This window comes from Hemitrygon akajei, chromosome 5 (assembly GCF_048418815.1).
Source record: "Hemitrygon akajei chromosome 5, sHemAka1.3, whole genome shotgun sequence".
NCBI classification, from domain to species: domain Eukaryota; kingdom Metazoa; phylum Chordata; class Chondrichthyes; order Myliobatiformes; family Dasyatidae; genus Hemitrygon; species Hemitrygon akajei.
Window position 1 is genome coordinate 106,667,957 of NC_133128.1, and position 72,089 is coordinate 106,740,045.

Sequence of the window (72,089 nt, forward strand, 5' to 3'; positions counted from 1 at the left end):
GCAGAAAACATCTCTCTTTAGAGTGAGTTGATTGGCGCTCCTACATGCGGAGAACATGCTCTTTAGGGTGAGTCTATTGGCCCTCTTTCATGTGGAGAATATTCCCATTAGAGTGAGTCGATTGGCCCTCCTACATTCAGAAAATATTCTCTTTACAGTGAGTCGATTGGTCCTCCTACATGTGGAAAGCATTCTCTTTGGAGTGAGTCGATTGGCCCTCCTACTCGTGGGAAACATTCTCTTTAGAGTGAGTCAATTGGCCCTCCTACATGTGGAAAACTTTCTCTTTAGAGTGAGTCAATTAGCCCTCCTACATGAGGAAAGCATTGTTTAGGGTGTGTGGATTGGCCCTCTTACATTTGGAAAACATTCTCATTAGAGTGATTCGATGGGCCCTCCTACATGCAGAAAACATCTCTCTTTAGAGTGAGTCGATTGGCCCTCCTAAATGCGGAGAACATTCTCTTTAGGGTGGGTCGATTGGCCCTCCTACATGCGCAGAACATGCTCTTTAGGGTGAGTCGATTGGCCGTCTTACATGCAGAGAACATGCCCTTTAGGGTGAGTCGAATGGCCCTCCTACATGTGGAGAACATGCTCCTTAGGGTGCGTCAATTGGCTTTCCTTCATGTAGAAAACATTTCTCTTTAGAGTGTATCAATTGGCCCTCCTACATGTGGAAAACATTCTCTTCAGATTGAGTCAATTGCCACTCCTACATTCAGAAAACATTCTCTTTAGAGTGAGTCGATTCGAGGTCTTACATGCAGAGAACATGTTCTTTAGGGTGAGTCGATTGGCCCTCCTTAAACTGGAAAAGATTCTCTTTAGAGTGAGTCGATTGGCCCTCCTACATTCAGAAAACATTATCTTTAGAGTGAGTCAATTGGCCTTCCTACATGTAGAAAACTTTTCTCTTTAGAGTGCATCAATTGGCACTCCTAAATGTGGAAAACATTCTCTTTAGAGTGAGTCGATTGGCCCTCCTACATGTGGAAAACATTCTCATTCGAGTGAGTGGATGGGCCCCACTACATGCAGAAAACATCTCTCTTTAGAGTGAGTTGATTGGCCCTCCTACATGCGGAGAACATGCTCTTTAGGGTGAGTCTATTGGCCCTCTTTCATGTGGAGAATATTACGGTTAGAGTGAGTCGATTGGCCCCCCTACATTCAGAAAATATTCTCTTCACACTGAGTCAATTGTCACTCCTACATGTGGAAAACTTTCTCTTTAGAGTGAGTCAATTGGCCCTCCTACATGAGGAAAGCATTCTTTAGAGTGAGTGAATTGGCACTCCTAAATGTGGAAAACATTCTATCAGAGTGAGTCGATTGGCCCTCCTACATGTGGAAAACATTCTCATTCGAATGAGTCGATGGGCCCTCCTACATGCAGAAAAAATCTCTCTTTAGAGTGAGTTGATTGGCCCTCCTACATGCGGAGAACATGCTCTTTAGGGTGATTCGATTGGCCGTCTTACATGCAGAGATCATGCTCCTTAGGGTGAGTCGATTGGCCCACCTACATGCGGAAAACAATCTCTTTGAATTGAGTCGGTTGGCCCTCCTACATGTGGAAAGCATTCTCTTTGCAGTGAGTCGATTAGCCCTCCTACATATAGAAAACATTCTCTTTAGAGTGAGTTGATTGGCCCATCTACATTCGGAAAACATTCTCTTTAGAGTGAGTCAATTGGCCTTCCTACATATAGAAAACATTACTATTTAGAGTGCGTCAATTGGCTCTACTAAATGTGGGAAAGATTCTCTTTAGAGTGAGTCGATTCGCACTCCTACATGCGGAGAACATTCTCTTTAGGGTGTGTCGATTGGCCCTCCTACATGTGGAGAATATTCCTGTTAGAGTGAGTCGATTGGCCCTCCTACATGTGGAAAGCATTCTCTTTGCAGTGAGTCGATTAGCCCTCCTACATATAGAAAACATTCTCTTTAGAGTGAGTTGATTGGCCCATCTACATTCGGAAAACATTCTCTTTAGAGTGAGTCAATTGGCCTTCCTACATATAGAAAACATTACTATTTAGAGTGCGTCAATTGGCTCTACTAAATGTGGGAAAGATTCTCTTTAGAGTGAGTCGATTCGCACTCCTACATGCGGAGAACATTCTCTTTAGGGTGTGTCGATTGGCCCTCCTACATGTGGAGAATATTCCCTTTAGAGTGAGTCGATTGGCCGTCCTACATGCAGAAAACAGCTCTCTTTAGAGTGAGTTGATAGGCCCTCCTACATGCATAGAACATGCTCTTTAGGGTGAGTCGATTGGCCCACAAACATGTGGAAAACAATCTCTTTCAATTGAGTCGATTGGCCCTCCTACATGTAGAAAACATTCTCTTTAGAGCGAGTCAATTTGCCCTCCTACATGTAGAAAACATTCTCTTTAGAGTGAGTCAATTGGCCTTCCTACATGTAGAAAACATTTCGCTTTAGAGTGTGTCAATTGGCCCTCCTAAATCTGGAAAACATTCTCTTTAGAGTGCGTCGATTTGCACTCCTACATGCGGAAAACATTCGCTTTAGGGTGTGTCAATTGGCCCTCCTACATGCGCAGAACATGCTCTTTTGGGTTTGTCGATTGGCCGTCTTACATGCAGAGAACATGCCCTTTAGGGTGAGTCGAATGGCCCTCCTACATGTGGAGAACATGCTCCTTAGGGTGAGTCAATTGGCCTTCCTACATGTAGAAAACATTTCTCTTTAAAGTGTGTCAATTGGCCCCCCTACATGTAGAAGACAATCTCTTTCGAGTGAGTTCATTGGCCCAGGTACATTCAGAAAACATTCTCTTTACATTGTGTCAATTGGCCCTCCTACATCTGGAAAACATTCTCTTTAGAGTGAGTCGATTCGGACTCCTACATTCGGAGAACATTCTCTTTAGGGTGTGTCGATTGGCCCTCCTACATGTGGAGAATATTCCCGTTAGAGTGAGTCGATTGGCCCTCCTACATGCAGAAAACATCTCTCTTTAGAGTGAGTTGATTGGCGCTCCTACATGCGGAGAACATGCTCTTTAGGGTGAGTCTATTGGCCCTCTTTCATGTGGAGAATATTACGGTTAGAGTGAGTCGATTGGCCCCCCTACATTCAGAAAATATTCTCTTCACACTGAGTCAATTGTCACTCCTACATGTGGAAAACTTTCTCTTTAGAGTGAGTCAATTGGCCCTCCTACATGAGGAAAGCATTCTTTAGAGTGAGTGAATTGGCACTCCTAAATGTGGAAAACATTCTATCAGAGTGAGTCGATTGGCCCTCCTACATGTGGAAAACATTCTCATTCGAATGAGTCGATGGGCCCTCCTACATGCAGAAAAAATCTCTCTTTAGAGTGAGTTGATTGGCCCTCCTACATGCGGAGAACATGCTCTTTAGGGTGATTCGATTGGCCGTCTTACATGCAGAGATCATGCTCCTTAGGGTGAGTCGATTGGCCCACCTACATGCGGAAAACAATCTCTTTGAATTGAGTCGATTGGCCCTCCTACATGTGGAAAGCATTCTCTTTGCAGTGAGTCGATTAGCCCTCCTACATATAGAAAACATTCTCTTTAGAGTGAGTTGATTGGCCCATCTACATTCGGAAAACATTCTCTTTAGAGTGAGTCAATTGGCCTTCCTACATATAGAAAACATTACTATTTAGAGTGCGTCAATTGGCTCTACTAAATGTGGGAAAGATTCTCTTTAGAGTGAGTCGATTCGCACTCCTACATGCGGAGAACATTCTCTTTAGGGTGTGTCGATTGGCCCTCCTACATGTGGAGAATATTCCCTTTAGAGTGAGTCGATTGGCCGTCCTACATGCAGAAAACAGCTCTCTTTAGAGTGAGTTGATAGGCCCTCCTACATGCGGAGAACATGCTCTTTAGGGTGAGTCTATTGGCCCTCTTTCATGTGGAGAATATTCCCGTTAGAGTGAGTCGATTGGCCCTCCTACATTCAGAAAATATTCTCTTTACACTGAGTCGATTGGTCCTCCTACATGTGGAAAGCATTCTCTTTGGAGTGAGTCGATTGGCCCTCCTACTCGTGGGAAACATTCTCTTTAGAGTGAGTCAATTGGCCCTCCTACATGTGGAAAACTTTCTCTTTAGAGTGAGTCAATTAGCCATCCTACATGAGGAAAGCATTGTTTAGGGTGTGTGGATTGGCCCTCTTACATTTGGAAAACATTCTCATTAGAGTGATTCGATGGGCCCTCCATCATGCAGAAAAAATCTCTCTTTAGAGTGAGTTGATTGGCCCTCCTACATGCGGAGAACATGCTCTTTAGGGTGATTCGATTGGCCGTCTTATATGCATAGAACATGCTCTTTAGGGTGAGTTGATTGGCCAACCTACATGTGGAAAACAATCTCTTTCAGTTGAGTCGATTGGCCGTCTTACATGTGGAGAACATCTCTCTTTAGAGTGAGTCGATTGGCCCTCCTAAATGCGGAGACCATGCTCTTTAGGGTGAGTTGATTGGCCGTCTTACATGCATAGAACATGCTCTGTAGGGTGAGTCGATTGGCCCACAAACATGTGGAAAACAAACTCTTTCAATTGAGTCGATTGGCCCTCCTACATGTAGAAAACATTCTCTTTAGAGCGAGTCAATTGGCCCTCCTACATGTAGAAAACATTCTCTTTAGAGTGAGTCAATTGGCCTTCCTACATGTAGAAAACATTTCGCTTTAGAGTGTGTCAATTGGCCCTCCTAAATCTGGAAAACATTCTCTTTAGAGTGCGTCGATTTGCACTCCTACATGCGGAAAACATTCTCTTTAGGGTGTGTCAATTGGCCCTCCTACATGCGCAGAACATGCTCTTTTGGGTTTGTCGATTGGCCGTCTTACATGCAGAGAACATGCCCTTTAGGGTGAGTCGAATGGCCCTCCTACATGTGGAGAACATGCTCCTTAGGGTGAGTCAATTGGCCTTCCTACATGTAGAAAACATTTCTCTTTAGAGCGAGTCAATTGGCCCCCCTACATGTAGAAGACATTCTCTTTCGAGTGAGTTCATTGGCCCAGGTACATTCAGAAAACATTCTCTTTATATTGTGTCAATTGGCCCTCCTACATCTGGAAAACATTCTCTTTACAGTGAGTCGATTCAGACTCCTACATTCGGAGAACATTCTCTTTAGGGTGTGTCGATTGGCCCTCCTACATGTGGAGAATATTCCCGTTAGAGTGAGTCGATTGGCCCTCCTACATGCAGAAAACATCTCTCTTTAGAGTGAGTTGATTGGCGCTCCTACATGCGGAGAACATGCTCTTTAGGGTGAGTCTATTGGCCCTCTTTCATGTGGAGAATATTACCATTAGAGTGAGTCGATTGGCCCTCCTACATTCAGAAAATATTCTCTTTACAGTGAGTCGATTGGTCCTCCTACATGTGGAAAGCATTCTCTTTGGAGTGAGTCGATTGGCCCTCCTACTCGTGGGAAACATTCTCTTTAGAGTGAGTCAATTGGCCCTCCTACATGTGGAAAACTTTCTCTTTAGAGTGAGTCAATTAGCCATCCTACATGAGGAAAGCATTGTTTAGGGTGTGTGGATTGGCCCTCTTACATTTGGAAAACATTCTCATTAGAGTGATGCGATGGGCCCTCCATCATGCAGAAAAAATCTCTCTTTAGAGTGAGTTGATTGGCCCTCCTACATGCGGAGAACATGCTCTTTAGGGTGATTCGATTGGCCGTCTTATATGCATAGAACATGCTCTTTAGGGTGAGTCGATTGGCCCACAAACATGTGGAAAACAATCTCTTTCAATTGAGTCGATTGGCCCTCCTACATGTAGAAAACATTCTCTTTAGAGCGAGTCAATTTGCCCTCCTACATGTAGAAAACATTCTCTTTAGAGTGAGTCAATTGGCCTTCCTACATGTAGAAAACATTTCGCTTTAGAGTGTGTCAATTGGCCCTCCTAAATCTGGAAAACATTCTCTTTAGAGTGCGTCGATTTGCACTCCTACATGCGGAAAACATTCTCTTTAGGGTGTGTCAATTGGCCCTCCTACATGCGCAGAACATGCTCTTTTGGGTTTGTCGATTGGCCGTCTTACATGCAGAGAACATGCCCTTTAGGGTGAGTCGAATGGCCCTCCTACATGTGGAGAACATGCTCCTTAGGGTGAGTCAATTGGCCTTCCTACATGTAGAAAACATTTCTCTTTAAAGTGTGTCAATTGGCCCCCCTACATGTAGAAGACATTCTCTTTCGAGTGAGTTCATTGGCCCGGGTACATTCAGAAAACATTCTCTTTACATTGTGTCAATTGGCCCTCCTACATCTGGAAAACATTCTCTTTAGAGTGAGTCGATTCGGACTCCTACATTCGGAGAACATTCTCTTTAGGGTGTGTCGATTGGCCCTCCTACATGTGGAGAATATTCCCGTTAGAGTGAGTCGATTGGCCCTCCTACATGCAGAAAACATCTCTCTTTAGAGTGAGTTGATTGGCGCTCCTACATGCGGAGAACATGCTCTTTAGGGTGAGTCTATTGGCCCTCTTTCATGTGGAGAATATTCCCATTAGAGTGAGTCGATTGGCCCTCCTACATTCAGAAAATATTCTCTTTACAGTGAGTCGATTGGTCCTCCTACATGTGGAAAGCATTCTCTTTGGAGTGAGTCGATTGGCCCTCCTACTCGTGGGAAACATTCTCTTTAGAGTGAGTCAATTGGCCCTCCTACATGTGGAAAACTTTCTCTTTAGAGTGAGTCAATTAGCCCTCCTACATGAGGAAAGCATTGTTTAGGGTGTGTGGATTGGCCCTCTTACATTTGGAAAACATTCTCATTAGAGTGATTCGATGGGCCCTCCTACATGCAGAAAACATCTCTCTTTAGAGTGAGTCGATTGGCCCTCCTAAATGCGGAGAACATTCTCTTTAGGGTGGGTCGATTGGCCCTCCTACATGCGCAGAACATGCTCTTTAGGGTGAGTCGATTGGCCGTCTTACATGCAGAGAACATGCCCTTTAGGGTGAGTCGAATGGCCCTCCTACATGTGGAGAACATGCTCCTTAGGGTGCGTCAATTGGCTTTCCTTCATGTAGAAAACATTTCTCTTTAGAGTGTATCAATTGGCCCTCCTACATGTGGAAAACATTCTCTTCAGATTGAGTCAATTGCCACTCCTACATTCAGAAAACATTCTCTTTAGAGTGAGTCGATTCGAGGTCTTACATGCAGAGAACATGTTCTTTAGGGTGAGTCGATTGGCCCTCCTTAAACTGGAAAAGATTCTCTTTAGAGTGAGTCGATTGGCCCTCCTACATTCAGAAAACATTATCTTTAGAGTGAGTCAATTGGCCTTCCTACATGTAGAAAACTTTTCTCTTTAGAGTGCATCAATTGGCACTCCTAAATGTGGAAAACATTCTCTTTAGAGTGAGTCGATTGGCCCTCCTACATGTGGAAAACATTCTCATTCGAGTGAGTGGATGGGCCCCACTACATGCAGAAAACATCTCTCTTTAGAGTGAGTTGATTGGCCCTCCTACATGCGGAGAACATGCTCTTTAGGGTGAGTCTATTGGCCCTCTTTCATGTGGAGAATATTACGGTTAGAGTGAGTCGATTGGCCCCCCTACATTCAGAAAATATTCTCTTCACACTGAGTCAATTGTCACTCCTACATGTGGAAAACTTTCTCTTTAGAGTGAGTCAATTGGCCCTCCTACATGAGGAAAGCATTCTTTAGAGTGAGTGAATTGGCACTCCTAAATGTGGAAAACATTCTATCAGAGTGAGTCGATTGGCCCTCCTACATGTGGAAAACATTCTCATTCGAATGAGTCGATGGGCCCTCCTACATGCAGAAAAAATCTCTCTTTAGAGTGAGTTGATTGGCCCTCCTACATGCGGAGAACATGCTCTTTAGGGTGATTCGATTGGCCGTCTTACATGCAGAGATCATGCTCCTTAGGGTGAGTCGATTGGCCCACCTACATGCGGAAAACAATCTCTTTGAATTGAGTCGATTGGCCCTCCTACATGTGGAAAGCATTCTCTTTGCAGTGAGTCGATTAGCCCTCCTACATATAGAAAACATTCTCTTTAGAGTGAGTTGATTGGCCCATCTACATTCGGAAAACATTCTCTTTAGAGTGAGTCAATTGGCCTTCCTACATATAGAAAACATTACTATTTAGAGTGCGTCAATTGGCTCTACTAAATGTGGGAAAGATTCTCTTTAGAGTGAGTCGATTCGCACTCCTACATGCGGAGAACATTCTCTTTAGGGTGTGTCGATTGGCCCTCCTACATGTGGAGAATATTCCCGTTAGAGTGAGTCGATTGGCCCTCCTACATGTGGAAAGCATTCTCTTTGCAGTGAGTAGATTAGCCCTCCTACATATAGAAAACATTCTCTTTAGAGTGAGTTGATTGGCCCATCTACATTCGGAAAACATTCTCTTTAGAGTGAGTCAATTGGCCTTCCTACATATAGAAAACATTACTATTTAGAGTGCGTCAATTGGCTCTACTAAATGTGGGAAAGATTCTCTTTAGAGTGAGTCGATTCGCACTCCTACATGCGGAGAACATTCTCTTTAGGGTGTGTCGATTGGCCCTCCTACATGTGGAGAATATTCCCTTTAGAGTGAGTCGATTGGCCGTCCTACATGCAGAAAACAGCTCTCTTTAGAGTGAGTTGATAGGCCCTCCTACATGCATAGAACATGCTCTTTAGGGTGAGTCGATTGGCCCACAAACATGTGGAAAACAATCTCTTTCAATTGAGTCGATTGGCCCTCCTACATGTAGAAAACATTCTCTTTAGAGCGAGTCAATTTGCCCTCCTACATGTAGAAAACATTCTCTTTAGAGTGAGTCAATTGGCCTTCCTACATGTAGAAAACATTTCGCTTTAGAGTGTGTCAATTGGCCCTCCTAAATCTGGAAAACATTCTCTTTAGAGTGCGTCGATTTGCACTCCTACATGCGGAAAACATTCGCTTTAGGGTGTGTCAATTGGCCCTCCTACATGCGCAGAACATGCTCTTTTGGGTTTGTCGATTGGCCGTCTTACATGCAGAGAACATGCCCTTTAGGGTGAGTCGAATGGCCCTCCTACATGTGGAGAACATGCTCCTTAGGGTGAGTCAATTGGCCTTCCTACATGTAGAAAACATTTCTCTTTAAAGTGTGTCAATTGGCCCCCCTACATGTAGAAGACAATCTCTTTCGAGTGAGTTCATTGGCCCAGGTACATTCAGAAAACATTCTCTTTACATTGTGTCAATTGGCCCTCCTACATCTGGAAAACATTCTCTTTAGAGTGAGTCGATTCGGACTCCTACATTCGGAGAACATTCTCTTTAGGGTGTGTCGATTGGCCCCCCTACATGTGGAGAATATTCCCGTTAGAGTGAGTCGATTGGCCCTCCTACATGCAGAAAACATCTCTCTTTAGAGTGAGTTGATTGGCGCTCCTACATGCGGAGAACATGCTCTTTAGGGTGAGTCTATTGGCCCTCTTTCATGTGGAGAATATTCCCATTAGAGTGAGTCGATTGGCCCTCCTACATTCAGAAAATATTCTCTTTACAGTGAGTCGATTGGTCCTCCTACATGTGGAAAGCATTCTCTTTGGAGTGAGTCGATTGGCCCTCCTACTCGTGGGAAACATTCTCTTTAGAGTGAGTCAATTGGCCCTCCTACATGTGGAAAACTTTCTCTTTAGAGTGGGTCAATTAGCCCTCCTACATGAGGAAAGCATTGTTTAGGGTGTGTGGATTGGCCCTCTTACATTTGGAAAACATTCTCATTAGAGTGATTCGATGGGCCCTCCTACATGCAGAAAACATCTCTCTTTAGAGTGAGTCGATTGGCCCTCCTAAATGCGGAGAACATTCTCTTTAGGGTGGGTCGATTGGCCCTCCTACATGCGCAGAACATGCTCTTTAGGGTGAGTCGATTGGCCGTCTTACATGCAGAGAACATGCCCTTTAGGGTGAGTCGAATGGCCCTCCTACATGTGGAGAACATGCTCCTTAGGGTGCGTCAATTGGCCTTCCTTCATGTAGAAAACATTTCTCTTTAGAGTGTATCAATTGGCCCTCCTACATGTGGAAAACATTCTCTTCAGATTGAGTCAATTGCCACTCCTACATTCAGAAAACATTCTCTTTAGAGTGAGTCGATTCGAGGTCTTACATGCAGAGAACATGTTCTTTAGGGTGAGTCAATTGGCCCTCCTTAAACTGGAAAAGATTCTCTTTAGAGTGAGTCGATTGGCCCTCCTACATTCAGAAAACATTATCTTTAGAGTGAGTCAATTGGCCTTCCTACATGTAGAAAACTTTTCTCTTTAGAGTGCATCAATTGGCACTCCTAAATGTGGAAAACATTCTCTTTAGAGTGAGTCGATTGGCCCTCCTACATGTGGAAAACATTCTCATTCGAGTGAGTGGATGGGCCCCACTACATGCAGAAAACATCTCTCTTTAGAGTGAGTTGATTGGCCCTCCTACATGCGGAGAACATGCTCTTTAGGGTGAGTCTATTGGCCCTCTTTCATGTGGAGAATATTACGGTTAGAGTGAGTCGATTGGCCCCCCTACATTCAGAAAATATTCTCTTCACACTGAGTCAATTGTCACTCCTACATGTGGAAAACTTTCTCTTTAGAGTGAGTCAATTGGCCCTCCTACATGAGGAAAGCATTCTTTAGAGTGAGTGAATTGGCACTCCTAAATGTGGAAAACATTCTATCAGAGTGAGTCGATTGGCCCTCCTACATGTGGAAAACATTCTCATTCGAATGAGTCGATGGGCCCTCCTACATGCAGAAAAAATCTCTCTTTAGAGTGAGTTGATTGGCCCTCCTACATGCGGAGAACATGCTCTTTAGGGTGATTCGATTGGCCGTCTTACATGCAGAGATCATGCTCCTTAGGGTGAGTCGATTGGCCCACCTACATGCGGAAAACAATCTCTTTGAATTGAGTCGATTGGCCCTCCTACATGTGGAAAGCATTCTCTTTGCAGTGAGTCGATTAGCCCTCCTACATATAGAAAACATTCTCTTTAGAGTGAGTTGATTGGCCCATCTACATTCGGAAAACATTCTCTTTAGAGTGAGTCAATTGGCCTTCCTACATATAGAAAACATTACTATTTAGAGTGCGTCAATTGGCTCTACTAAATGTGGGAAAGATTCTCTTTAGAGTGAGTCGATTCGCACTCCTACATGCGGAGAACATTCTCTTTAGGGTGTGTCGATTGGCCCTCCTACATGTGGAGAATATTCCCTTTAGAGTGAGTCGATTGGCCGTCCTACATGCAGAAAACAGCTCTCTTTAGAGTGAGTTGATAGGCCCTCCTACATGCGGAGAACATGCTCTTTAGGGTGAGTCTATTGGCCCTCTTTCATGTGGAGAATATTCCCGTTAGAGTGAGTCGATTGGCCCTCCTACATTCAGAAAATATTCTCTTTACACTGAGTCGATTGGTCCTCCTACATGTGGAAAGCATTCTCTTTGGAGTGAGTCGATTGGCCCTCCTACTCGTGGGAAACATTCTCTTTAGAGTGAGTCAATTGGCCCTCCTACATGTGGAAAACTTTCTCTTTAGAGTGAGTCAATTAGCCATCCTACATGAGGAAAGCATTGTTTAGGGTGTGTGGATTGGCCCTCTTACATTTGGAAAACATTCTCATTAGAGTGATTCGATGGGCCCTCCATCATGCAGAAAAAATCTCTCTTTAGAGTGAGTTGATTGGCCCTCCTACATGCGGAGAACATGCTCTTTAGGGTGATTCGATTGGCCGTCTTATATGCATAGAACATGCTCTTTAGGGTGAGTTGATTGGCCAACCTACATGTGGAAAACAATCTCTTTCAATTGAGTCGATTGGCCGTCCTACATGTGGAGAACATCTCTCTTTAGAGTGAGTCGATTGGCCCTCCTAAATGCGGAGACCATGCTCTTTAGGGTGAGTTGATTGGCCGTCTTACATGCATAGAACATGCTCTGTAGGGTGAGTCGATTGGCCCACAAACATGTGGAAAACAAACTCTTTCAATTGAGTCGATTGGCCCTCCTACATGTGGAAAGCATTCTCTTTGGAGTGAGTCGATTGGCCCTCCTACTCGTGGGAAACATTCTCTTTAGAGTGAGTCAATTGGCCCTCCTACATGTGGAAAAAATTCTCATTCGAGTGAGTCGATGGGCCCTCCTACATGCAGAAAACATCTCTCTTTAGAGTGAGTTGATTGGCCCTCCTACATGCGGAGAACATGCTCTTTAGGGTGATTCGATTGGCCGTCTTATATGCATAGAACATGCTCTTTAGGGTGAGTCGATTCGGACTCCTACATTCGGAGAACATTCTCTTTAGGGTGTGTCGATTGGCCCTCCTACATGTGGAGAATATTCCCTTTAGAGTGAGTCGATTGGCCGTCCTACATGCAGAAAACAGCTCTCTTTAGAGTGAGTTGATAGGCCCTCCTACATGCGGAGAACATGCTCTTTAGGGTGAGTCTATTGGCCCTCTTTCATGTGTAGAATATTCCCGTTAGAGTGAGTCGATTGGCCCTCCTACATTCAGAAAATATTCTCTTTACACTGAGTCGATTGGTCCTCCTACATGTGGAAAGCATTCTCTTTGGAGTGAGTCGATTGGCCCTCCTACTCGTGGGAAACATTCTCTTTAGAGTGAGTCAATTGGCCCTCCTACATGTGGAAAACTTTCTCTTTAGAGTGAGTCAATTAGCCATCCTACATGAGGAAAGCATTGTTTAGGGTGTGTGGATTGGCCCTCTTACATTTGGAAAACATTCTCATTAGAGTGATTCGATGGGCCCTCCATCATGCAGAAAAAATCTCTCTTTAGAGTGAGTTGATTGGCCCTCCTACATGCGGAGAACATGCTCTTTAGGGTGATTCGATTGGCCGTCTTATATGCATAGAACATGCTCTTTAGGGTGAGTTGATTGGCCAACCTACATGTGGAAAACAATCTCTTTCAATTGAGTCGATTGGCCGTCCTACATGTGGAGAACATCTCTCTTTAGAGTGAGTCGATTGGCCCTCCTAAATGCGGAGACCATGCTCTTTAGGGTGAGTTGATTGGCCGTCTTACATGCATAGAACATGCTCTGTAGGGTGAGTCGATTGGCCCACAAACATGTGGAAAACAAACTCTTTCAATTGAGTCGATTGGCCCTCCTACATGTAGAAAACATTCTCTTTAGAGCGAGTCAATTGTCACTCCTACATGTGGAAAACTTTCTCTTTAGAGTGAGTCAATTAGCCCTCCTACATGAGGAAAGCATTCTTTAGAGTGAGTGAATTGGCACTCCTAAATGTGGAAAACATTCTATCAGAGTGAGTCGATTGGCCCTCCTACATGTGGAAAACATTCTCATTCGAATGAGTCGATGGGCCCTCCTACATGCAGAAAAAATCTCTCTTTAGAGTGAGTTGATTGGCCCTCCTACATGCGGAGGACATGCTCTTTAGGGTGATTCGATTGGCCGTCTTACATGCAGAGATCATGCTCCTTAGGGTGAGTCGATTGGCCCACCTACATGCGGAAAACAATCTCTTTGAATTGAGTCGATTGGCCCTCCTACATGTGGAAAGCATTCTCTTTGCAGTGAGTCGATTAGCCCTCCTACATATAGAAAATATTCTCTTTAGAGTGAGTTGATTGGCCCATCTACATGCGGAGAACATGCTCTTTAGGGTGAGTCTATTGGCCCTCTTTCATGTGGAGAATATTACGGTTAGAGTGAGTCGATTGGCCCCCCTACATTCAGAAAATATTCTCTTTACACTGAGTCAATTGTCACTCCTACATGTGGAAAACTTTCTCTTTAGAGTGAGTCAATTGGCCCTCCTACATGAGGAAAGCATTCTTTAGAGTGAGTGAATTGGCACTCCTAAATGTGGAAAACATTCTATCAGAGTGAGTCGATTGGCCCTCCTACATGTGGAAAACAATCTCTTTCAATTGAGTCGATTGGCCGTCCTACATGTGGAAACAATCTCTCTTTAGAGTGAGTCGATTGGCCCTCCTAAATGCGGAGACCATGCTCTTTAGGGTGAGTCGATTGGCCGTCGTACATGCATAGAACATGCTCTGTAGGGTGAGTCGATTGGCCCACATACATGTGGAAAACAATCTCTTTCAATTGAGTCGATTGGCCCTCCTACATGTAGAAAACATTCTCTTTAGAGTGAGTCAATTGGCCCTCCTACATGTAGAAAACATTCTCTTTAGAGTGAGTCAATTGGCCTTCCTACATGTAGAAAACATTTCTCTTTAGAGTGTGTCAATTGGCCCTCCTACATGCGCAGAACATGCTCTTTAGGGTTTGTCGATTGGCCGTCTTACATGCAGAGAACATGCCCTTCAGGGTGAGTCGAATGGCCCTCCTACATGTAGAGAACATGCTCCTTAGGGTGAGTCAATTGGCCTTCCTACACGTAGAAAACATTTCTCTTTAAAGTGTGTCAATTGGCCCCCCTACATGTAGAACACATTCTCTTTAGGGTGAGTTCATTGGCCCAGGTACATTCAGAAAACATTCTCTTTACATTGTGTCAATTGGCCCTCCTACATCTGGAAAACATTCTCTTTAGAGTGAGTCGATTCGGACTCCTACATTCGGAGAACATTCTCTTTAGGGTGTGTCGATTGGCCCTCCTACATGTGGAGAATATTCCCGTTAGAGTGAGTCGATTGGCCCTCCTACATGCAGAAAACATCTCTCTTTAGAGTGAGTTGATTGGCCCTCCTACATGCAGAGAACATGCTCTTTAGCGTGAGTCTATTGGCCCTCTTTCATGTGGAGAATATTCACGTTAGAGAGAGTCGATTGGCCCTCCTACATTCAGAAATTATTCTCGTTACAGTGAGTCGATTGGCACTCCTACAGGTAGAAAACATACTCTTTAGATTGAGTCGATTGGCCCTCCTACTCGTGGGAAACATTCTCTTCAGAGTGAGTCAATTGGCCCTCCTACATGTGGAAAACTTTCTCTTTAGAGTGAGTCAATTAGCCCTCCTACATGAGGAAAGCATTGTTTAGGGTGTGTGGATTGGCCCTCTTACATTTGGAAAACATTCTCATTAGAGTGATTCGATGGACCCCCCTACATGCAGAAAACATCTCTCTTTAGAGTGAGTCGATTGGCCCTCCTAAATGCGGAGAACATGCTGTTTAGAGTGAGTAGATTGGCCGTCTTAAATGCATAGAACATGTTCTGTAGGGTGAGTCGATTGGCCCACCTACATGTGGAAAACAATCTTTCAATTGAGTCGATTGGCCCTCCTACAGGTAGAAAACATTCTCTTTAGAGTGAGTTGATTGGCCCATCTACATTCAGAAAACATTCTCTTTAGAGTGAGTCAATTGGCCTTCCTACATGTAGAAAACATTTCTCTTTAGAGTGTGTCAATTGGCCCTGCTAAGTTTGGAAAACTTTCTCTTTAGAGTGAGTCGATTCGCACGCCTACATGCGGAGAACATTCTCTTTAGGGTGGGTCGATTGGCCCCCCTACATGCGCAGAACATGCTCTTTAGGGTGAGTCGAATGGCCCTCCTACATGTGGAGAACATGCTCCTTAGGGTGAGTCAATTGGCCTTCCTTCATGTAGAAAACATTTCTCTTTAGTGTGTATCAATTGGCCCTCCTACATGTGGAAAACATTCTATCAGAGTGAGTCGATTGGCCCTCCTACATGCAGAAAACATCTCTCTTTAGAGTGAGTTGATTGGCCCTCCTACATGCGGAGAACATGCTCTCTAGGGTGATTCGATTGGCCGTCTTACATGCATAGAGCATGCTCTTTAGGGTGAGTCGATTGGCCAACCTACATGTGGAAAACAATCTCTTTCAATTGAGTCGATTGGCCGTCCTACATGTGGAAAACATCTCTCTTTAGAGTGAGTCGATTGGCCCTCCTAAATGCGGAGACCATGCTCTTTAGGGTGAGTCGATTGGCCGTCTTACATGCATAGAACATGCTCTGTAGGGTGAGTCGATTGGCCCACATACATGTGGAAAACAATCTCTTTCAATTGAGTCGATTGGCCCTCCTACATGTAGAAAACTTTCTCTTTAGAGTGAGTCAATTGGCCCTCCTACATGTAGAAAACATTCTCTTTAGAGTGAGTTGATTTGCCCATCTACATTCAGAGAACATTCTCTTTATAGTGAGTCAATTGGCCTTCCTACATGTAGAAAACATTTCTCTTTAGAGTGTGTCAATTGGCCCTCCTAAATCTGGAAAACATTCTCTTTAGAGTGAGTCGATTGGCACTCCTACATGCGGAAAACATTCTCTTTAGGGTGAGTCAATTGGCCCTCCAACATGTGGAAAACATTCTATCAGAGTGAGTCGATTGGCCCTCCTACATGTGGAAAGCATTCTCTTTGGAGTGAGTCGTTTGGGCCTCCTACATGAGGAAAGCATACTTTAGGGTGAGTGGATTGGCCCCCTTAAATGTGGAAAACACTCTCATTAGAGTGATTCGATGGGCCCTCCTACACGCAGAAAATATCTCTCTTTAGAGTCAGTCGATTGGCCCTCCTAAATGCGGAGAACATGCTCTTTAGGGTGAGTCGATTGGCCGTCTTACATGCAGAGAACATGCTCTGTAGCGTGAGCCGATTGGCCCACCTACATGCAGAAAACAATCTCTTTGAATTGAGTCGATTGGCCATCCTACACGTGGAAAACATTTCTCTTCATAGTGAGTCAATTGGCCCTCCTACATGTGGAAAACATTCTATCAGAGTGAGTCGATTGGCCCTCCTACATGTGGAAAACATTCTCATTCGAGTTAGTCGATTGGCCTTGCTACATGCAGAAAACATCTCTCTTTAGGGTGAGTCTATTGACCCTCTTTCATGTGGAGAATATTCCCGTTAGAGTGAGTCGATTGGCCCTCCTACATTCAGAAAGTATTATCTTTACAGTGAGACGATTGGCCCTCCTACATGTGGAAAACATTCTCATTCGAGTGAGTCGATGGGCCCTCCTACATGCAGAAAACATCTCTCTTTAGAGTGAGTTGATTGGCCCTCCTACATGCGGAGAACATGCTCTTTAGGGTGAGTCTATTGGCCCTCTTTTATGTGGAGAATATTCCCATTAGAGTGAGTCGATTGGCCCTCCTACATTCAGAAAATATTCTCTTTACAGTGAATCGATTGGTCCTCCTACATGTGGAAAGCATTCTCTTTGGAGTGAGTCGATTGGCCCTCCTACCTGTGGGAAACATTCTCTTTAGAGTGAGTCAATTGGCCTTCCTTCATGTAGAAAACATTTCTCTTTAGAGTGTATCAATTGGCCCTCCTACATGTGGAAAACATACTATCAGAGTGAGCCGATTGGCCCTCCTACATGTGGAAAACATTCTCATTCGAATGAGTCGATGGGCCCTCCTACATGCGGAAAAAATCTCTCTTTAGAGTGAGTTGATTGGCCCTCCTACATGCGGAAAACATGCTCTTTAGGGTGATTCGATTGGCCGTCTTACATGCATAGAACATGCTCTTTAGGATGAGTCGATTGGCGCTCCTACATGTGGAAAACAATCTCTTTCAATTCAGTCGATTGGTCCTCCTACATGTGGAAAGCATTCTCTTTGGAGTGAGTCGTTTGGCCCTACTACTTGTGGAAAACATTCTCTTTAGAGTGAGTGAATTGGCCCTCCTACATGTGGAAAACTTTCTCTTTAGAGTGAGTCAATTGGCCCTCCTACATGAGGAAAGCATTCTTTAGGGTGAGTGGATTGGCCACCTTAAATGTGGAAAACATTCTCATTAGAGTGATTCGATGGGCCCTCCTACACGCAGAAAATATCTCTCTGTAGAGACAGTCGATTGGCCCTCCTAAATGCGGAGAACATGCTCTTTAGGGTGAGTTGATTGGCCGTCTTACATGCAGAGAACATGCTCTGTAGCGTGAGTCGATTGGCCCACGTACATGCGGAAAACAATCTCTTTGAATTGAGTCGATTGGCCATCCTACACGTGGAAAACATTTCTCTTCATAGTGAGTCAATTGTTCCTCCTACATGTGGAAAACATTCTCATTAGAGTGAGTCAATTTGCCTTCCTACATTTAGAAAAAATTTCTCTTCAAAGTGTGTCCATTGGGCCTCCTACATGTGGATAACCTTCTCTTTAGAGTGAGTCAATTGGCCCTCCTACATGTTGAAAACATTCTCATTCGAGTTAGTCGATTGGCCTTCCTACATGCAGAAAACATCTCTCTTTAGGGTGAGTCTATTGACCCTCTTTCATGTGGAGAATATTCCCGTTAGAGTGAGTCGATTGGCCCTCCTACATTCAGAAAGTATTCTCTTTACAGTGAGACGATTGGCCCTCCTACATGTGGAAAACATTCTCATTCGAGTGAGTCGATGGGCCCTCCTACATGCAGAAAACATCTCTCTTTAGAGTGAGTTGATTGGCCGTCCTACATGCGGAGAACATGCTCTTTAGGGTGAGTCTATTGGCCCTCTTTCATGTGGAGAATATTCCCGTTAGAGTGAGTCGATTGGCCCTCCTACATTCAGAAAATATTCTCTTTACACTGAGTCGATTGGTCCTCCTACCTGTGGGAAACATTCTCTTTAGAGTGAGTCAATTGGCCTTCCTACATGTAGAAAACATTCTCTTTAGAGTGAGTCAATTGGCCTTCCTACATGTAGAAAACATTTCTCTTTAGAGTGTGTCAATTGGCCCTCCTAAATCTGGAAAACATTCTCTTTAGAGTGAGTCGATTGGCACTCCTACATGCGGAAAACATTCTCTTTAGGGTGAGTCAATTGGCCCTCCAACATGTGGAAAACATTCTATCAGAGTCAGTCGATTGGCCCTCCTACATGTGGAAAGCATTCTCTTTGGAGTGAGTCGTTTGGCCCTACTACTTGTGGAAAACATTCTCTTTAGAGTGAGCGAATGGGCCCTCCTACATGTGGAAAACTTTCTCTGTAGAGTGAGTCAATTGGCCCTCCTACATGAGGAAAGCATTCTGTAGGGTGAGTGGATTGGCCCCCTTAAATGTGGAAAACACTCTCATTAGAGTGATTCGATGGGACCTCCTACACGCAGAAAATATCTCTCTTTAGAGTCAGTCGATTGGCCCTCCTAAATGCGGAGAACATGCTCTTTAGGGTGAGTCGATTGGCCGTCTTACATGCAGAGAACATGTTCTGTAGGGTGAGTCGATTGGCCCACCTACATGTGGAAAACAATCTTTCAATTGAGTCGATTGGCCCTCCTACAGGTAGAAAACATTCTCTTTAGAGTGAGTTGATTGGCCCATCTACATTCAGAAAACATTCTCTTTAGAGTGAGTCAATTGGCCCTCCAACATGTAGAAAACATTTCTCTTTAGAGTGTGTCAATTGGCCCTGCTAAGTTTGGAAAACTTTCTCTTTAGAGTGAGTCGATTCGCACGCCTACATGTGGAGAACATTCTGTTTAGGGTGGGTCGATTGGCCCCCCTACATGCGCAGAACATGCTCTTTAGGGTGAGTGGATTGGCCGTCTTACATACAGAGAACATGCCCTTTAGGGTGAGTCGAATGGCCCTCCTACATGTGGAGAACATGCTCCTTAGGGTGAGTCAATTGGCCTTCTTTCATGTAGAAAACATTTCTCTTTAGAGTGTATCAATTGGCCCTCCTACATGTGGAAAACTTTCTATCAGAGTGAGTCGATTGGCCCTCCTACAGGTAGAAAACATTCTCTTTAGAGTGAGTTGATTGGCCCATCTACATTCAGAAAACATTCTCTTTAGAGTGAGTCAATTGGCCTTCCTACATGTAGAAAACATTTCTCTTTAGAGTGTGTCAATTGGCCCTGCTAAGTTTGGAAAACTTTCTCTTTAGAGTGAGTCGATTCGCACGCCTACATGCGGAGAACATTCTCTTTAGGGTGGGTCGATTGGCCCCCCTACATGCGCAGAACATGCTCTTTAGGGTGAGTCGATTGGCCGTCTTACATGCAGAGAACATGCCCTTTAGGGTGAGTCGAATGGCCCTCCTACATGTGGAGAACATGCTCCTTAGGGTGAGTCAATTGGCCTTCCTTCATGTAGAAAACATTTCTCTTTAGTGTGTATCAATTGGCCGTCCTACATGTGGAAAACATTCTATCAGAGTGAGTCGATTGGCCCTCCTACATGCAGAAAACATCTCTCTTTAGAGTGAGTTGATTGGCCCTCCTAAATGCGGAGACCATGCTCTTTAGGGTGAGTCGATTGGCCGTCTTACATGCATAGAACATGCTCTGTAGGGTGAGTCGATTGGCCCACATACATGTGGAAAACAATCTCTTTCAATTGAGTCGATTGGCCCTCCTACATGTAGAAAACTTTCTCTTTAGAGTGAGTCAATTGGCCTTCCTACATGTAGAAAACATTTCTCTTTAGAGTGTGTCAATTGGCCCTCCTAAATCTGGAAAACATTCTATTTAGAGTGAGTCGATTGGCACTCCTACATGCGGAAAACATTCTCTTTAGGGTGAGTCAATTGGCCCTCCAACATGTGGAAAACATTCTATCAGAGTGAGTCGATTGGCCCTCCTTCATGTGGAAAGCATTCTCTTTGGAGTGAGTCGTTTGGCCCTACTACTTGTGGAAAACATTCTCTTTAGAGTGAGTGAATTGGTCCTCCTACATGTGGAAAACTTTCTCTTTAGAGTGAGTCAATTGGCCCTCCTAAATGCGGAGAACATGCTCTTTAGGGTGAGTCGATTGGCCGTCTTACATGCAGAGAACATGCTCTGTAGCGTGAGTCGATTGGCCCACCTACATGTGGAAAACAATCTTTCAATTGAGTCGATTGGCCCTCCTACAGGTAGAAAACATTCTCTTTAGAGTGAGTTGATTGGCCCATCTACATTCAGAAAACATTCTCTTTAGAGTGAGTCAATTGGCCTTCCTACATGTAGAAAACATTTCTCTTTAGAGTGTGTCAATTGGCCCTGCTAAGTTTGGAAAACTTTCTCTTTAGAGTGAGTGGATTCGCACGCCTACATGCGGAGAACATTCTCTTTAGGGTGGGTCGATTGGCCCCCCTACATGCACAGAACATGCTCTTTAGGGTGAGTCGATTGGCCGTCTTACATGCAGAGAACATGCCCTTTAGGGTGAGTCGAATGGCCCTCCTACATGTGGAGAACATGCTCCTTAGGGTGAGTCAATTGGCCTTCCTTCATGTAGAAAACATTTCTCTTTAGAGTGTATCAATTGGCCCTCCTACATGTGGAAAACATTCTATCAGAGTGAGTCGATTGGCCCTCCTACATGCAGAAATCATCTCTCTTTAGAGTGAGTTGATTGGCCCTCCTACATGCGGAGAACATGCTCTCTACGGTGATTCAATTGGCCGTCTTACATGCATAGAACATGCTCTTTAGGGTGAGTCGATTGGCCAACCTACATGTGGAAAACAATCTCTTTCAATTGAGTCGATTGGCCGTCCTACATGTGGAAAACATCTCTCTTTAGAGTGAGTCGATTGGCCCTCCTAAATGCGGAGACCATGCTCTTTAGGGTGAGTCGATTGGCCGTCTTACATGCATAGATCATGCTCTGTAGGGTGAGTCGATTGGCCCACATACATGTGGAAAACAATCTCTTTCAATTGAGTCGATTGGCCCTCCTACATGTAGAAAACTTTCTCTTTAGAGTGAGTCAATTGGCCCTCCTACATGTAGAAAACATTCTCTTTAGAGTGAGTTGATTTGCCCATCTACATTCAGAGAACATTCTCTTTAGAGTGAGTCAATTGCCCTTCCTACATGTAGAAAACATTTCTCTTTAGAGTGTGTCAATTGGCCCTCCTAAATCTGGAAAACATTCTCTTTAGAGTGAGTCGATTGGCACTCCTACATGCGGAAAACATTCTCTTTAGGGTGAGTCAATTGGCCCTCCAACATGTGGAAAACATTCTGTAGGGTGAGTGGATTGGCCCCCTTAAATGTGGAAAACACTCTCATTAGAGTGATTCGATGGGACCTCCTACACGCAGAAAATATCTCTCTTTAGAGTCAGTCGATTGGCCCTCCTAAATGCGGAGAACATGCTCTTTAGGGTGAGTCGATTGCCCGTCTTACATGCAGAGAACATGTTCTGTAGGGTGAGTCGATTGGCACACCTACATGTGGAAAACAATCTTTCAATTGAGTCGATTGGCCCTCCTACAGGTAGAAAACATTCTCTTTAGAGTGAGTTGATTGGCCCATCTACATTCAGAAAACATTCTCTTTAGAGTGAGTCAATTGGCCTTCCTACATGTAGAAAACATTTCTCTTTAGAGTGTGTCAATTGGCCCTGCTAAGTTTGGAAAACTTTCTCTTTAGAGTGAGTCGAATCGCACGCCTACATGTGGAGAACTTTCTCTTTAGGGTGGGTCGATTGGCCCCCCTACATGCGCAGATCATGCTCTTTAGGGTGAGTCGATTGGCCGTCTTACATGCAGAGAACATGCCCTTTAGGGTGAGTCGAATGGCCCTCCTACATGTGGAGAACATGCTCCTTAGGGTGAGTCAATTGGCCTTCCTTCATGTAGAAAACATTTCTCTTTAGAGTGTATCAATTGGCCCTCCTACATGTGGAAAACATTCCATCAGAGTGAGTCGATTGGCCCTCCTACATGCAGAAAACATCTCTCTTTAGAGTGAGTTGATTGGCCCTCCTACATGCGGAGAACATGCTCTCTAGGGTGATTCGATTGGCCGTCTTACATGCATAGAAAATGCTCTTTAGGGTGAGTCGATTGGCCAACCTACATGTGGAAAACAATCTCTTTCAATTGAGTCGATTGGCCGTCCTACATGTAGAAAACATTCTCTTTAGAGTGAGTTGATTTGCCCATCTACATTCAGAGAACATTCTCTTTAGAGTGAGTCAATTGGCCTTCCTACATGTAGAGAAAATTTCTCTTTAGAGTGTGTCAATTGGCCCTCCTAAATCTGGAAAACATTCTCTTTAGAGTGAGTCGATTGGCACTCCTACATGCGGAAAACATTCTCTTTAGGGTGAGTCAATTGGCCCTCCAACATGTGGAAAACATTCTATCAGAGTGAGTCGATTGGCCCTCCTACATGTGGAAAGCATTCTCTTTGGAGTGAGTCGTTTGGCCCTACTACTTGTGGAAAACATTCTCTTTAGAGTGAGTGAATTGGCCCTCCTACATGTGGAAAACTTTCTCTTTAGAGTGAGTCAATTGGCCCTATTACATGAGGAAAGCATTCTTTAGGGTGAGTGGATTGGCCCCCTTAAATGTGGAAAACACTCTCATTAGAGTGATTCGATGGGCCCTCCTACACGCAGAAAATATCTCTCTTTAGAGTCAGTCGATTGGCCCTCCTAAATGCGGAGAACATGCTCTTTAGGGTGAGTCGATTGGCCGTCTTACATGCAGAGAACATGCTCTGTAGCGTGAGTCGATTGGCCCACCTACATGCGGAAAACAATCTCTTTGAATTGAGTCGATTGGCCATCCTACACGTGGAAAACATTTCTCTTCATAGTGAGTCAATTGGCCCTCCTACATGTGGAAAACATTCTATCAGAGTGAGTCGATTGGCCCTCCTACATGTGGAAAACATTCTCATTCGAGTTAGTCGATTGGCCTTGCTACATGCAGAAAACATCTCTCTTTAGGGTGAGTCTATTGACCCTCTTTCATGTGGAGAATATTCCCGTTAGAGTGAGTCGATTGGCCCTCCTACATTCAGAAAGTATTATCTTTACAGTGAGACGATTGGCCCTCCTACATGTGGAAAACATTCTCATTCGAGTGAGTCGATGGGCCCTCCTACATGCAGAAAACATCTCTCTTTAGAGTGAGTTGATTGGCCCTCCTACATGCGGAGAACATGCTCTTTAGGGTGAGTCTATTGGCCCTCTTTTATGTGGAGAATATTCCCATTAGAGTGAGTCGATTGGCCCTCCTACATTCAGAAAATATTCTCTTTACAGTGAATCGATTGGTCCTCCTACATGTGGAAAGCATTCTCTTTGGAGTGAGTCGATTGGCCCTCCTACCTGTGGGAAACATTCTCTTTAGAGTGAGTCAATTGGCCTTCCTTCATGTAGAAAACATTTCTCTTTAGAGTGTATCAATTGGCCCTCCTACATGTGGAAAACATACTATCAGAGTGAGCCGATTGGCCCTCCTACATGTGGAAAACATTCTCATTCGAATGAGTCGATGGGCCCTCCTACATGCGGAAAAAATCTCTCTTTAGAGTGAGTTGATTGGCCCTCCTACATGCGGAAAACATGCTCTTTAGGGTGATTCGATTGGCCGTCTTACATGCATAGAACATGCTCTTTAGGATGAGTCGATTGGCGCTCCTACATGTGGAAAACAATCTCTTTCAATTCAGTCGATTGGTCCTCCTACATGTGGAAAGCATTCTCTTTGGAGTGAGTCGTTTGGCCCTACTACTTGTGGAAAACATTCTCTTTAGAGTGAGTGAATTGGCCCTCCTATATGTGGAAAACTTTCTCTTTAGAGTGAGTCAATTGGCCCTCCTACATGAGGAAAGCATTCTTTAGGGTGAGTGGATTGGCCCCCTTAAATGTGGAAAACATTCTCATTAGAGTGATTCGATGGGCCCTCCTACACGCAGAAAATATCTCTCTGTAGAGTCAGTCGATTGGCCCTCCTAAATGCGGAGAACATGCTCTTTAGGGTGAGTTGATTGGCCGTCTTACATGCAGAGAACATGCTCTGTAGCGTGAGTCGATTGGCCCACGTACATGCGGAAAACAATCTCTTTGAATTGAGTCGATTGGCCATCCTACACGTGGAAAACATTTCTCTTCATAGTGAGTCAATTGTTCCTCCTACATGTGGAAATCATTCTCATTAGAGTGAGTCAATTTGCCTTCCTACATTTAGAAAAAATTTCTCTTCAAAGTGTGTCCATTGGGCCTCCTACATGTGGATAACCTTCTCTTTAGAGTGAGTCAATTGGCCCTCCTACATGTTGAAAACATTCTCATTCGAGTTAGTCGATTGGCCTTCCTACATGCAGAAAACATCTCTCTTTAGGGTGAGTCTATTGACCCTCTTTCATGTGGAGAATATTCCCGTTAGAGTGAGTCGATTGGCCCTCCTACATTCAGAAAGTATTCACTTTACAGTGAGACGATTGGCCCTCCTACATGTGGAAAACATTCTCATTCGAGTGAGTCGATGGGCCCTCCTACATGCAGAAAACATCTCTCTTTAGAGTGAGTTGATTGGCCGTCCTACATGCGGAGAACATGCTCTTTAGGGTGAGTCTATTGGCCCACTTTCATGTGGAGAATATTCCCGTTAGAGTGAGTCGATTGGCCCTCCTACATTCAGAAAATATTCTCTTTACAGTGAGTCGATTGGTCCTCCTACATGTGGAAAGCATTCTCTTTGGAGTGAGTCGATTGGCCCTCCTACCTGTGGGAAACATTCTCTTTAGAGTGAGTCAATTGGCCTTCCTACATGTAGAAAACATTTCTCTTTAGAGTGTGTCAATTGGCCCTCCTAAATCTGGAAAACTTTCTCTTTAGAGTGAGTTGATTCGCACGCCTACATGAGGAGCACATTCTCTTTAGCTTGGGTCGATTGGCCCTCCTACATGCGCAGAACATGCTCTTTAGGTTGAGTCGCTTGGCCGTCTTACATGCAGAGAACATGCCCTTTAGGGTGAGTCGAATGGCCCTCCTACATGTGGAGAACATGCTCCTTAGGGTGAGTCAATTGGCCTTCCTTCATGTAGAAAACATTTCTCTTTAGAGTGTATCAATTGGCCCTCCTACATGTGGAAAACATTCCATCAGAGTGAGTCGATTGGCCCTCCTACATGCAGAAAACATCTCTCTTTAGAGTGAGTTGATTGGCCCTCCTACATGCGGAGAACATGCTCTCTAGGGTGATTCGATTGGCCGTCTTACATGCATAGAAAATGCTCTTTAGGGTGAGTCGATTGGCCAACCTACATGTGGAAAACAATCTCTTTCAATTGAGTCGATTGGCCGTCCTACATGTAGAAAACATTCTCTTTAGAGTGAGTTGATTTGCCCATCTACATTCAGAGAACATTCTCTTTAGAGTGAGTCAATTGGCCTTCCTACATGTAGAGAAAATTTCTCTTTAGAGTGTGTCAATTGGCCCTCCTAAATCTGGAAAACATTCTCTTTAGAGTGAGTCGATTGGCACTCCTACATGCGGAAAACATTCTCTTTAGGGTGAGTCAATTAGCCCTCCAACATGTGGAAAACATTCTATCAGAGTGAGTCGATTGGCCCTCCTACATGTGGAAAGCATTCTCTTTGGAGTGAGTCGTTTGGCCCTACTACTTGTGGAAAACATTCTCTTTAGAGTGAGTGAATTGGCCCTCCTACATGTGGAAAACTTTCTCTTTAGAGTGAGTCAATTGGCCCTATTACATGAGGAAAGCATTCTTTAGGGTGAGTGGATTGGCCCCCTTAAATGTGGAAAACACTCTCATTAGAGTGATTCGATGGGCCCTCCTACACGCAGAAAATATCTCTCTTTAGAGTCAGTCGATTGGCCCTCCTAAATGCGGAGAACATGCTCTTTAGGGTGAGTCGATTGGCCGTCTTACATGCAGAGAACATGCTCTGTAGCGTGAGTCGATTGGCCCACCTACATGCGGAAAACAATCTCTTTGAATTGAGTCGATTGGCCATCCTACACGTGGAAAACATTTCTCTTCATAGTGAGTCAATTGGCCCTCCTACATGTGGAAAACATTCTATCAGAGTGAGTCGATTGGCCCTCCTACATGTGGAAAACATTCTCATTCGAGTTAGTCGATTGGCCTTGCTACATGCAGAAAACATCTCTCTTTAGGGTGAGTCTATTGACCCTCTTTCATGTGGAGAATATTCCCGTTAGAGTGAGTCGATTCGCCCTCCTACATTCAGAAAGTATTATCTTTACAGTGAGACGATTGGCCCTCCTACATGTGGAAAACATTCTCATTCGAGTGAGTCGATGGGCCCTCCTACATGCAGAAAACATCTCTCTTTAGAGTGAGTTGATTGGCCCTCCTACATGCGGAGAACATGCTCTTTAGGGTGAGTCTATTGGCCCTCTTTTATGTGGAGAATATTCCCATTAGAGTGAGTCGATTGGCCCTCCTACATTCAGAAAATATTCTCTTTACAGTGAATCGATTGGTCCTCCTACATGTGGAAAGCATTCTCTTTGGAGTGAGTCGATTGGCCCTCCTACCTGTGGGAAACATTCTCTTTAGAGTGAGTCAATTGGCCTTCCTTCATGTAGAAAACATTTCTCTTTAGAGTGTATCAATTGGCCCTCCTACATGTGGAAAACATACTATCAGAGTGAGCCGATTGGCCCTCCTACATGTGGAAAACATTCTCATTCGAATGAGTCGATGGGCCCTCCTACATGCGGAAAAAATCTCTCTTTAGAGTGAGTTGATTGGCCCTCCTACATGCGGAAAACATGCTCTTTAGGGTGATTCGATTGGCCGTCTTACATGCATAGAACATGCTCTTTAGGATGAGTCGATTGGCGCTCCTACATGTGGAAAACAATCTCTTTCAATTCAGTCGTTTGGCCCTACTACTTGTGGAAAACATTCTCTTTAGAGTGAGTGAATTGGCCCTCCTACATGTGGAAAACTTTCTCTTTAGAGTGAGTCAATTGGCCCTCCTACATGAGGAAAGCATTCTTTAGGGTGAGTGGATTGGCCCCCTTAAATGTGGAAAACATTCTCATTAGAGTGATTCGATGGGCCCTCCTACACGCAGAAAATATCTCTCTGTAGAGTCAGTCGATTGGCCCTCCTAAATGCGGAGAACATGCTCTTTAGGGTGAGTTGATTGGCCGTCTTACATGCAGAGAACATGCTCTGTAGCGTGAGTCGATTGGCCCACGTACATGCGGAAAACAATCTCTTTGAATTGAGTCGATTGGCCATCCTACACGTGGAAAACATTTCTCTTCATAGTGAGTCAATTGTTCCTCCTACATGTGGAAAACATTCTCATTAGAGTGAGTCAATTTGCCTTCCTACATTTAGAAAAAATTTCTCTTCAAAGTGTGTCCATTGGGCCTCCTACATGTGGATAACCTTCTCTTTAGAGTGAGTCAATTGGCCCTCCTACATGTTGAAAACATTCTCATTCGAGTTAGTCGATTGGCCTTCCTACATGCAGAAAACATCTCTCTTTAGGGTGAGTCTATTGACCCTCTTTCATGTGGAGAATATTCCCGTTAGAGTGAGTCGATTGGCCCTCCTACATTCAGAAAGTATTCACTTTACAGTGAGACGATTGGCCCTCCTACATGTGGAAAACATTCTCATTCGAGTGAGTCGATGGGCCCTCCTACATGCAGAAAACATCTCTCTTTAGAGTGAGTTGATTGGCCGTCCTACATGCGGAGAACATGCTCTTTAGGGTGAGTCTATTGGCCCTCTTTCATGTGGAGAATATTCCCGTTAGAGTGAGTCGATTGGCCCTCCTACATTCAGAAAATATTCTCTTTACAGTGAGTCGATTGGTCCTCCTACATGTGGAAAGCATTCTCTTTGGAGTGAGTCGATTGGCCCTCCTACCTGTGGGAAACATTCTCTTTAGAGTGAGTCAATTGGCCTTCCTACATGTAGAAAACATTTCTCTTTAGAGTGTGTCAATTGGCCCTCCTAAATCTGGAAAACTTTCTCTTTAGAGTGAGTCGATTTGCACGCCTACATGCGGAGCACATTCTCTTTAGCTTGGGTCGATTGGCCCTCCTACATGCGCAGAACATGCTCTTTAGGTTGAGTCGCTTGGCCGTCTTACATGCAGAGAACATGCCCTTTAGGGTGAGTCGAATGGCCCTCCTACATGTGGAGAACATGCTCCTTAGGGTGAGTCAATTGGCCTTCCTTCATGTAGAAAACATTTCTCTTTAGAGTGTATCAATTGGCCCTCCTACATGTGGAAAACATTCTATCAGAGTGAGTCGATTGGCCCTCCTACATGTGGAAAACATTCTCATTCGAATGAGTCGATGGGCCCTCCTACATGCAGAAAAAATCTCTCTTTAGAGTGAGTTGATTGGCCCTCCTACATGCGGAGAACATGCTCTCTAGGGTGATTCGATTGGCCGTCTTACATGCATAGAACATGCTCTTTAGGGTGAGTCGATTGGCCAAACTACATGTGGAAAACAATCTCTTTCAATTGAGTCGATTGGCCGTCCTACATGTGGAAAACATCTCTCTTTAGAGTGAGTCGATTGGCCCTCCTAAATGCGGAGACCATGCTCTTTAGGGTGAGTCGATTGGCCGTCTTACATGCATAGAACATGCTCTGTAGGGTGAGTCGATTGGCCCACATACATGTGGAAAACAATCTCTTTCAATTGAGTCGATTGGCCCTCCTACATGTAGAAAACTTTCTCTTTAGAGTGAGTCAATTGGCCCTCCTACATGTAGAAAACATTCTCTTTAGAGTGAGTTGATTTGCCCATCTACATTCAGAGAACATTCTCTTTAGAGTGAGTCAATTGGCCTTCCTACATGTAAAAAACATTTCTCTTTAGAGTGTGTCAATTGGCCCTCCTAAATCTGGAAAACATTCTCTTTAGAGTGAGTCGATTGGCACTCCTACATGCGGAAAACATTCTCTTTAGGGTGAGTCAATTGGCCCTCCAACATGTGGAAAACATTCTATCAGAGTGAGTCGATTGGCCCTCCTACATGTGGAAAGCATTCTCTTTGGAGTGAGTCGTTTGGCCCTACTACTTGTGGAAAACATTCTCTTTAGAGTGAGCGAATGGGCCCTCCTACATGTGGAAAACTTTCTCTGTAGAGTGAGTCAATTGGCCCTCCTACATGAGGAAAGCATTCTGTAGGGTGAGTGGATTGGCCCTCTTAAATGTGGAAAACACTCTCATTAGAGTGATTCGATGGGACCTCCTACACGCAGAAAATATCTCTCTTTAGAGTCAGTCGATTGGCCCTCCTAAATGCGGAGAACATGCTCTTTAGGGTGAGTCAATTGGCCTTCCTACATGTAGAAAACATTTCTCTTTAGAGTGTGTCAATTGGCCCTGCTAAGTTTGGAAAACTTTCTCTTTAGAGTGAGTCGATTCGCACGCCTGCATGTGGAGAACATTCTCTTTAGGGTGGGTCGATTGGCCCCCCTACATGCGCAGAACATGCTCTTTAGGGTGAGTCGATTGGCCGTCTTACATACAGAGAACATGCCCTTTAGGGTGAGTCGAATGGCCCTCCTACATGTGGAGAACATGCTCCTTAGGGTGAGTCAATTGGCCTTCCTTCATGTAGAAAACATTTCTCTTTAGAGTGTATCAATTGGCCCTCCTACATGTGGAAAACATTCTATCAGAGTGAGTCGATTGGCCCTCCTACAGGTAGAAAACATTCTCTTTAGAGTGAGTTGATTGGCCCATCTACATTCAGAAAACATTCTCTTTAGAGTGAGTCAATTGGCCTTCCTACATGTAGAAAACATTTCTCTTTAGAGTGTGTCAATTGGCCCTGCTAAGTTTGGAAAACTTTCTCTTTAGAGTGAGTCGATTCGCACGCCTACATGCGGAGAACATTCTCTTTAGGGTGGGTCGATTGGCCCCCCCTACATGCGCAGAACATGCTCTTTCGGGTGAGTCGATTGGCCGTCTTACATGCAGAGAACATGCCCTTTAGGGTGAGTCGAATGGCCCTCCTACATGTGGAGAACATGCTCCTTAGGGTGAGTCAATTGGCCTTCCTTCATGTAGAAAACATTTCACTTTAGTGTGTATCAATTGGCCGTCCTACATGTGGAAAACATCTCTCTTTAGAGTGAGTCGATTGGCCCTCCTAAATGCGGAGACCATGCTCTTTAGGGTGAGTCGATTGGCCGTCTTACATGCATAGAACATGCTCTGTAGGGTGAGTCGATTGGCCCACATACATGTGGAAAACAATCTCTTTCAATTGAGTCGATTGGCCCTCCTACATGTAGAAAACTTTCTCTTTAGAGTGAGTCAATTGGCCTTCCTACATGTAGAAAACATTTCTCTTTAGAGTGTGTCAATTGGCCCTCCTAAATCTGGAAAACATTCTCTTTAGAGTGAGTCGATTGGCACTCCTACATGCGGAAAGCATTCTCTTTAGGGTGAGTCAATTGGCCCTCCAACATGTGGAAAACATTCTATCAGAGTGAGTCGATTGGCCCTCCTACATGTGGAAAGCATTCTCTTTGGAGTGAGTCGTTTGGCCCTACTACTTGTGGAAAACATTCTCTTTAGAGTGAGTGAATTGGTCCTCCTACATGTGGAATACTTTCTCTTTAGAGTGAGTCAATTGGCCCTATTACATGGGGAAAGCATTCTTTAGGGTGAGTGGATTGGCCCCCTTAAATGTGGAAAACACTCTCATTAGAGTGATTCGATGGGCCCTCCTACACGCAGAAAATATCTCTCTTTAGAGTCAGTCGATTGGCCCTCCTAAATGCGGAGAACATGCTCTTTAGGGTGAGTCGATTGGCCGTCTTACATGCAGAGAACATGCTCTGTAGCGTGAGTCGATTGGCCCACCTACATGTGGAAAACAATCTTTCAATTGAGTCGATTGGCCCTCCTACAAGTAGAAAACATTCTCTTTAGAGTGAGTTGATTGGCCCATCTACATTCAGAAAACATTCTCTTTAGAGTGAGTCAATTGGCCTTCCTACATGTAGAAAACATTTCTCTTTAGAGTGTGTCAATTGGCACTGCTAAGTTTGGAAAACTTTCTCTTTAGAGTGAGTCGAATCGCACGCTTACAGGTGGAGAACATTCTCTTTAGGGTGGGTCGATTGGCCCCCCTACATGCGCAGAACATGCTCTTTAGGGTGAGTCGATTGGCCGTCTTACATGCAGAGAACATGCCCTTTAGGGTGAGTCGAATGGCCCTCCTACATGTGGAGAACATGCTCCTTAGGGTGAGTCAATTGGCCTTCCTTCATGTAGAAAACATTTCTCTTTAGAGTGTATCAATTGGCCCTCCTACATGTGGAAAACATTCCATCAGAGTGAGTCGATTGGCCCTCCTACATGCAGAAAACATCTCTCTTTAGAGTGAGTCGATTGGCCCTCCTACATGCGGAGAACATGCTCTCTAGGGTGATTCGATTGGCCGTCTTACATGCATAGAAAATGCTCTTTAGGGTGAGTCGATTGGCCAACCTACATGTGGAAAACAATCTCTTTCAATTGAGTCGATTGGCCGTCCTACATGTGGAAAACATCTCTCTTTAGAGTGAGTCGATTGGCCCTCCTAAATGAGGAGACCATGCTCTTTAGGGTGAGTCGATTGGCCGTCTTACATGCATAGAACATGCTCTGTAGGGTGAGTCGATTGGCCCACATACCTGTGGAAAACAATCTCTTTCAATTGAGTCGATTGGCCCTCCTACATGTAGAAAACTTTCTCTTTAGAGTGAGTCAATTGGCCCTCCTACATGTAGAAAACATTCTCTTTAGAGTGAGTTGATTTGCCCATCTACATTCAGAGAACATTCTCTTTAGAGTGAGTCAATTGGACTTCCTACATGTAGAAAACATTTCTCTTTAGAGTGTGTCAATTGGCCCTCCTAAATCTGGAAAACATTCTCTTTAGAGTGAGTCGATTGGCACTCCTACATGCGGAAAACATTCTCTTTAGGGTGAGTCAATTGGCCCTCCAACATGTGGAAAACATTCTGTAGGGTGAGTGGATTGGCCCCCTTAAATGTGGAAAACACTCTCATTAGAGTGATTCGATGGGACCTCCTACACGCAGAAAATATCTCTCTTTAGAGTCAGTATATATATATATGAGTTATTATAACCCATAATAACCATCAAGATGGCGGCGCGACGACGCAGGGCGCAGCGGCCACTCCAGTAAGGAATATCCGTTATCTGTAAGTAGGGGCCGTGCACAATCCTGATTTGATTGAGACGGATGTGTGAAGCACGGAGGAACATCTGGCGAAACTTCTGACATGCCTGTGCTGCTGACGCTGCTACTGAGCGATCGGAGAGATCTCCAGAGAGGAAGGCCCCGAATCCTCGGCTTTGCCTGTTGCTTGGTGGCCGGAGCCGGGGTTGAAGCACTCGGCAGAGATGGTGCTCGGTGCTCGGTGTCAAATCTGGAAAACATTCTCTTTAGAGTGAGTCGATTGGCACTCCTACATGCGGAAAACATTCTGTTTAGGGTGAGTCAATTGGCCCTCCAACATGTGGAAAACATTCTATCAGAGTGAGTCGATTGGCCCTCCTACATGTGGAAAGCATTCTCTTTGGAGTGAGTCGTTTGGCCCTACTACTTGTGGAAAACATTCTCTTTAGAGTGAGTGAATTGGCCCTCCTACATGTGGAAAACTTTCTCTTTAGAGTGAGTCAATTGGCCCTATTACATGAGGAAAGCATTCTTTAGGGTGAGTGGATTGGCCCCCTTAAATGTGGAAAACACTCTCATTAGAGTGATTCGATGGGCCCTCCTACACGCAGAAAATATCTCTCTTTAGAGTCAGTCGATTGGCCCTCCTAAATGCGGAGAACATGCTCTTTAGGGTGAGTCGATTGGCCGTTTTACATGCAGAGAACATGCTCTGTAGCGTGAGTCGATTGGCCCACCTACATGTGGAAAACAATCTTTCAATTGAGTCGATTGGCCCTCCTACAGGTAGAAAACATTCTCTTTAGAGTGAGTTGATTGGCCCATCTACATTCAGAAAACATTCTCTTTAGAGTGAGTCAATTGGCCTTCCTACATGTAGAAAACATTTCTCTTTAGAGTGTGTCAATTGGCCCTGCTAAGTTTGGAAAACTTTCTCGTTAGAGTGAGTCGATTCGCACGCCTACATGCGGAGAACATTCTCTTTAGGGTGGGTCGATTGGCCCCCCTACATGCGCAGAACATGCTCTTTAGGGTGAGTCGATTGGCCGTCTTACATGCAGAGAACATGCCCTTTAGGGTGAGTCGAATGGCCCTCCTACATGTGGAGAACATGCTCCTTAGGGTGAGTCAATTGGCCTTCCTTCATGTAGAAAACATTTCTCTTTAGTGTGTATCAATTGGCCCTCCTACATGTGGAAAACATTCTATCAGAGTGAGTCGATTGGCCCTCCTACATGCAGAAAACATCTCTCTTTAGAGTGAGTTGATTGGCCCTCCAACATGCGGAGAACATGCTCTCTAGGGTGATTCGATTGGCCGTCTTACATGCATAGAACATGCTCTTTAGGGTGAGTCGATTGGCCAACCTACATGTGGAAAACAATCACTTTCAATTGAGTCGATTGGCCGTCCTACATGTGGAAAACATCTCTCTTTAGAGTGAGTCGATTGGCCCTCCTAATTGCGGAGACCATGCTCTTTAGGGTGAGTCGATTGGCCGTCTTACATGCATAGAACATGCTCTGTAGGGTGAGTCGATTGGCCCACATACATGTGGAAAACAATCTCTTTCAATTGAGTCGATTGGCCCTCCTACATGTAGAAAACTTTCTCTTTAGAGTGAGTCAATTGGCCTTCCTACATGTAGAAAACATTTCTCTTTAGAGTGTGTCAATTGGCCCTCCCAAATCTGGAAAACATTCTCTTTAGAGTGAGTCGATTGGCACTCCTACATGCGGAAAACCTTCTCTTTAGGGTGAGTCAATTGGCCCTCCTACATGTCGAAAACATTCTCTTTAGAGTGAGTTGATTTCCCCATCTACATTCAGAGAACATTCTCTTTAGAGTGAGTCAATTGGCCTTCCTACATGTAGAAAACATTTCTCTTTAGAGTGTGTCAATTGGCCCTCCTAAATCTGGAAAACATTCTCTTTAGAGTGAGTCGATTGGCACTCCTACATGCGGAAAACATTCTCTTTAGGGTGAGTCAATTGGCCCTCCAACATGTGGAAAACATTCTATCAGAGTGAGTCGATTGGCCCTCCTACATGCAGAAAACATCTCTCTTTAGAGTGAGTTGATTGGCCCTCCAACATGCGGAGAACATGCTCTCTAGGGTGATTCGATTGGCCGTCTTACATGCATAGAACATGCTCTTTAGGGTGAGTCGATTGGCCAACCTACATGTGGAAAACAATCTCTTTCAATTGAGTCGATTGGCCGTCCTACATGTGGAAAACATCTCTCTTTAGAGTGAGTCGATTGGCCCTCCTAATTGCGGAGACCATGCTCTTTAGGGTGAGTCGATTGGCCGTCTTACATGCATAGAACATGCTCTGTAGGGTGAGTCGATTGGCCCACATACATGTGGAAAACAATCTCTTTCAATTGAGTCAATTGGCCTTCCTACATGTAGAAAACATTTCTCTTTAGAGTGTGTCAATTGGCCCACCCAAATCTGGAAAACATTCTCTTTAGAGTGAGTCGATTGGCACTCCTACATGCGGAAAACATTCTCTTTAGGGTGAGTCAATTGGCCCACATACATGTGGAAAACAATCTCTTTCAATTGAGTCGATTGGCCCTCCTACATGTAGAAAACTTTCTCTTTAGAGTGAGTCAATTGGCCCTCCTACATGTAGAAAACATTCTCTTTAGAGTGAGTTGATTTGCCCATCTACATTCAGAGAACATTCTCTTTAGAGTGAGTCAATTGGACTTCCTACATGTAGAAAACATTTCTCTTTAGAGTGTGTCAATTGGCCCTCCTAAATCTGGAAAACATTCTCTTTAGAGTGAGTCGATTGGCACTCCTACATGCGGAAAACATTCTCTTTAGGGTGAGTCAATTGGCCCTCCAACATGTGGAAAACATTCTATCAGAGTGAGTCGATTGGCCCTCCTACATGTGGAAAGCATTCTCTTTGGAGTGAGTCGTTTGGCCCTACTACTTGTGGAAAACATTCTCTTTAGAGTGAGTGAATTGGCCCTCCTACATGTGGAAAACTTTCTCTTTAGAGTGAGTCAATTGGCCCTATTACATGAGGAAAGCATTCTTTAGGGTGAGTGGATTGGCCCCCTTAAATGTGGAAAACACTCTCATTAGAGTGATTCGATGGGCCCTCCTACACGCAGAAAATATCTCTCTTTAGAGTCAGTCGATTGGCCCTCCTAAATGCGGAGAACATGCTCTGTAGCGTGAGTCGATTGGCCCACCTACATGTGGAAAACAATCTTTCAATTGAGTCGATTGGCCCTCCTACAGGTAGAAAACATTCTCTTTAGAGTGAGTTGATTGGCCCATCTACATTCAGAAAACATTCTCTTTAGAGTGAGTCAATTGGCCTTCCTACATGTAGAAAACATTTCTCTTTAGAGTGTGTCAATTGGCCCTGCTAAGTTTGGAAAACTTTCTCGTTAGAGTGAGTCGATTCGCACGCCTACATGCGGAGAACATTCTCTTTAGGGTGGGTCGATTGGCCCCCCTACATGCGCAGAACATGCTCTTTAGGGTGAGTCGATTGGCCGTCTTACATGCAGAGAACATGCCCTTTAGGGTGAGTCGAATGGCCCTCCTACATGTGGAGAACATGCTCCTTAGGGTGAGTCAATTGGCCTTCCTTCATGTAGAAAACATTTCTCTTTAGTGTGTATCAATTGGCCCTCCTACATGTGGAAAACATTCTATCAGAGTGAGTCGATTGGCCCTCCTACATGCAGAAAACATCTCTCTTTAGAGTGAGTTGATTGGCCCTCCAACATGCGGAGAACATGCTCTCTAGGGTGATTCGATTGGCCGTCTTACATGCATAGAACATGCTCTTTAGGGTGAGTCGATTGGCCAACCTACATGTGGAAAACAATCACTTTCAATTGAGTCGATTGGCCGTCCTACATGTGGAAAACATCTCTCTTTAGAGTGAGTCGATTGGCCCTCCTAATTGCGGAGACCATGCTCTTTAGGGTGAGTCGATTGGCCGTCTTACATGCATAGAACATGCTCTGTAGGGTGAGTCGATTGGCCCACATACATGTGGAAAACAATCTCTTTCAATTGAGTCGATTGGCCCTCCTACATGTAGAAAACTTTCTCTTTAGAGTGAGTCAATTGGCCTTCCTACATGTAGAAAACATTTCTCTTTAGAGTGTGTCAATTGGCCCTCCCAAATCTGGAAAACATTCTCTTTAGAGTGAGTCGATTGGCACTCCTACATGCGGAAAACCTTCTCTTTAGGGTGAGTCAATTGGCCCTCCTACATGTCGAAAACATTCTCTTTAGAGTGAGTTGATTTCCCCATCTACATTCAGAGAACATTCTCTTTAGAGTGAGTCAATTGGCCTTCCTACATGTAGAAAACATTTCTCTTTAGAGTGTGTCAATTGGCCCTCCTAAATCTGGAAAACATTCTCTTTAGAGTGAGTCGATTGGCACTCCTACATGCGGAAAACATTCTCTTTAGGGTGAGTCAATTGGCCCTCCAACATGTGGAAAACATTCTATCAGAGTGAGTCGATTGGCCCTCCTACATGCAGAAAACATCTCTCTTTAGAGTGAGTTGATTGGCCCTCCAACATGCGGAGAACATGCTCTCTAGGGTGATTCGATTGGCCGTCTTACATGCATAGAACATGCTCTTTAGGGTGAGTCGATTGGCCAACCTACATGTGGAAAACAATCTCTTTCAATTGAGTCGATTGGCCGTCCTACATGTGGAAAACATCTCTCTTTAGAGTGAGTCGATTGGCCCTCCTAATTGCGGAGACCATGCTCTTTAGGGTGAGTCGATTGGCCGTCTTACATGCATAGAACATGCTCTGTAGGGTGAGTCGATTGGCCCACATACATGTGGAAAACAATCTCTTTCAATTGAGTCAATTGGCCTTCCTACATGTAGAAAACATTTCTCTTTAGAGTGTGTCAATTGGCCCACCCAAATCTGGAAAACATTCTCTTTAGAGTGAGTCGATTCGCACTCCTACATGCGGAGAACATTCTCTTTAGGGTGGGTCGATTGGCCCCCCTCCATGCGCAGAACATGCTCTTTAGGGTGAGTCGAATGGCCCTCCTACATGTGGAGAACATGCTCCTTAGGGTGAGTCAATTGGCCTTCCTTCATGTAGAAAACATTTCTCTTTAGAGTGTATCAATTGGCCCTCCTACATGTGGAAAACATTCTATCAGAGTGAGTCGATTGGCCCTCCTACATGCAGAAAACATCTCTCTTTAGAGTGAGTTGATTGGCACTCCTACATGCGGAGAACATGCTCTCTAGGGTGATTCGATTGGCCGTCTTACATGCATAGAACATGCTCTTTAGGGTGAGTCGATTGGCCAACCTACATGTGGAAAACAATCTCTTTCAATTGAGTCGATTGGCCGTCCTACATGTGGAAAACATCTCTCTTTAGAGTGAGTCGATTGGCCCTCCTAAATGCGGAGACCATGCTCTTTAGGGTGAGTCGATTGGCCGTCTTACATGCATAGAACATGCTCTGTAGGGTGAGTCGATTGGCCCACATACATGTGGAAAACAATCTCTTTCAATTCAGTCGATTGGCCCTCCTACATGTAGAAAACTTTCTCTTTAGAGTGAGTCAATTGGCCCTCCTACATGTAGAAAACATTCTCTTTAGAGTGAGTTGATTTGCCCATCTACATTCAGAGAACATTCTCTTTAGAGTGAGTCAATTGGCCTTCCTACATGTAGAAAACATTTCTCTTTAGAGTGTGTCAATTGGCCCTCCTAAATCTGGAAAACATTCTCTTTAGAGTGAGTCGATTGGCACTCCTACATGCGGAAAACATTCTCTTTAGGGTGAGTCAATTGGCCCTCCAACATGTGGGAAACATTCTATCAGAGTGAGCCGATTGGCCCTCCTACATGTGGAAAGCATTCTCTTAGGAGTGAGTCGTTTGGCCCTACTACTTGTGGAAAACATTCTCTTTAGAGTGAGTGAATTGGCCCTCCTACATGTGGAAAACTTTCTCTTTAGAGTGAGTCAATTGGCCCTCCTACATGAGGAAAGCATTCTATAGGGTGAGTGGATTGGCCCCCTTAAATGTGGAAAACACTCTCATTAGAGTGATTCGATGGGCCCTCCTACACGCAGAAAATATCTCTCTTTAGAGTCAGTCGATTGGCCCTCCTAAATGCGGAGAACATGCTCTTTAGGGTGAGTCGATTGGCCGTCTTACATGCAGAGAACATGCTCTGTAGCGTGAGTCGATTGGCCCACCTACATGTGGAAAACAATCTTTCAATTGAGTCGATTGGCCCTCCTACAGGTAGAAAACATTCTCTTTAGAGTGAGTTGATTGGCCCATCTACATTCAGAAAACATTCTCTTTAGAGTGAGTCAATTGGCCTTCCTACATGTAGAAAACATTTCTCTTTAGAGTGTGTCAATTGGCCCTGCTAAGTTTGGAAAACTTTCTCTTTAGAGTGAGTCGATTCGCACGCCTACAAGCGGAGAACATTCTCTTTAGGGTGGGTCGATTGGCCCCCCTACATGCGCAGAACATGCTCTTTAGGGTGAGTCGATTGGCCGTCTTACATGCAGAAAACATGCCCTTTAGGGTGAGTCGAATGGCCCTCCTACATGTGGAGAACATGCTCCTTAGGGTGAGTCAATTGGCCTTCCTTCATGTAGAAAACATTTCTCTTTAGAGTGTATCAATTGGCCCTCCTACATGCGGAGAACATGCTCTCTAGGGTGATTCGATTGGCCGTCTTACATGCATAGAACATGCTCTTTAGGGTGAGTCGATTGGCCAACCTACATGTGGAAAACAATCTCTTTCAATTGAGTCGATTGGCCGTCCTGCATGTGGAAAACATCTCTCTTTAGAGTGAGTCGATTGGCCCTCCTAAATGCGGAGACCATGCTCTTTAGGGTGAGTCGATTGGCCGTCTTACATGCATAGAACATGCTCTGTAGGGTGAGTCGATTGGCCCACATACATGTGGAAAACAGTCTCTTTCAATTGAGTCGATTGGCCCTCCGACATGTAGAAAACTTTCTCTTTAGAGTGAGTCAATTGGCCCTCCTACATGTAGAAAACATTCTCTTTAGAGTGAGTTGATTTGCCCATCTACATTCAGAGAACATTCTCTTTAGAGTGAGTCAATTGGCCTTCCTACATGTAGAAAACATTTCTCTTTAGAGTGTGTCAATTGGCCCTCCTAAATCTGGAAAACATTCTCTTTAGAGTGAGTCGATTGGCACTCCTACATGCGGAAAACATTCTCTTTAGGGTGAGTCAATTGGCCCTCCAACATGTGGAAAACATTCTATCAGAGTGAGTCGATTGGCCCTCCTACATGTGGAAAGCATTCTCTTTGGAGTGAGTCGTTTGGCCCTACTACTTGTGGAAAACATTCTCTTTAGAGTGAGTGAATTGGCCCTCCTACATGTGGAAAACTTTCTCTTTAGAGTGAGTCAATTGGCCCTATTACATGAGGAAAGCATTCTTTAGGGTGAGTGGATTGGCCCCCTTAAATGTGGAAAACACTCTCATTAGAGTGATTCGATGGGCCCGCCTACACGCAGAAAATATCTCTCTTTAGAGTCAGTCGATTGGCCCTCCTAAATGCGGAGAACATGCTCTTTAGGGTGAGTCGATTGGCCGTCTTACATGCAGAGAACATGCTCTGTAGCGTGAGTCAATTAGCCCACCTACATGCGGAAAACAATCTCTTTGAATTGAGTCGATTGGCCATCCTACACGTGGAAAACATTTCTCTTCATAGTGAGTCAATTGTTCCTCCTACATGTGGAAAACATTCTCATTAGAGTGAGTCAATTTGCCTTCCTACATTTAGAAAAAAATTCTCTTCAAAGTGTGTCCATTGGGCCTCCTACATGTGGATAACCTTCTCTTTAGAGTGAGTCAATTGGCCCTCCTACATGTGGAAAACATTCTATCAGAGTGAGTCGATTGGCCCTCCTACATGTGGAAAACATTCTCATTCGAGTTAGTCGATTGGCCTTCCTACATGCAGAAAACATCTCTCTTTAGGGTGAGTCTATTGACCCTCTTTCATGTGGAGAATATTCCCGTTAGAGTGAGTCGATTGTCCCTCCTACATTCAGAAAGTATTATCTTTACAGTGAGTCGATTGGCCCTCCTACCTGTGGGAAACATTCTCTTTAGAGTGAGTCAATTGGCCTTCCTACATGTAGAAAACATTTCTCTTTAGAGTGTGTCAATTGGCCCTCCTAAATCTGGAAATCTTTCTCTTTAGAGTGAGTCGATTCGCACGCCTACATGCGGAGAACATTCTCTTTAGCTTGGGTCGATTGGCCCTCCTACATGCACAGAACATGCTCTTTAGGTTGAGTCGCTTGGCCGTCTTACATGCAGAGAACATGCCCTTTAGGGTGAGTCGAATGGCCCTCCTACATGTGGAGAACATGCTCCTTAGGGTGAGTCATTTGGCCTTCCTTCATGTAGAAAACATTTCTCTTTAGAGTGTATCAATTGGCCCTCCTACATGTGGAAAACATACTATCAGAGTGAGCCGATTGGCCCTCCTACATGTGGAAAACATTCTCATTCGAATGAGTCGATGGGCCCTCCTACATGCGGAAAAAATCTCTCTTTAGAGTGAGTTGATTGGCCCTCCTACATGCGGAGAACATGCTCTTTAGAGTGATTCGATTGGCCGTCTTACATGCATAGAACATGCTCTTTAGGATGAGTCGATTGGCCCTCCTACATGTGGAAAACAATCTCTTTCAATTCAGTCGATTGGTCCTCCTACATGTGGAAAGCATTCTCTTTGGAGTGAGTCGTTTGGCCCTACTACTTGTGGAAAACATTCTCTTTAGAGTGAGTGAATTGGCCCTACAACATGTGGAAAACTTTCTCTTTAGAGTGAGTCAATTGGCCCTCCTACATGAGGAAAGCATTCTTTAGGGTGAGTGGATTGGCCCCCTTAAATGTGGAAAACATTCTCATTAGAGTGATTCGATGGGCCCTCCTACACGCAGAAAATATCTCTCTTTAGAGTCAGTCGATTGGCCCTCCTAAATGCGGAGAACATGCTCTTTAGGGTGAGTCGATTGGCCGTCTTACATGCAGAGAACATGCTCTGTAGCGTGAGTCGATTGGCCCACGTACATGCGGAAAACAATCTCTTTGAATTGAGTCGATTGGCCATCCTACACGTGGAAAACATTTCTCTTCATAGTGAGTCAATTGTTCCTCCTACATGTGGAAAACATTCTCATTAGAGTGAGTCAATTTGCCTTCCTACATTTAGAAAAAACTTCTCTTCAAAGTGTGTCCATTGGGCCTCCTACATGTGTATAACCTTCTCTTTAGAGTGAGTCAATTGGCCCTCCTACATGTGGAAAACATTCTCATTCGAGTTAGTCGATTGGCCTTCCTACATGCAGAAAACATCTCTCTTTAGGGTGAGTCTATTGACCCTCTTTCATGTGGAGAATATTCCCGTTAGAGTGAGTCGATTGGCCCTCCTACATTCAGAAAGTATTCTCTTTACAGTGAGACGATTGGCCCTCCTACATGTGGAAAACATTCTCATTCGAGTGAGTCGATGGGCCCTCCTACATGCAGAAAACATCTCTCTTTAGAGTGAGTTGTTTGGCCCTCCTACATGCAGAGAACATGCTCTTTAGGGTGAGTCTATTGGCCCCCTTTCATGTGGAGAATATTCCCGTTAGAGTGAGTCGATTGGCCCTCCTACATTCAGAAAATATTCTCTTTACAGTGAGTCGATTGGTCCTCCTACATGTGGAAAGCATTCTCTTTGGAGTGAGTCGATTGGCCTTCCTACATGTGGAGAACATGCTCCTTAGGGTGAGTCAATTGGCCTTCCTTCATGTAGAAAACATTTCTCTTTAGAGTGTATCAATTGGCCCTCCTACATGTGGAAATCATACTATCAGAGTGAGTCGATTGGCCCTCCTACATGTGGAAAACATTCTCATTCGAATGAGTCGATGGGCCCTCCTACATGCAGAAAAAATCTCTCTTTAGAGTGAGTTGATTGGCCCTCCTACATGCGGAGAACATGCTCTCTAGGGTGATTCGATTGGCCGTCTTATATGCATAGAACATGCTCGTTAGGGTGAGTCGATTGGCCCTCTTACATGTGGAAAACAATCTCTTTCAATTGAGTCGATTGGCCCTCCTACATGTAGAAAACATTCTCTTTAGAGTGAGTCAATTGGCCCTCCTACATGTAGAAAACATTCTCTTTAGAGTGAGTCAATTGGCCTTCCTACATGTAGAAAACATTTCTCTTTAGAGTGTGTCAATTGGCCCTCCTACATGCGCAGAACATGCTCTCTAGGGTGATTCGATTGGCCGTCTTACATGCATAGAACTTGCTCTTTAGGGTGAGTCGATTGGCCAACCTACATGTGGAAAACAATCTCTTTCAATTGAGTCGATTGGCCCTCCTACATGTAGAAAACTTTCTCTTTAGAGTGTATCAATTGGCCCTCCTACATGTGGAAAACATTCTATCAGAGTGAGTCGATTGGCCCACATACATGTGGAAAACAATCTCTTTCAATTGAGTCGATTGGCCGTCCTACATGTGGAAAACATCTCTCTTTAGAGTGAGTCGATTGGCCCTCCTAAATGCGGAGACCATGCTCTTTAGGGTGAGTCGATTGGCCGTCTTACATGCATAGAACATGATCTGTAGGGTGAGTCGATTGGCCCACATACATGTGGAAAACAATCTCTTTCAATTGAGTCGATTGGCCCTCCTACATGTAGAAAACTTTCTCTTTAGAGTGAGTCAATTGGCCTTCCTACATGTAGAAAACATTCTCTTTAGAGTGAGTTGATTTGCCCATCTACATTCAGAGAACATTCTCTTTAGAGTGAGTTGATTGGCCCTCCTACATGCGGAGAACATGCTCTCTAGGGTGATTCGATTGGCCGACTTACATGCATAGAACATGCTCTTTAGGGTGAGTCGATTGGCCAACCTACATGCGGAAAACAATCTCTTTCAATTGAGTCGATTGGCCGTCCTACATGTGGAAAACATCTCTCTTTAGAGTGAGTCGATTGGCCCTCCTAAATGCGGAGACCATGCTCTTTAGGGTGAGTCGATTGGCCGTCTTACATGCATAGAACATGCTCTGTAGGGTGAGTCGATTGGCCCACATACATGTGGAAAACAATCTCTTTCAATTGAGTCGATTGGCCCTCCTACATGTAGAAAACATTCTCCTTAGAGTGAGTCAATTGGCCTTCCTACATGTAGAAAACATTTCTCTTTAGAGTGTGTCAATTGGCCCTCCTAAATCTGGAAAACATTCTCTTTAGAGTGAGTCGATTGGCACTCCTACATGCGGAAAACATTCTCTTTAGGGTGAGTCAATTGGCCCTCCAACATGTGGAAAACATTCTCTTTCAATTGAGTCGATTGGCCGTCCTACATGTGGAAAACATCTCTCTTTAGAGTGAGTCGATTGGCCCTCCTAAATGCGGAGACCATGCTCTTTAGGGTGAGTCGATTGGCCGTCTTACATGCATAGAACATGCACTGTAGGGTGAGTCGATTGGCCCACATACATGTGGAAAACAATCTCTTTCAATTGAGTCGATTGGCCCTCCTACATGTAGAAAACTTTCTCTTTAGAGTGAGTCAATTGGCCCTCCTACATGTAGAAAACATTCTCTTTAGAGTGAGTTGATTTGCCCATCAACATTCAGAGAACATTCTCTTTAGAGTGAGTTGATTGGCCCTCCTACATGCGGAGAACATGCTCTCTAGGGTGATTCGATTGGCCGTCTTACATGCATAGAACATGCTCTTTAGGGTGAGTCGATTGGCCAACCTACATGTGGAAAACAATCTCTTTCAATTGAGTCGATTGGCCGTCCTACATGTGGAAAACATCTCTCTTTAGAGTGAGTCGATTGGCCCTCCTAAATGCGGAGACCATGCTCTTTAGGGTGAGTCGATTGGCCGTCTTACATGCATAGAACATGCTCTGTAGGGTGAGTCGATTGGCCCACATACATGTGGAAAACAATCTCTTTCAATTGAGTCGATTGGCCCTCCTACATGTAGAAAACTTTCTCTTTAGAGTGAGTCAATTGGCCTTCCTACATGTAGAAAACATTTCTCTTTAGAGTGTGTCAATTGGCCCTCCTAAATCTGGAAAACATTCTCTTTAGAGTGAGTCGATTGGCACTCCTACATGCGGAAAACATTCTCTTTAGGGTGAGTCAATTGGCCCTCCAACATGTGGAAAACATTCTATCAGAGTGAGTCGATTGGCCCTCCTACATGTGGAAAGCATTCTCTTTGGAGTGAGTCGTTTGGCCCTACTACTTGTGGAAAACATTCTCTTTAGAGTGAGTAAATTGGCCCTCCTACATGTGGAAAACTTTCTCTTTAGAGTGAGTCAATTGGCCCTCCTACATGAGGAAAGCATTCTTTAGGGTGAGTGGATTGGCCCCCTTAAATGTGGAAAACACTCTCATTAGAGTGATTCGATGGGCCCTCCTACACGCAGAAAATATCTCTCTTTAGAGTCAGTCGATTGGCCCTCCTAAATGCGGAGAACATGCTCTTTAGGGTGAGTCGATTGGCCGTCTTACATGCAGAGAACATGCTCTGTAGCGTGAGTCGATTAGCCCACCTACATGCGGAAAACAATCTCTTTGAATTGAGTCGATTGGCCATCCTACACGTGGAAAACATTTCTCTTCATAGTGAGTCAATTGTTCCTCCTACATGTCGAAAACATTCTCATTAGAGTGAGTCAATTTGCCTTCCTACATTTAGAAAAAATTTCTCTTCAAAGTGTGTCCATTGGGCCTCCTACATGTGGATAACCTTCTCTTTAGAGTGAGTCAATTGGCCCTCCTACATGTGGAAAACATTCTATCAGAGTGAGTCGATTGGCCCTCCTACATGTGGAAAACATTCTCATTCGAGTTAGTCGATTGGCCTTCCTACATGCAGAAAACATCTCTCTTTAGGGTGAGTCTATTGACCCTCTTTCATGTGGAGAATATTCCCGTTAGAGTGAGTCGATTGGCCCTCCTACATTCAGAAAGTATTATCTTTACAGTGAGACGATTGGCCCTCCTACATGTGGAAAACATTCTCATTCGAGTGAGTCGATGGGCCCTCCTACATGCAGAAAACATCTCTCTTTAGAGTGAGTTTATTGGCCCTCCTACATGCGGAGAACATGCTCTTTAGGGTGAGTCTATTGGCCCTCTTTCATGTGGAGAATATTCCCGTTAGAGTGAGTCGATTGGCCCTTCTACATTCAGAAAATATTCTCTTTACAGTGAGTCGATTGGTCCTCCTACATGTGGAAAGCATTCTCTTTGGAGTGAGTCGATTGGCCCTCCTACCTGTGGGAAACATTCTCTTTAGAGTGAGTCAATTGGCCTTCCTACATGTAGAAAACATTTCTCTTTAGAGTGTGTCAATTGGCCCTCCTAAATCTGGAAATCTTTCTCTTTAGAGTGAGTCGATTCGCATGCCTACATGCGGAGAACATTCTCTTTAGCTTGGGTTGATTGGCCCTCCTACATGCGCAGAACATGCTCTTTAGGTTGAGTCGCTTGGCCGTCTTACATGCAGAGAACATGCCCTTTAGGGTGAGTCGAATGGCCCTCCTACATGTGGAGAACATGCTCCTTAGGGTGAGTCATTTGGCCTTCCTTCATGTAGAAAACATTTCTCTTTAGAGTCTATCAATTGGCCCTCCTACATGTGGAAAACATTCTCATTCGAATGAGTCGATGGGCCCTCCTACATGCGGAAAAAATCTCTCTTTAGAGTGAGTTGATTGGCCCTCCTACATGCGGAGAACATGCTCTTTAGGGTGATTCGATTGGCCGTCTTACATGCATAGAACATGCTCTTTAGGGTGAGTCGATTGGCCCTCTTACATGTGGAAAACAATCTCTTTCAATTGAGTCGATTGGCCCTCCTACATGTAGAAAACTTTCTCTTTAGAGTGAGTCAATTGGACCTCCTACATGTAGAAAACATTCTCTTTAGAGTGAGTTGATTTGCCCATCTACATTCAGAGAACATTCTCTTTAGAGTGAGTTGATTGGCCCTCCTACATGCGGAGAACATGCTCTCTAGGGTGATTCGATTGGCCGTCTTACATGCATAGAACATGCTCTTTAGGGTGAGTCGATTGGCCAACCTACATGTGGAAAACAATCTCTTTCAGTTGAGTCGATTGGCCGTCCTACATGTGGAAAACATCTCTCTTTAGAGTGAGTCGATTGGCCCTCCTAAATGCGGAGACCATGCTCTTTAGGGTGAGTCGATTGGCCGTCTTATATGCATAGAACATGCTCTGTAGGGTGAGTCGATTGGCCCACATACATGTGGAAAACAATCTCTTTCAATTGAGTCGATTGGCCCTCCTACATGTAGAAAACTTTCTCTTTAGAGTGAGTCAATTGGCCTTCCTACATGTAGAAAACATTTCTCTTTAGAGTGTGTCAATTGGCCCTCCTAAATCTGGAAAACATTCTCTTTAGAGTGAGTCGATTGGCACTCCTACATGCGGAAAACATTCTCTTTAGGGTGAGTCAATTGGCCCTCCAACATGTGGAAAACATTCTCTTTCAATTGAGTCGATTGGCCGTCCTACATGTGGAAAACATCTCTCTTTAGAGTGAGTCGATTGGCCCTCCTAAATGCGGAGACCATGCTCTTTAGGGTGAGTCAATTGGCCGTCTTACATGCATAGAACATGCTCTGTAGGGTGAGTCGATTGGCCCACATACATGTGGAAAACAATCTCTTTCAATTGAGTCGATTGGCCCTCCTACATGTAGAAAACTTTCTCTTTAGAGTGAGTCAATTGGCCCTCCTACATGTAGAAAACATTCTCTTTAGAGTGAGTTGATTTGCCCATCAACATTCAGAGAACATTCTCTTTAGAGTGAGTTGATTGGCCCTCCTACATGCGGAGAACATGCTCTCTAGGGTGATTCGATTGGCCGTCTTACATGCATAGAACATGCTCTTTAGGGTGAGTCGATTGGCCAACCTACATGTGGAAAACAATCTCTTTCAATTGAGTCGATTGGCCGTCCTACATGTGGAAAACATCTCTCTTTAGAGTGAGTCGATTGGCCCTCCTAAATGCGGAGACCATGCTCTTTAGGGTGAGTCGATTGGCCGTCTTACATGCATAGAACATGCTCTGTAGGGTGAGTCGATTGGCCCACATACATGTGGAAAACAATCTCTCTCAATTGAGTCGATTGGCCCTCCTACATGTAGAAAACTTTCTCTTTAGAGTGAGTCAATTGGCCTTCCTACATGTAGAAAACATTTCTCTTTAGAGTGTGTCAATTGGCCCTCCTAAATCTGGAAAACATTCTCTTTAGAGTGAGTCGATTTGCACTCCTACATGCGGAAAACATTCTCTTTAGGGTGAGTCAATTGGCCCTCCAACATGTGGAAAACATTCTATCAGAGTGAGTCGATTGGCCCTCCTACATGTGGAAAGCATTCTCTTTGGAGTGAGTCGTTTGGCCCTACTACTTGTGGAAAACATTCTCTTTAGAGTGAGTGAATTGGCCCTCCTACATGTGGAAAACTTTCTCTTTAGAGTGAGTCAATTGGCCCTCCTACATGAGGAAAGCATTCTTTAGGGTGAGTGGATTGGCCCCCTTAAATGTAGAAAACACTCTCATTAGAGTGATTCGATGGGCCCTCCTACACGCAGAAAATATCTCTCTTTAGAGTCAGTCGATTGGCCCTCCTAAATGCGGAGAACATGCTCTTTAGGGTGAGTCGATTCGCCGTCTTACATGCAGAGAACATGCTCTGTAGGGTGAGTCGATTAGCCCACCTACATGCGGAAAACAATCTCTTTGAATTGAGTCGATTGGCCATCCTACACGTGGAAAACATTTCTCTTCATAGTGAGTCAATTGTTCCTCCTACATGTGGAAAACATTCTCATTAGAGTGAGTCAATTTGCCTTCCTACATTTAGAAAAAATTTCTCTTCAAAGTGTGTCCATTGGGCCTCCTACATGTGGATAACCTTCTCTTTAGAGTGAGTCAATTGGCCCTCCTACATGTGGAAAACATTCTATCAGAGTGAGTCGATTGGCCCTCCTACATGTGGAAAACATTCTCATTCGAGTTAGTCGATTGGCCTTCCTACATGCAGAAAACATCTCTCTTTAGGGTGAGTCTATTAACCCTCTTTCATGTGGAGAATATTCCCGTTAGAGTGAGTCGATTGGCCCTCCTACATTCAGAAAGTATTATCTTTACAGTGAGACGATTGGCCCTCCTACATGTGGAAAACCTTCTCATTCAAGTGAGTCGATGGGCCCTCCTACATGCAGAAAACATCTCTCTTTAGAGTGAGTTTATTGGCCCTCCTACATGCGGAGAACATGCTCTTTAGGGTGAGTCTATTGGCCCTCTTTCATGTGGAGAATATTCCCGTTAGAGTGAGTCGATTGGCCCTCCTACATTCAGAAAATATTCTCTTTACAGTGAGTCGATTGGTCCTCCTACATGTCGAAAGCATTCTCTTTGGAGTGAGTCGATTGGCCCTCCTGCCTGTGGGAAACATTCTCTTTAGAGTGAGTCAATTGGCCTTCCTACATGTAGAAAACATTTCTCTTTAGAGTGTGTCAATTGGCCCTCCTAAATCTGGAAATCTTTCTCTTTAGAGTGAGTCGATTCGCACGCCTACATGCGGAGAACATTCTCTTTAGCTTGGGTCGATTGGCCCTCCTACATGCGCAGAACATGCTCTTTAGGTTGAGTCGCTTGGCCGTCTTACATGCAGAGAACATGCCCTTTAGGGTGAGTCGAATGGCCCTCCTACATGTGGAGAACATGCTCCTTAGGGTGAGTCATTTGGCCTTCCTTCATGTAGAAAACATTTCTATTTAGAGTGTATCAATTGGCCCTCCTACATGTGGAAAACATACTATCAGAGTGAGCCGATTGGCCCTCCTACATGTGGAAAACATTCTCATTCGAATGAGTCGATTGGCCCTCCTACATTCAGAAAATATTCTCTTTACAGTGAGTCGATTGGTCCTCCTACATGTCGAAAGCATTCTCTTTGGAGTGAGTCGATTGGCCCTCCTACCTGTGGGAAACATTCTCTTTAGAGTGAGTCAATTGGCCTTCCTACATGTAGAAAACATTTCTCTTTAGAGTGTGTCAATTGGCCCTCCTAAATCTGGAAATCTTTCTCTTTAGAGTGAGTCGATTCGCACGCCTACATGCGGAGAACATGCTCTTTAGGGTGATTCGATTGGCCGTCTTACATGCATAGAACATGCTCTTTAGGATGAGTCGATTGGTCCTCCTACATGTGGAAAGCATTCTCTTTGGAGTGAGTCGTTTGGCCCTACTACTTGTGGAAAACATTCTCTTTAGAGTGAGTGAATTGGCCCTCCTACATGTGGAAAACTTTCTCTTTAGAGTGAGTCAATTGGCCCTCCTACATGAGGAAAGCATATTTTAGGGTGAGTGGATTGGCACCCTTAAATGTGGAAAACATTCTCATTAGAGTGATTCGATGGGCCCTCCTACACGCAGAAAATATCTCTCTTTAGAGTCAGTCGATTGGCCCTCCTAAATGCGGAGAACATGCTCTTTAGGGTGAGTCGATTGGCCGTCTTACATGCAGAGAACATGCTCTGTGGAATGAGTCGATTGGCCCACGTACATGCGGAAAACAATCTCTTTGAATTGAGTCGATTGGCCATCCTACACGTGGAAAACATTTCTCTTCATAGTGAGTCAATTGTTCCTCCTACATGTGGAAAACATTCTCATTAGAGTGAGTCAATTTGCCTTCCTACATTTAGAAAAAATTTCTCTTCAAAGTGTGTCCATTGGGCCTCCTACATGTGGATAACCTTCTCTTTAGAGTGAGTCAATTGGCCCTCCTACATGTGGAAAACATTCTCATTCGAGTTAGTCGATTGGCCTTCCTACATGCAGAAAACATCTCTCTTTAGGGTGAGTCTATTTACCCTCTTTCATGTGGAGAATATTCCCGTTAGAGTGAGTCGATTGGCCCTCCTACATTCAGAAAGTATTCTCTTTACAGTGAGACGATTGGCCCTCCTACATGTGGAAAACATTCTCATTCGAGTGAGTCGATGGGCCTTCCTACATGCAGAAAACATCTCTCTTTAGAGTGAGTTGTTTGGCCCTCCTACATGCGGAGAACATGCTCTTTAGGGTGAGTCTATTGGCCCTCTTTCATGTGGAGAATATTCCCGTTAGAGTGAGTCGATTGGCCCTCGTACATTCAGAAAATATTCTCTTTACAGTGAGTCGATTGGTCCTCCTACATGTGGAAAGCATTCTCTTTGGAGTGAGTCGATTGGCCTTCCTACATGTGGAGAACATGCTCCTTAGGGTGAGTCAATTGGCCTTCCTTCATGTAGAAAACATTTCTCTTTAGAGTGTATCAATTGGCCCTCCTACATGTGGAAATCATACTATCAGAGTGAGTCGATTGGCCCTCCTACATGTGGAAAACATTCTCATTCGAATGAGTCGATGGGCCCTCCTACATGCGGAAAAAATCTCTCTTTAGAGTGAGTCGATTGGCCCTCCTACATGTAGAAAACATTCTCTTTAGAGTGAGTCAATTGGCCCTCCTACATGTAGAAAACATTCTCATTAGAGTGAGTCAATTGGCCCTCCTACATGTAGAAAACATTTCTCTTTAGAGTGTGTCAATTGGCCCTCCTACATGCGCAGAACATGCTCTCTAGGGTGATTCGATTGGCCGTCTTACATGCATAGAACTTGCTCTTTAGGGTGAGTCGATTGGCCAACCTACATGTGGAAAACAATCTCTTTCAATTGAGTCGATTGGCCGTCCTACATGTGGAAAACATCTCTCTTTAGAGTGAGTCGATTGGCCCTCCTAAATGCGGAGACCATGCTCTTTAGGGTGAGTCGATTAGCCGTCTTACATGCATAGAACATGCTCTGTAGGGTGAGTCGATTGGCCCACATACATGTGGAAAACAATCTCTTTCAATTGAGTCGATTGGCCCTCCTACATGTAGAAAACTTTCTCTTTAGAGTGAGTCAATTGGCCCTCCTACATGTAGAAAACATTCTCTTTAGAGTGAGTTGATTTGCCCATCTACATTCAGAGAACATTCTCTTTAGAGTGAGTCGATTGGCCCTCCTAAATCTGGAAAACATTCTCTTTAGAGTGAGTCGATTGGCACTCCTACATGCGGAAAACATTCTCTTTAGAGTGAGTCGATTGGCCCTCCTACATGTAGAAAACTTTCTCTTTAGAGTGAGTCAATTGGCCCTCCTAAATCTGGAAAACATTCTCTTTAGAGTGAGTCGATTGGCACTCCTACATGCGGAAAACATTCTCTTTAGGGTGAGTCAATTGGCCCTCCAACATGTGGAAAACATTCTATCAGAGTGAGTCGATTGGCCCTCCTACATGTGGAAAACATTCTCATTCGAGTTAGTCGATTGGCCTTCCTACATGCAGAAAACATCTCTCTTTAGGGTGAGTCTATTGACCCTCTTTCATGTGGAGAATATTCCCGTTAGAGTGAGTCGATTGGCCCTCCTACATTCAGAAAGTATTCTCTTTACAGTGAGACGATTGGCCCTCCTACATGTGGAAAACATTCTCTTCAGATTGAGTCAATTGCCACTCCTACATTCAGAAAACATTCTCTTTAGAGTGAGTCAATTCGAGGTCTTACATGCAGAGAACATGTTCTTTAGGATGAGTCGATTGGCCCTACTACATGTGGAGAAAATCTTCTTTAGATTGAGTCAATTGGTCCTACTACATGTGGAAAACATTCTCATTAGAGTGAGTAGATGGGCGCTCCTACATGCGGAGAACATGCTCTTTTGGGTGAGTCGATTAGGGGTCTTACATGCAGGAACATACTCTTTAAGGTGAGTCGATTGGCCGTCTTACATGCAGAGAACATGCACTTTGGAGTGTGTCAATTGGCCCTCCAACATTCAGAAAGCATTCTCTTTAGAGTGAGTCGATTGGCCCTCCTATATGTGGAGAATATTTTCTTTAGAGTGAGTCAATTGCCCCTCCTACATTCAGAAAACATTCTCTTTAGAGTGAGTCAATTGGCCCTCCTACATTCAGAAAACATTCTCTTTAGAGTGAGTCAATCGGCCCTGCTACATGCAGAAAACATTCTCTTTAGGGTGAGTCGATTGGCCCTCCTTAAACTGGAAAAGATTCTCTTTAGAGTGAGTCGATTGGCCCTCCTACATTCAGAAAACATTATCTTTAGAGTGAGTCAATTGGCCTTCCTACATGTAGAAAACATTTCTCTTTAGAGTGCGTCAATTGGCACTCCTAAATGTGGAAAACATTCTCTTTAGAGTGAGTCGATTGGCCCTCCTACATGTGGAAAACATTCTCATTCGAGTGAGTGGATGGGCCCCACTACATGCAGAAAACATCTCTCTTTAGAGTGAGTTGATTGGCCCTCCTACATGCGGAGAACATGCTCTTTAGGGTGAGTCTATTGGCCCTCTTTCATGTGGAGAATATTACGGTTAGAGTGAGTCGATTGGCCCCCCTACATTCAGAAAATATTCTCTTTACACTGAGTCAATTGTCACTCCTACATGTGGAAAACTTTCTCTTTAGAGTGAGTCAATTGGCCCTCCTACATGAGGAAAGCATTCTTTAGAGTGAGTGAATTGGCACTCCTAAATGTGGAAAACATTCTATCAGAGTGAGTCGATTGGCCCTCCTACATGTGGAAAACATTCTCATTCGAATGAGTCGATGGGCCCTCCTACATGCAGAAAAATTCTCTCTTTAGAGTGAGTTGATTGGCCCTCCTACATGCGGAGAACATGCTCTTTAGGGTGATTCGATTGGCCGTCTTACATGCAGAGATCATGCTCCTTAGGGTGAGTCGATTGGCCCACCTACATGCGGAAAACAATCTCTTTGAATTGAGTCGATTGGCCATCCTACACGTGGAAAACATTTCTCTTCATAGTGAGTCAATTGTTCCTCCTACATGTGGAAAACATTCTCATTAGAGTGAGTCAATTTGCCTTCCTACATTTAGAAAAAATTTCTCTTCAAAGTGTGTCCATTGGGCCTCCTACATGTGGATAACCTTCTCTTTAGAGTGAGTCAATTGGCCCTCCTACATGTGGAAAACATTCTCATTCGAGTTAGTCGATTGGCCTTCCTACATGCAGAAAACATCTCTCTTTAGGGTGAGTCTATTGACCCTCTTTCATGTGGAGAATATTCCCGTTAGAGTGAGTCGATTGGCCCTCCTACATTCAGAAAGTATTCTCTTTACAGTGAGACGATTGGCCCTCCTACATGTGGAAAACATTCTCATTCGAGTGAGTCGATGGGCCCTCCTACATGCAGAAAACATCTCTCTTTAGAGTGAGTTGTTTGGCCCTCCTACATGCGGAGAACATGATCTTTAGTGTGAGTCTATTGGCCCTCTTTCATGTGGAGAATATTCCCGTTAGAGTGAGTCGATTGGCCCTCCTACATTCAGAAAATATTCTCTTTACAGTGAGTCGATTGGTCCTCCTACATGTGGAAAGCATTCTCTTTGGAGTGAGTCGATTGGCCTTCCTACATCTGGAGAACATGCTCCTTAGGGTGAGTCAATTGGCCTTCCTTCATGTAGAAAACATTTCTCTTTAGAGTGTATCAATTGGCCCTCCTACATGTGGAAATCATACTATCAGAGTGAGTTGATTGGCCCTCCTACATGTGGAAAACATTCTCATTCGAATGAGTCGATGGGCCCTCCTACATGCAGAAAAAATCTCTCTTTAGAGTCAGTCGATTGGCCCTCCTACATGTAGAAAACATTCTCTTTAGAGTGAGTCAATTGGCCCTCCTACATGTAGAAAACATTCTCATTAGAGTGAGTCAATTGGCCCTCCTACATGTAGAAAACATTTCTCTTTAGAGTGTGTCAATTGGCCCTCCTACATGCGCAGAACATGCTCTCTAGGGTGATTCGATTGGCCGTCTTACATGCATAGAACTTGCTCTTTAGGGTGAGTCGATTGGCCAACCTACATGTGGAAAACAATCTCTTTCAATTGAGTCGATTGGCCGTCCTACATGTGGAAAACATCTCTCTTTAGAGTGAGTCGATTGGCCCTCCTAAATGCGGAGACCATGCTCTTTAGGGTGAGTCGATTAGCCGTCTTACATGCATAGAACATGCTCTGTAGGGTGAGTCGATTGGCCCACATACATGTGGAAAACAATCTCTTTCAATTGAGTCGATTGGCCCTCCTACATGTAGAAAACTTTCTCTTTAGAGTGAGTCAATTGGCCCTCCTACATGTAGAAAACATTCTCTTTAGAGTGAGTTGATTTGCCCATCTACATTCAGAGAACATTCTCTTTAGAGTGAGTCGATTGGCCCTCCTACATGTAGAAAACTTTCTCTTTAGAGTGAGTCAATTGGCCCTCCTAAATCTGGAAAACATTCTCTTTAGAGTGAGTCGATTGGCACTCCTACATGCGGAAAACATTCTCTTTAGAGTGAGTCGATTGGCCCTCCTACATGTAGAAAACTTTCTCTTTAGAGTGAGTCAATTGGCCCTCCTAAATCTGGAAAACATTCTCTTTAGAGTGAGTCGATTGGCACTCCTACATGCGGAAAACATTCTCTTTAGGGTGAGTCAATTGGCCCTCCAACATGTGGAAAACATTCTATCAGAGTGAGTCGATTGGCCCTCCTACATGTGGAAAACATTCTCATTCGAGTTAGTCGATTGGCCTTCCTACATGCAGAAAACATCTCTCTTTAGGGTGAGTCTATTGACCCTCTTTCATGTGGAGAATATTCCCGTTAGAGTGAGTCGATTGGCCCTCCTACATTCAGAAAGTATTCTCTTTACAGTGAGACGATTGGCCCTCCTACATGTGGAAAACATTCTCTTCAGATTGAGTCAATTGCCACTCCTACATTCAGAAAACATTCTCTTTAGAGTGAGTCGATTCGAGGTCTTACATGCAGAGAACATGTTCTTTAGGATGAGTCGATTGGCCCTACTACATGTGGAGAAAATCTTCTTTAGATTGAGTCAATTGGTCCTACTACATGTGGAAAACATTCTCATTAGAGTGAGTAGATGGGCGCTCCTACATGCGGAGAACATGCTCTTTTGGGTGAGTCGATTAGGGGTCTTACATGCAGGAACATACTCTTTAAGGTGAGTCGATTGGCCGTCTTACATGCAGAGAACATGCACTTTGGAGTGTGTCAATTGGCCCTCCAACATTCAGAAAACATTCTCTTTAGAGTGAGTCGATTGGCCCTCCTATATGTGGAGAATATTTTCTTTAGAGTGAGTCAATTGCCCCTCCTACATTCAGAAAACATTCTCTTTAGAGTGAGTCAATTGGCCCTCCTACATTCAGAAAACATTCTCTTTAGAGTGAGTCAATCGGCCCTGCTACATGCAGAAAACATTCTCTTTAGGGTGAGTCGATTGGCCCTCCTTAAACTGGAAAAGATTCTCTTTAGAGTGAGTCGATTGGCCCTCCTACATTCAGAAAACATTATCTTTAGAGTGAGTCAATTGGCCTTCCTACATGTAGAAAACATTTCTCTTTAGAGTGCGTCAATTGGCACTCCTAAATGTGGAAAACATTCTCTTTAGAGTGAGTCGATTGGCCCTCCTACATGTGGAAAACATTCTCATTCGAGTGAGTGGATGGGCCCCACTACATGCAGAAAACATCTCTCTTTAGAGTGAGTTGATTGGCCCTCCTACATGCGGAGAACATGCTCTTTAGGGTGAGTCTATTGGCCCTCTTTCATGTGGAGAATATTACGGTTAGAGTGAGTCGATTGGCCCCCCTACATTCAGAAAATATTCTCTTTACACTGAGTCAATTGGCCCTCCTACATGAGGAAAGCATTCTTTAGAGTGAGTGAATTGGCACTCCTAAATGTGGAAAACATTCTATCAGAGTGAGTCGATTGGCCCTCCTACATGTGGAAAACATTCTCATTCGAATGAGTCGATGGGCCCTCCTACATGCAGAAAAATTCTCTCTTTAGAGTGAGTTGATTGGCCCTCCTACATGCGGAGAACATGCTCTTTAGGGTGATTCGATTGGCCGTCTTACATGCAGAGATCATGCTCCTTAGGGTGAGTCGATTGGCCCACCTACATGCGGAAAACAATCTCTTTGAATTGAGTCGATTGGCCATCCTACACGTGGAAAACATTTCTCTTCATAGTGAGTCAATTGTTCCTCCTACATGTGGAAAACATTCTCATTACAGTGAGTCAATTTGCCTTCCTACATTTAGAAAAAATTTCTCTTCAAAGTGTGTCCATTGGGCCTCCTACATGTGGATAACCTTCTCTTTAGAGTGAGTCAATTGGCCCTCCTACATGTGGAAAACATTCACATTCGAGTTAGTCGATTGGCCTTCCTACATGCAGAAAACATCTCTCTTTAGGGTGAGTCTATTGACCCTCTTTCATGTGGAGAATATTCCCGTTAGAGTGAGTCGATTGGCCCTCCTACATTCAGAAAGTATTCTCTTTACAGTGAGACGATTGGCCCTCCTACATGTGGAAAACATTCTCATTCGAGTGAGTCGATGGGCCCTCCTACATGCAGAAAACATCTCTCTTTAGAGTGAGTTGTTTGGCCCTCCTACATGCGGAGAACATGATCTTTAGTGTGAGTCTATTGGCCCTCTTTCATGTGGAGAATATTCCCGTTAGAGTGAGTCGATTGGCCCTCCTACATTCAGAAAATATTCTCTTTACAGTGAGTCGATTGGTCCTCCTACATGTGGAAAGCATTCTCTTTGGAGTGAGTCGATTGGCCTTCCTACATCTGGAGAACATGCTCCTTAGGGTGAGTCAATTGGCCTTCCTTCATGTAGAAAACATTTCTCTTTAGAGTGTATCAATTGGCCCTCCTACATGTGGAAATCATACTATCAGAGTGAGTTGATTGGCCCTCCTACATGTGGAAAACATTCTCATTCGAATGAGTCGATGGGCCCTCCTACATGCAGAAAAAATCTCTCTTTAGAGTCAGTCGATTGGCCCTCCTAAATGCGGAGAACATGCTCTTTACGGTGAGTCGATTGGCCGTCTTACATGCAGAGAACATGCTCTGTAGCGTGAGTCGATTAGCCCACCTACATGCGGAAAACAATCTCTTTGAATTGAGTCGATTGGCCATCCTACACGTGGAAAACATTTCTCTTCATAGTGAGTCAATTGTTCCTCCTACATGTGGAAAACATTCTCATTAGAGTGAGTCAATTTGCCTTCCTACATTTAGAAAAAATTTCTCTTCAAAGTGTGTCCATTGGGCCTCCTACATGTGGATAACCTTCTCTTTAGAGTGAGTCAATTGGCCCTCCTACATGTGGAAAACATTCTATCAGAGTGAGTCGATTGGCCCTCCTACATGTGGAAAACATTCTCATTCGAGTTAGTCGATTGGCCTTCCTACATGCAGAAAACATCTCTCTTTAGGGTGAGTCTATTGACCCTCTTTCATGTGGAGAATATTCCCGTTAGAGTGAGTCGATTGGCCCTCCTACATTCAGAAAGTATTCTCTTTACAGTGAGTCAATTGTCACTCCTACATGAGGAAAACTTTCTCTTTAGAGTGAGTCAATTGGCCCTCCTACATGAGGAAAGCATTCTTTAGAGTGAGTGAATTGGCACTCCTAAATGTGGAAAACATTCTATCAGAGTGAGTCGATTGGCCCTCCTACATGTGGAAAACATTCTCATTCGAATGAGTCGATGGGCCCTCCTACATGCAGAAAAAATCTCTCTTTAGAGTGAGTTGATTGGCCCTCCTACATGCGGAGAACATGCTCTTTAGGGTTATTCGATTGGCCGTCTTACATGCAGAGATCATGCTCCTTAGGGTGAGTCGATTGGCCCACCTACATGCGGAAAACAATCTCTTTGAATTGAGTCGATTGGCCATCTTACACGTGGAAAACATTTCTCTTCATAGTGAGTCAATTGTTCCTCCTACATGTGGAAAACATTCTCATTAGAGTGAGTCAATTTGCCTTCCTACATTTAGAAAAAATTTCTCTTCAAAGTGTGTCCATTGGGCCTCCTACATGTGGATAACCTTCTCTTTAGAGTGAGTCAATTGGCCCTCCTACATGTGGAAAACATTCTATCAGAGTGAGTCGATTGGCCCTCCTACATGTGGAAAACATTCTCATTCGAGTTAGTCGATTGGCCTTCCTACATGCAGAAAACATCTCTCTTTAGGGTGAGTCTATTGACCCTCTTTCATGTGGAGAATATTCCCGTTAGAGTGAGTCGATTGGCCCTCCTACATTCAGAAAGTATTCTCTTTACAGTGAGACGATTGGCCCTCCTACATGTGGAAAACATTCTCATTCGAGTGAGTGGATGGGCCCCACTACATGCAGAAAACATCTCTCTTTAGAGTGAGTTGATTGGCCCTCCTACATGCGGAGAACATGCTCTTTAGGGTGAGTCTATTGGCCCTCTTTCATGTGGAGAATATTACGGTTAGAGTGAGTCGATTGGCCCCCCTACATTCAGAAAATATTCTCTTTACACTGAGTCAATTGTCACTCCTACATGTGGAAAACTTTCTCTTTAGAGTGAGTCAATTGGCCCTCCTACATGAGGAAAGCATTCTTTAGAGTGAGTGAATTGGCACTCCTAAATGTGGAAAACATTCTATCAGAGTGAGTTGATTGGCCCTCCTACATGTGGAAAACATTCTCATTCGAATGAGTCGATGGGCCCTCCTACATGCAGAAAAAATCTCTCTTTAGAGTGAGTTGATTGGCCCTCCTACATGCGGAGAACATGCTCTTTAGGGTGATTCGATTGGCCGTCTTACATGCAGAGATCATGCTCCTTAGGGTGAGTCGATTGGCCCACCTACATGCGGAAAACAATCTCTTTGAATTGAGTCGATTGGCCATCCTACACGTGGAAAACATTTCTCTTCATAGTGAGTCAATTGTTCCTCCTACATGTGGAAAACATTCTCATTAGAGTGAGTCAATTTGCCTTCCTACATTTAGAAAAAATTTCTCTTCAAAGTGTGTCCATTGGGCCTCCTACATGTGGATAACCTTCTCTTTAGAGTGAGTCAATTGGCCCTCCTACATGTGGAAAACATTCTCATTCGAGTTAGTCGATTGGCCTTCCTACATGCAGAAAACATCTCTCTTTAGGGTGAGTCTATTGACCCTCTTTCATGTGGAGAATATTCCCGTTAGAGTGAGTCGATTCGCCCTCATACATTCAGAAAGTATTCTCTTTACAGTGAGACGATTGGCCCTCCTACATGTGGAAAACATTCTCATTCGAGTGAGTCGATGGGCCCTCCTACATGCAGAAAACATCTCTCTTTAGAGTGAGTTGTTTGGCCCTCCTACATGCGGAGAACATGCTCTTTAGGGTGAGTCTATTGGCCCTCTTTCATGTGGAGAATATTCCCGTTAGAGTGAGTCGATTGGCCCTCCTACATTCAGAAAGTATTCTCTTTACAGTGAGACGATTGGCCCTCCTACATGTGGAAAACATTCTCTTCAGATTGAGTCAATTGCCACTCCTACATTCAGAAAACATTCTCTTTAGAGTGAGTCGATTCGAGGTCTTACATGCAGAGAACATGTTCTTTAGGAGGAGTCGATTGGCCCTACTACATGTGGAGAAAATCTTCTTTAGATTGAGTCAATTGGTCCTCCTATATGTGGAAAACATTCTCATTAGAGTGAGTAGATGGGCGCTCCTACATGCGGAGAACATGCTCTTTTGGGTGAGTCGATTAGGGGTCTTACATGCAGGAACATACTCTTTAAGGTGAGTCGATTGGCCGTCTTACATGCAGAGAACATGCACTTTGGAGTGTGTCAATTGGCCCTCCAACATTCAGAAAACATTCTCTTTAGAGTGAGTCGATTGGCCCTTAAACATGAGGAAAACATTCTCTTTAGAGTGAGTCAATTGGCCCTCTTACATGTGGAGATCATGCTCTTCAGTGCGAGTCGCTTGGCCGTCTTACATGCAGAGAACATGCTGCTTAGTGTGAATCGATTGGCCCTCCTATATGTGGAAAACAGTCTCTTTGGAGAAAAGTCATTTGGCTCTCCTACATGTGAAAAACATTCTCTTTAGAGTGAGTCAATTGGCCCTCTTACATGTGGAAAACATGCTCTTTAGTGCGAGTTGATTGACCATCTTACATGCAGAGAACATGTTCTTTAGTGTGAGTCGATTGGCCCTCCTATATGTGGAAAACATTCTCATTAGAGTGAGTAGATGGGCGCTCCTACATGCGGAGAACATGCTCTTTAGGGTGAGTCGATTAGAGGTCTTACATGCAGAAACATACACTTTAGGGTGAGTCGATTGGCCGTCTTACATGCAGAGAACATGCTCTTTGGAGTGTGTCAATTGGCCCTCCAACATTCAGAAAACATTCTCTTTAGAGTGAGTCGATTGGCCCTCCTATATGTGGAGAATATTTTCTTTAGAGTGAGTCGATTGGCCCTCCTACATGTGGAAAACAATCTCTTTCAATTCAGTCGATTGGTCCTCCTACATGTGGAAAGCATTCTCTTTGGAGTGAGTCGTTTTGCCCTACTACTTGTGGAAAACATTCTCTTTAGAGTGAGTGAATTGGCCCTCCTACATGTGGAAAACTTTCTCTTTAGAGTGTGTCAATTGGCCCTCCAACATTCAGAAAACATTCTCTTTAGAGTGAGTCGATTGGCCCTTAAACATGAGGAAAACATTCTCTTTAGAGTGAGTCGATTGGCCCTCCTATATGTGGAGAATATTTTCTTTAGAGTGGGTCAATTGGCCTTCCTACATGTAGAAAACATTTCTCTTTGGAGTGTGTCAATTGGCCCTCCTAAATCTGGAAAACATTCTCTTTGGAGTGAGTCGATTGGCACTCCTACATGCGGAAAACATTCTCTTTAGGGTGAGTCAATTGGCCCTCCAACATGTGGAAAACATTCTATCAGAGTGAGTCGATTGGCCCTCCTACATGTGGAAAGCATTCTCTTTGGAGTGAGTCGTTTGGCCCTACTACTTGTGGAAAACATTCTCTTTAGAGTGAGTGAATTGGCCCTACTACATGTGGAAAACTTTCTCTTTAGAGTGAGTCAATTGGCCCTCCTACATGAGGAAAGCATTCTTTAGGGTGAGTGGATTGGCCCCCTTAAATGTGGAAAACACTCTCATTAGAGTGATTCGATGGGCCCTCCTACACGCAGAAAATATCTCTCTTTAGAGTCAGTCGATTGGCCCTCCTAAATGCGGAGAACATGCTCTTTAGGGTGAGTCTATTGGCCCTCTTTCATGTGGAGAATATTCCCGTTAGAGTGAGTCGATTGGCCCTCCTACATTCAGAAAATATTCTCTTTACAGTGAGTCGATTGGTCCTCCTACATGTGGAAAGCATTCTCTTTGGAGTGAGTCGATTGGCCCTCCTACCTGTGGGAAACATTTCTCTTTAGAGTGTATCAATTGGCCCTCCTACATGTGGAAAACATACTATCAGAGTGAGCCGATTGGCCCTCCTACATGTGGAAAACATTCTCATTCGAATGAGTCGATGGGCCCTCCTACATGCGGAAAAAATCTCTCTTTAGAGTGAGTTGATTGGCCCTCCTACATGCGGAGAACATGCTCTTTAGGGTGATTCGATTAGCCGTCTTACATGCATAGAACATGCACTGTAGGGTGAGTCGATTGGCCCACATACATGTGGAAAACAATCTCTTTCAATTGAGTCGATTGGCCCTCCTACATGTAGAAAACTTTCTCTTTAGAGTGAGTCAATTGGCCCTCCTACATGTAGAAAACATTCTCTTTAGAGTGAGTTGATTTGCCCATCAACATTCAGAGAACATTCTCTTTAGAGTGAGTTGATTGGCCCTCCTACATGCGGAGAACATGCTCTCTAGGGTGATTCGATTGGCCGTCTTACATGCATAGAACATGCTCTTTAGGGTGAGTCGATTGGCCAACCTACATGTGGAAAACAATCTCTTTCAATTGAGTCGATTGGCCGTCCTACATGTGGAAAACATCTCTCTTTAGAGTGAGTCGATTGGCCCTCCTAAATGCGGAGACCATGCTCTTTAGGGTGAGTCGATTGGCCGTCTTACATGCATAGAACATGCTCTGTAGGGTGAGTCGATTGGCCCACATACATGTGGAAAACAATCTCTTTCAATTGAGTCGATTGGCCCTCCTACATGTAGAAAACTTTCTCTTTAGAGTGAGTCAATTGGCCTTCCTACATGTAGAAAACATTTCTCTTTAGAGTGTGTCAATTGGCCCTCCTAAATCTGGAAAACATTCTCTTTAGAGTGAGTCGATTGGCACTCCTACATGCGGAAAACATTCTCTTTAGGGTGAGTCAATTGGCCCTCCAACATGTGGAAAACATTCTATCAGAGTGAGTCGATTGGCCCTCCTACATGTGGAAAGCATTCTCTTTGGAGTGAGTGAATTGGCCCTCCTACATGTGGAAAACTTTCTCTTTAGAGTGAGTCAATTGGCCCTCCTACATGAGGAAAGCATTCTTTAGGGTGAGTGGATTGGCCCCGTAAAATGTGGAAAACACTCTCATTAGAGTGATTCGATGGGCCCTCCTACACGCAGAAAATATCTCTCTTTAGAGTCAGTCGATTGGCCCTCCTAAATGCGGAGAACATGCTCTTTAGGGTGAGTCGATTGGCCGTCTTACATGCAGAGAACATGCTCTGTAGCGTGAGTCGATTAGCCCACCTACATGCGGAAAACAATCTCTTTGAATTGAGTCGATTGGCCATCCTACACGTGGAAAACATTTCTCTTCATAGTAAGTCAATTGTTCCTCCTACATGTGGAAAACATTCTCATTAGAGTGAGTCAATTTGCCTTCCTACATTTAGAAAAAATTTCTCTTCAAAGTGTGTCCATTGGGCCTCCTACATGTGGATAACCTTCTCTTTAGAGTGAGTCGATTGGCCCTCCTACATTCAGAAAGTATTCTCTTTACAGTGAGACGATTGGCCCTCCTACATGTGGAAAACATTCTCATTCGAGTGAGTCGATGGGCCCTCCTACATGCAGAAAACATCTCTCTTTAGAGTGAGTTATTTGGCCCTCCTACATGCGGAGAACATGCTCTTTAGGGTGAGTCTATTGGCCCTCTTTCATGTGGAGAATATTCCCGTTAGAGTGAGTCGATTGGCCCTCCTACATTCAGAAAATATTCTCTTTACAGTGAGTCGATTGGTCCTCCTACATGTGGAAAGCATTCTCTTTGGAGTGAGTCGATTGGCCTTCCTACATCTGGAGAACATGCTCCTTAGGGTGAGTCAATTGGCCTTCCTTCATGTAGAAAACATTTCTCTTTAGAGTGTATCAATTGGCCCTCCTACATGTGGAAATCATACTATCAGAGTGAGTTGATTGGCCCTCCTACATGTGGAAAACATTCTCATTCGAATGAGTCGATGGGCCCTCCTACATGCAGAAAAAATCTCTCTTTAGAGTCAGTCGATTGGCCCTCCTAAATGCGGAGAACATGCTCTTTACGGTGAGTCGATTGGCCGTCTTACATGCATAGAACATGCACTGTAGGGTGAGTCGATTGGCCCACATACATGTGGAAAACAATCTCTTTCAATTGAGTCGATTGGCCCTCCTACATGTAGAAAACTTTCTCTTTAGAGTGAGTCAATTGGCCCTCCTACATGTAGAAAACATTCTCTTTAGAGTGAGTTGATTTGCCTATCAACATTCAGAGAACATTCTCTTTAGAGTGAGTTGATTGGACCTCCTACATGCGGAGAACATGCTCTCTAGGGTGATTCGATTGGCCGTCTTACATGCATAGAACATGCTCTTTAGGGTGAGTCGATTGGCCAACCTACATGTGGAAAACAATCTCTTTCAATTGAGTCGATTGGCCGTCCTACATGTGGAAAACATCTCTCTTTAGAGTGAGTTGATTGGCCCTCCTAAATGCGGAGACCATGCTCTTTAGGGTGAGTCGATTGGCCGTCTTACATGCATAGAACATGCTCTGTAGGGTGAGTCGATTGGCCCACATACATGTGGAAAACAATCTCTTTCAATTGAGTCGATTGGCCCTCCTACATGTAGAAAACTTTCTCTTTAGAGTGAGTCAATTGGCCTTCCTACATGTAGAAAACATTTCTCTTTAGAGTGTGTCAATTGGCCCTCCTAAATCTGGAAAACATTCTCTTTAGAGTGAGTCGATTGGCACTCCTACATGCGGAAAACATTCTCTTTAGGGTGAGTCAATTGGCCCTCCAACATGTGGAAAACATTCTATCAGAGTGAGTCCATTGGCCCTCCTACATGTGGAAAGCATTCTCTTTGGAGTGAGTGAATTGGCCCTCCTACATGTGGAAAACTTTCTCTTTAGAGTGAGTCAATTGGCCCTCCTACATGAGGAAAGCATTCTTTAGGGTGAGTGGATTGGCCCCCTTAAATGTGGAAAACATTCTCATTAGAGTGATTCGATGGGCCCTCCTACACGCAGAAAATATCTCTCTTTAGAGTCAGTCGATTGGCCCTCCTAAATGCGGAGAACATGCTCTTTAGGGTGAGTCGATTGGCCCTCTTTCATGTGGAGAATATTCCCGTTAGAGTGAGTCGATTGGCCCTCCTACATTCAGAAAATATTCTCTTTACAGTGAGTCGATTGGTCCTCCTACATGTGGAAAGCATTCTCTTTGGAGTGAGTCGATTGGCCCTCCTACCTGTGGGAAACATTTCTCTTTAGAGTGTATCAATTGGCCCTCCTACATGTGGAAAACATACTATCAGAGTGAGCCGATTGGCCCTCCTACATGTGGAAAACATTCTCATTCGAATGAGTCGATGGGCCCTCCTACATGCGGAAAAAATCTCTCTTTAGAGTGAGTTGATTGGCCCTCCTACATGCGGAGAACATGCTCTTTAGGGTGATTCGATTAGCCGTCTTACATGCATAGAACATGCACTGTAGGGTGAGTCGATTGGCCCACATACATGTGGAAAACAATCTCTTTCAATTGAGTCGATTGGCCCTCCTACATGTAGAAAACTTTCTCTTTAGAGTGAGTCAATTGGCCCTCCTACATGTAGAAAACATTCTCTTTAGAGTGAGTTGATTTGCCCATCAACATTCAGAGAACATTCTCTTTAGAGTGAGTTGATTGGCCCTCCTACATGCGGAGAACATGCTCTCTAGGGTGATTCGATTGGCCGTCTTACATGCATAGAACATGCTCTTTAGGGTGAGTCGATTGGCCAACCTACATGTGGAAAACAATCTCTTTCAATTGAGTCGATTGGCCGTCCTACATGTGGAAAACATCTCTCTTTAGAGTGAGTCGATTGGCCCTCCTAAATGCGGAGACCATGCTCTTTAGGGTGAGTCGATTGGCCGTCTTACATGCATAGAACATGCTCTGTAGGGTGATTCGATTGGCCCACATACATGTGGAAAACATTCTATCAGAGTGAGTCGATTGGCCCTCCAACATGTGGAAAACATTCTATCAGAGTGAGTCGATTGGCCCTCCTACATGTGGAAAGCATTCTCTTTGGAGTGAGTGAATTGGCCCTCCTACATGTGGAAAACTTTCTCTTTAGAGTGAGTCAATTGGCCCTCCTACATGAGGAAAGCATTCTTTAGGGTGAGTGGATTGGCCCCCTTAAATGTGGAAAACACTCTCATTAGAGTGATTCGATGGGCCCTCCTACACGCAGAAAATTTCTCTCTTTAGAGTCAGTCGATTGGCCCTCCTAAATGCGGAGAACATGCTCTTTAGGGTGAGTCGATTGGCCGTCTTACATGCAGAGAACATGCTCTGTAGCGTGAGTCGATTAGCCCACCTACATGCGGAAAACAATCTCTTTGAATTGAGTCGATTGGCCATCCTACACGTGGAAAACATTTCTCTTCATAGTGAGTCAATTGTTCCTCCTACATGTGGAAAACATTCTCATTAGAGTGAGTCAATTTGCCTTCCTACATTTAGAAAAAATTTCTCTTCAAAGTGTGTCCATTGGGCCTCCTACATGTGGATAACCTTCTCTTTAGAGTGAGTCGATTGGCCCTCCTACATTCAGAAAGTATTCTCTTTACAGTGAGACGATTGGCCCTCCTACATGTGGAAAACATTCTCATTCGAGTGAGTCGATGGGCCCTCCTACATGCAGAAAACATCTCTCTTTAGAGTGAGTTGTTTGGCCCTCCTACATGCGGAGAACATGCTCTTTAGGGTGAGTCTATTGGCCCTCTTTCATGTGGAGAATATTCCCGTTAGAGTGAGTCGATTGGCGCTCCTACATTCAGAAAATATTCTCTTTACAGTGAGTCGATTGGTCCTCCTACATGTGGAAAGCATTCTCTTTGGAGTGAGTCGATTGGCCTTCCTACATCTGGAGAACATGCTCCTTAGGGTGAGTCAATTGGCCTTCCTTCATGTAGAAAACATTTCTCTTTAGAGTGTATCAATTGGCCCTCCTACATGTGGAAATCATACTATCAGAGTGAGTTGATTGGCCCTCCTACATGCAGAAAAAATCTCTCTTTAGAGTCAGTCGATTGGCCCTCCTAAATGCGGAGAACATGCTCTTTACGGTGAGTCGATTGGCCGTCTTACATGCAGAGAACATGCTCTGTAGCGTGAGTCGATTAGCCCACCTACATGCGGAAAACAATCTCTTTGAATTGAGTCGATTGGCCATCCTACACATGGAAAACATTTCTCTTCATAGTGAGTCAATTGTTCCTCCTACATGTGGAAAACATTCTCATTAGAGTGAGTCAATTTGCCTTCCTACATTTAGAAAAAATTTCTCTTCAAAGTGTGTCCATTGGGCCTCCTACATGTGGATAACCTTCTCTTTAGAGTGAGTCAATTGGCCCTCCTACATGTGGAAATCATACTATCAGAGTGAGTTGATTGGCCCTCCTACATGTGGAAAACATTCTCATTCGAATGAGTCGATGGGCCCTCCTACATGCAGAAAAAATCTCTCTTTAGAGTCAGTCGATTGGCCCTCCTAAATGCGGAGAACATGCTCTTTACGGTGAGTCGATTGGCCGTCTTACATGCATAGAACATGCACTGTAGGGTGAGTCGATTGGCCCACATACATGTGGAAAACAATCTCTTTCAATTGAGTCGATTGGCCCTCCTACATGTAGAAAACTTTCTCTTTAGAGTGAGTCAATTGGCCCTCCTACATGTAGAAAACATTCTCTTTAGAGTGAGTTGATTTGCCTATCAACATTCAGAGAACATTCTCTTTAGAGTGAGTTGATTGGACCTCCTACATGCGGAGAACATGCTCTCTAGGGTGATTCGATTGGCCGTCTTACATGCATAGAACATGCTCTTTAGGGTGAGTCGATTGGCCAACCTACATGTGGAAAACAATCTCTTTCAATTGAGTCGATTGGCCGTCCTACATGTGGAAAACATCTCTCTTTAGAGTGAGTTGATTGGCCCTCCTAAATGCGGAGACCATGCTCTTTAGGGTGAGTCGATTGGCCGTCTTACATGCATAGAACATGCTCTGTAGGGTGAGTCGATTGGCCCACATACATGTGGAAAACAATCTCTTTCAATTGAGTCGATTGGCCCTCCTACATGTAGAAAACTTTCTCTTTAGAGTGAGTCAATTGGCCTTCCTACATGTAGAAAACATTTCTCTTTAGAGTGTGTCAATTGGCCCTCCTAAATCTGGAAAACATTCTCTTTAGAGTGAGTCGATTGGCACTCCTACATGCGGAAAACATTCTCTTTAGGGTGAGTCAATTGGCCCTCCAACATGTGGAAAACATTCTATCAGAGTGAGTCGATTGGCCCTCCTACATGTGGAAAGCATTCTCTTTGGAGTGAGTGAATTGGCCCTCCTACATGTGGAAAACTTTCTCTTTAGAGTGAGTCAATTGGCCCTCCTACATGAGGAAAGCATTCTTTAGGGTGAGTGGATTGGCCCCCTTAAATGTGGAAAACATTCTCATTAGAGTGATTCGATGGGCCCTCCTACACGCAGAAAATATCTCTCTTTAGAGTCAGTCGATTGGCCCTCCTAAATGCGGAGAACATGCTCTTTAGGGTGAGTCGATTGGCCCTCTTTCATGTGGAGAATATTCCCGTTAGAGTGAGTCGATTGGCCCTCCTACATTCAGAAAATATTCTCTTTACAGTGAGTCGATTGGTCCTCCTACATGTGGAAAGCATTCTCTTTGGAGTGAGTCGATTGGCCCTCCTACCTGTGGGAAACATTTCTCTTTAGAGTGTATCAATTGGCCCTCCTACATGTGGAAAACATACTATCAGAGTGAGCCGATTGGCCCTCCTACATGTGGAAAACATTCTCATTCGAATGAGTCGATGGGCCCTCCTACATGCGGAAAAAATCTCTCTTTAGAGTGAGTTGATTGGCCCTCCTACATGCGGAGAACATGCTCTTTAGGGTGATTCGATTAGCCGTCTTACATGCATAGAACATGCACTGTAGGGTGAGTCGATTGGCCCACATACATGTGGAAAACAATCTCTTTCAATTGAGTCGATTGGCCCTCCTACATGTAGAAAACTTTCTCTTTAGAGTGAGTCAATTGGCCCTCCTACATGTAGAAAACATTCTCTTTAGAGTGAGTTGATTTGCCCATCAACATTCAGAGAACATTCTCTTTAGAGTGAGTTGATTGGCCCTCCTACATGCGGAGAACATGCTCTCTAGGGTGATTCGATTGGCCATCTTACATGCATAGAACATGCTCTTTAGGGTGAGTCGATTGGCCAACCTACATGTGGAAAACAATCTCTTTCAATTGAGTCGATTGGCCGTCCTACATGTGGAAAACATCTCTCTTTAGAGTGAGTCGATTGGCCCTCCTAAATGCGGAGACCATGCTCTTTAGGGTGAGTCGATTGGCCGTCTTACATGCATAGAACATGCTCTGTAGGGTGATTCGATTGGCCCACATACATGTGGAAAACATTCTATCAGAGTGAGTCGATTGGCCCTCCAACATGTGGAAAACATTCTATCAGAGTGAGTCGATTGGCCCTCCTACATGTGGAAAGCATTCTCTTTGGAGTGAGTGAATTGGCCCTCCTACATGTGGAAAACTTTCTCTTTAGAGTGAGTCAATTGGCCCTCCTACATGAGGAAAGCATTCTTTAGGGTGAGTGGATTGGCCCCCTTAAATGTGGAAAACACTCTCATTAGAGTGATTCGATGGGCCCTCCTACACGCAGAAAATATCTCTCTTTAGAGTCAGTCGATTGGCCCTCCTAAATGCGGAGAACATGCTCTTTAGGGTGAGTCGATTGGCCGTCTTACATGCAGAGAACATGCTCTGTAGCGTGAGTCGATTAGCCCACCTACATGCGGAAAACAATCTCTTTGAATTGAGTCGATTGGCCATCCTACACGTGGAAAACATTTCTCTTCATAGTGAGTCAATTGTTCCTCCTACATGTGGAAAACATTCTCATTAGAGTGAGTCAATTTGCCTTCCTACATTTAGAAAAAATTTCTCTTCAAAGTGTGTCCATTGGGCCTCCTACATGTGGATAACCTTCTCTTTAGAGTGAGTCGATTGGCCCTCCTACATTCAGAAAGTATTCTCTTTACAGTGAGACGATTGGCCCTCCTACATGTGGAAAACATTCTCATTCGAGTGAGTCGATGGGCCCTCCTACATGCAGAAAACATCTCTCTTTAGAGTGAGTTGTTTGGCCCTCCTACATGCGGAGAACATGCTCTTTAGGGTGAGTCTATTGGCCCTCTTTCATGTGGAGAATATTCCCGTTAGAGTGAGTCGATTGGCGCTCCTACATTCAGAAAATATTCTCTTTACAGTGAGTCGATTGGTCCTCCTACATGTGGAAAGCATTCTCTTTGGAGTGAGTCGATTGGCCTTCCTACATCTGGAGAACATGCTCCTTAGGGTGAGTCAATTGGCCTTCCTTCATGTAGAAAACATTTCTCTTTAGAGTGTATCAATTGGCCCTCCTACATGTGGAAATCATACTATCAGAGTGAGTTGATTGGCCCTCCTACATGTGGAAAACATTCTCATTCGAATGAGTCGATGGGCCCTCCTACATGCAGAAAAAATCTCTCTTTAGAGTCAGTCGATTGGCCCTCCTAAATGCGGAGAACATGCTCTTTACGGTGAGTCGATTGGCCGTCTTACATGCAGAGAACATGCTCTGTAGCGTGAGTCGATTAGCCCACCTACATGCGGAAAACAATCTCTTTGAATTGAGTCGATTGGCCATCCTACACATGGAAAACATTTCTCTTCATAGTGAGTCAATTGTTCCTCCTACATGTGGAAAACATTCTCATTAGAGTGAGTCAATTTGCCTTCCTACATTTAGAAAAAATTTCTCTTCAAAGTGTGTCCATTGGGCCTCCTACATGTGGATAACCTTCTCTTTAGAGTGAGTCAATTGGCCCTCCTACATGTGGAAAACATTCTATCAGAGTGAGTCGATTGGCCCTCCTACATGTGGAAAACATTCTCATTCGAGTTAGTCGATTGGCCTTCCTACATGCAGAAAACATCTCTCTTTAGGGTGAGTCTATTGACCCTCTTTCATGTGGAGAATATTCCCGTTAGAGTGAGTCGATTGGCCCTCCTACATTCAGAAAGTATTCTCTTTACAGTGAGACGATTGGCCCTCCTACATGTGGAAAACATTCTCATTCGAGTGAGTCGATGGGCCCTCCTACATGCAGAAAACATCCCTCTTTAGAGTGAGTTGTTTGGCCCTCCTACATGCGGAGAACATGCTCTTTAGGGTGAGTCTATTGGCCCTCTTTCATGTGGAGAATATTCCCGTTAGAGTGAGTCGATTGGCCCTCCTACATTTAGAAAATATTCTCTTTACAGTGAGTCGATTGGTCCTCCTACATGTGGAAAGCATTCTCTTTGGAGTGAGTCGATTGGCCTTCCTACATGTGGAGAACATGCTCCTTAGGGTGAGTCAATTGGCCTTCCTTCATGTAGAAAACATTTCTCTTTAGAGTGTATCAATTGGCCCTCCTACATGTGGAAATCATACTATCAGAGTGAGTCGATTGGCCCTCCTACATGTGGAAAACATTCTCTTTCGAATG